This window comes from Peromyscus californicus, unplaced genomic scaffold, assembly GCF_007827085.1.
Source record: "Peromyscus californicus insignis strain IS unplaced genomic scaffold, ASM782708v3 Scaffold_33__1_contigs__length_539039, whole genome shotgun sequence".
In the NCBI taxonomy this organism is placed as follows: domain Eukaryota; kingdom Metazoa; phylum Chordata; class Mammalia; order Rodentia; family Cricetidae; genus Peromyscus; species Peromyscus californicus.
In genome coordinates, this window is record NW_026294544.1 from 50,858 (window position 1) to 111,805 (window position 60,948).

General features: G+C 37.5%; 1 pseudogene; it reads right to left on the reverse strand.

The window, feature by feature from the left end:
• Positions 1-29,089: 29,089 nt before the first annotated feature.
• LOC128121190 (zinc finger protein 120-like) lies at positions 29,090-60,689 on the reverse strand (annotated as a pseudogene).
• Between the last annotated feature and the right edge of the window lie 259 nt (positions 60,690-60,948).

A 60,948-nucleotide genomic window follows, 5' to 3' on the forward strand; every position in this document is an offset into this window, starting at 1 on the left:
ATTACTCAGCAGTTAAAAAAATGACACCATGAAATTGGGGGACAAATGGGATGAACTTGAAAAAAATTACTCTAGGTAAGATAATGAAGACCCACAACATAAATATGGACCATACTCACTTATATGTGGATATTATTTGCTAGTTACATGATAACACAGCTACAGACTGTAGACTCAGAGAGATGAGGTATAGAAGACATGATGGAGAGCATGTGGATTGCAATGGGGTGGAGAAATAGAATACAAATTATGGGTGGACTGGGAATGGGAGGGTAAAAATGTGGAAGAAGGCATTAAAGTATTTTAACTGTGGTACACCTTGTCATGAGAAAAAATTACTCTCAGGGTGCTCCTAGAAGCAATGCTTCTTACAGAAATAACCCAAACAGGAGACCTCAACCTCCTGGATTATGCAGAAGATGTGCAAAGGCTGACACTGGACCAATGAATGCAGATCGACAAGAGATACACATGGCAACCCTTTACCATTGGAAAAAACCTCAGAGGGCCTCCTCCAGGCCCCCAGATTGAATGTGGTCCAGTCATTTCCAGTCATTGTGGAGGAAATTCCTCCATAGGACAATAAAATAATCCAGTACCTATTGTAAAGCACAGTAATGCACTGGATGATAGAACAGCTCTGATCAAAAACATGATAAAACAAATATTTTGGAAGATCTCCATAAGAGAACAAAGACCAAAGCTTTGAGTATGAATTGATCACATTATTCTAGAAGGCTTTGAGGACACAGGTGCAGATCTCACTATAACTACACCAAAATCATGGCATCCGTATTGTCCTCCTCAAGAGGCAGATGTCCAATTTCTAGGAATTGGAACCCCATCTAGGGCAAAACAAAGCACAAGGTATGTTGAATGCATAGGGCCAGAATAACAATGGGGAAGGCTGAAGCTGTATGTGACTAATGTAGCAGTGAATCTTTGTGGCAGAGATCTGTTTCAGCAGTGAAATGCCTAGATCAACATTTCTCCAAATTCAGAAGTGGAATATAGACCAATTTATGTTTCTTGGAATAATATTATGATATATGATAAATATAGCCTCCAACCATTCAGGCTGTACACAAACAGAGCACAACCACCATTAAACCATATACCTCTCAGAGGTACCATTGGCATTGCTTTTGAAATAGCTAGCTGGTAAACCTCTCTGGGTTGGACCATACCCTGTGACACAGGACAAACAACAAGCCTTAGAAGAGCTTGTTCAGGAGCAGTTAACTGCTCAACGTATTGAAGAATCTACCAGCCCTTCAAATTCTCCTGTATTTGTGATTAAAAAGAAATCTGTTCAATGGAGAATGCTGATGGATCTGAGAACCATCAATAATGTCATTCAGTCAATGGGATCTGTACAGCCTGGAACACCTTTGCTTTCTCTGTTACCTAAAAGATGACCTATTATAGTTACTGACTTAAAAGTCTGTTTTTAACACTACCTCTACAAGAAAATTATAACTGTAACTATCTAATCTTCAATCCCATCAAAGATCTAAGAAGGAAGATATTGGGACCCGAGAAAACACAAATTGCAAGCAACCAATTACCAAAAAATTGTGAGAATAGACAGAGACAGCTGGCAATATGGACAGTCACCTAAATATTGGCAGCATCACTGTGGCATCCATTCTGATTACAGTCCTACAATATCTGACAGACAATTTCTAGAAGCAGCAATTTTGGAAAACCATCTTACCTTGTCTTGGCAAGGTTTATCAAATATATTTCAAATAATACCATTTCCAGATTTACATGAACTCAGGTCAGATGGACAGGTAGTCTTCAAATGTTTCATAGACCTAGAGACTATGGCATTTATAGTTTTGATAATTTATAATTCTGTTGATGAGAGACACAATAGCTCCTGGCATCACTGATCTACTCCTGAGAGAATGTTGGGGTTCTAAGACACTCCTTCTATAAGTTTGTCTTCTTCTTGGCACAAAATGGCCTTCTGGGCAAAGACTGCCCTTGCCTCAACTGCTGACAGAATGCATACTGTCCTTTTTGGATGAATGGGACACGAGGAAAAGAGACTACTGAACCTTGCCAAGACAAGGTAAGATGGTTTTCCAAAATTGCTGCGTCTAAAAATTGTCTGTCAGATATTCTAGGACTGTAATCAGAATGGATGCCACAGTGATGCTGCCAATTTTTAGGTGACTGTCCATATTGACAGCTGTCTCTGTCTATTCTCACAATTCTTTTGGTAATTGGTTGCTTGCAATTTGTGTTTTCTCAGGTCCCAATATCTCCCTTCTTAGATCTTTGATGGGATGGAAGATTAGATAGTTACAGTTATAATCCCCTCATATCTTAGCTAAGAAAACCTTAGATACTAAAGTTAGGATATTCAGGCTAGGACAGCTATTGAAGTCATCTTGACAATTGGCCATTTACCTATGATCCACACATGTAGCGTGTGTTTCTTGTTTGATGTTGTTCTTGCCAGTTATAGTTCCATTTTTCTTTATGTTATTTCCCCTTTGTATTTCCTGGATAACATTTGATAATCATTCTTACTGTATATAGTTTGCATTAGGTTTAGAACCTTCTTATTGAGACAAAAAAGGAGGAAATATAAGGGTATTAGCTTTGCCCATAACCTGGGGCTATGGAGCCCAAAGAAGCCAGTGATTCTTAACATTGTATGTGACCTCTTAAAAGGAGGATAAAAATAAAAATAAATGCATAAAAGGGAGAAGAACTTCACGATCCCTCTTTCCTCTCCTTTTAAGAGGTCACATACAATCGCAAGAAGCACTTTATATGGCCCAAAATAAGCTATGTGGCCCAAAGTAAGCAAATACCACTACAAACTGGAGGCAAAACAGTAGGGGAGATTGGGTTGAGGGAGGGAGTGTGGGCAGAGACATGTAGCATTTAGGGCATTTAAGGAGTGACAAGGAAATCCATTGCAGTGAAATTTTTCTTAAATATGTAAAAGTGATCCTAATGATGTCTCCTAATCATGAGGGAGATGGTGTTCCAACTGGCAATCCCACTCACCAAGTAATGCTTCCAGGACTAGAACTGGGTTACATACAATTTTGTTGTTGGTCAATGAGATACCATGTCAAACCCAAACACCACAAACTCTTTGGAAGATAACAGTATGCTCCTGCAAATGGATAGCAAGGCCTCATTGCTAAAGATGAAATCCATACAATGCATTGACTATGCAGAGGTTAAGCTGCTGCCTCCATAGAACCTTTGCACAAACATTCTAGTATCTTTGGCATGGGAAGGTGTAGATGTATCCAACCTTCTTATTAAATAATAATCATGGAACCTATGCAAAGAAGAAAGCCAAGAGGTCAGAGCTAAGAGCTAAAACCTTACCCTTCCTCCTGCGGTGGTCCTACCTCTCCGAACCAGAGCTACCCCTGTGTTAAAGTCTTTATATAGAGTTCCTGTCCTGCCTTCTCATTGGTTGTAAACCCAACCACATGACCGCCTCCTCACAGCCTGTCTGTATAGGCCTCCAGGTTTTCCATGATTGGTATTAAGATTAAAGGCATGTGTATCCAATAATGGCTGTATCCCTGAACACACAGAGACTTACCCAGCTCTGCCTACCAAGTGCTGGAATTACAAGCGTACGCTACCACTGCCCTGCTTTCCTATGGCTTGCTAATAGCTCTGACCCCCGGGCAACTTTATTTATTAACATACAAATAATATTTTAATACAAATAAAATATCACCATATTTCCCCTTTTCTATTTTAATAAAAAGAAAAAAAAAGAAAAAGCTTATAACTAATATAAGAAAAACTATATACAAAAGGACAATAACTATATACAATATATACAAGTAATAAATACCTAAACAATGTCTAGTCCATTTGTATTTGACAAATTCAGAGAAAATAATTTCATTATCTATCCTATTTCGGTAAGTCCAAAATGTACCCTAATTAATCTTCAACTATAACTAACTAACCTTCAACTATAACTAACTAATCTTCAACTCCCTCAGAGACCCAAGAAGGAAATAATATTAGCTAACAAAAATAAAAACAGGAAGTGCACATAAGCAACTTCCAAAAAATTTGTGAGTTGACAGAAACAGACAGCTGTCTGGACAGTCACCTGAGGTTTCTCCGAAGTGCTAGGGCATCATCTTCAGCCTATAGGCTTAGCATATCTGACAGACTCATTTGTGAAGTAGGATGTACACAAGGTCAACAGTTCAACCTCACATTGAGTGAGAGTAGTCCATGTACCAGAAACACCTGAATTCCACGAGTGTCATGTCATGATTCAGGATTTTAAATTCTGGAAATTGTTGATGGTTTTTTAATTCAGCTGTCCATTCTTCTTGGCTGTGTATATATGGCTTCATCTCAGCATCCCATTCTTCTCCATATCCCTCCATCAAATGCCAGTCTACTATTGAGAGGCGTGAGCTTAGTTACTCTTCAAGAATAACTGTTTCAGCTGCTGTTCCATTGCACATCAGAGGCCATCGGCCCACTGCCTGTTCAGCTGCCTTCGAAGAAAAGGGCACTGTACCTTTTCCGAATTGCGAAGGCCACTTCAGGGATGGTGCCATATTGTCCTGGCCTCTGAAGATGCCTTTTGATAAAGCCATAACCACACTTGTTTTGGCAAGAATCAGTAGTCCTTTGTTTCATGTCCTGTCTGTTCATTTTGTCCTGTTGATTCGAGGATACTTTGTTGTCCAGTGGCTAACTTTTGCCACAATGAAAGCTAACTCCATATGCAGTTTCTTCAATGCCCATATTTTCTCTGAAGTAGATTGGTACTGCCAGGAGCTGACATGTCTCATAGTCATAACAAAAAAGAAAAATTTTCTAAGTTATTAAAACATTTTAAATGCCATATTCTGTAGATCTCTGAAGGGTTTGAAGATAACCTGTCTATCTAAAATATATCTACTCAATCTTGAAAACATACCTAATATAACTACAAGTTCTATTATAATATCTAACTACTAACTTTCATTTCTTTATATCCTAATAGTTGGTAATAACACTCAAGGATCAGAAAATTGCATTACATTGTTAGATGAACGGTACAATTAGAAAAATATATATAACATTTTCTAACAAAATCAATTTCAATATATATAATTTGTATACAATATAAAACAATCCAATCCAATGAAAAGTATTTACATTTTTCTTTTCTTTCTTTCTGTTTTTTTTTTAATAAGAACCTTAAATCTAATCTCCTTTGCTTAGCCTTTTTCCTAACCCTTGACAACAACTTGTAACCAACCCCCTTAATCAATGAAAATTATCCCAGACCCAAAACCCATTAAAAGACCAAAAAAAACCAACCGCCCCACACCACCTCTTTGGGAATGTGGGCGTCGTATTCTTGAAATTGCTTCCTGCTGGGTATGGGCGACGGTATCTTTATCCTGAAAGAAAAATTTTAGGTTAATTGTCAAATTCTAGGAAAGGTAAATATATCCTTCGTTATCCAGTCTGTGTATAATGCCAAAATTCAGGGTTTATCTCAAATTCTTATTCAAGTAGTCTTTGAGACTGGATCATCTCAGCTAGCTCTTCTCAAAATTGCTCTGAGCACTTTGTAGTTCAAAGCTGATCTGTAGATGATGTTTGTCAGCTTAGTGATGTTATTATTGTGCACGTGGAATTGTTGTTGTTGTGGGGCCCCATCTTCTTCCTGGAGACTTCAGTTGATGTTAGGCCTAACCGTGATTTCCTGCAAAAAACTGATAAGAGACTCGAACACAAAGACTATATATGCGACTTTTTAGAATTAGTTAGTACTCTATATGACCATTTATATCTTAACAAAGTTTAAAATGTATATATATCTATATATATTGATCTTGTAAATTTTGATATAAAATTCATACTTTAAGAAAAGTTTAAAGAATCAGAATAGAATCAAAGAGTTGAGATTCGTAATAGAATAGTCCCTTAATTAATTTGACTTTTCTCCTGTCCCATAGCAGAAGATGGCTCTTTTCTTCTGGCATGATACAGGGAGTTTGCATTTTCCTTTTAACAACATGCTTGAGTTTAAAGAAGGAGAGAGCCATTCTCCAACTCCAAAGTCAGCTTTAAATTTTAATTGAACTGGGACTATTAGAAGTTAAATAGTGTTAAATCTTTAAAGAAAAGCAGAAACAAACATTTAGGAAGACATAACATTTTTTTAGATAACATACCCATACGCCATTTCACTCTGTTTCTTAGGATAGATGATTTGTTCCTTTTCTTCAGTTGTCTCATTTGTCCAGTGTTCTTCAAATTCCTTAACCTTCATTCTCCTAAAAGACAAAAACAAAAACCTTTCCCCAAGGTTTTTTGCGGATGTTCCTTTTTGACAAGTTATCTGATTAAATGAAAAGGCATGTGTTACTGGTGTAAGTTAGTTTAAATTGGATGTTTACGATTGTTGATGAACTATCACCTCCTCTAATTAAGAGGTCTCTCTTGTTCAAATCGAACCTTTATCAATTTTGATGGTACCCACAGCTTATCTTCTCCTGTAGAAATAAAAGCAAAACCTCGTCCCCAACGTAACACATACCCTGGTTTCCATTCTGAGGTCAGCACATCCTTAAAGTATATAGGTTGATTTAATTCTGTAGTTTTTTCTATTATCCAATGTCTCTCTGCAGCTGTTGTTCCTTTCTCATTGGCATTGAGAAAATTCAAAGTTAATAGAGCATTATGGAGTCTATTTCTGGGGGTTTTTGTTACTCCTTTTTGTTTATTTAGCATATCCTTTAGAGTTCTGTTTGATCTTTCTATAACGGCTTGACCTGTAGGATTATGTGGTATACTTGTAACATGGTTTATATTATAATAAGCAAAAAACTGTTTCATTTTAACAGAGACATATGATGGAGCATTATCAGTTTTGATTTGTGCAGGTATACCCATAATGGCCATAACTTCTAGCAAATGAGTGATTACAGAATCAGCTTTTTCAGAACTCAAAGCAGTTGCCCATTGAAATCCTGAATAAGTATCTATAGTGTGGTGTACGTATTTCAGTTTTCCAAATTCCGCAAAGTGAAACACGTCCATCTGCCAGATTTCATTCCTCTGAGTACCCTTTGGGTTACATCCTGCTGGTAATGGTGTTTGATTGTAGAAGGAACAAGTAGGACATTTCTTTACTATTTCTTTGGCTTGTTGCCAGGTTATGGAAAAATCCTTTTTTAAACCTTTACTATTTACATGATGTTTTTTATGAAATTCTGAGGCCTCCAGCACATTTCCTATCAATAATTTATCAATCTCATCATTGCCTTGTGCTAGAGGGCCTGGCAGACCAGTATGGGATCGGATGTGAGTTATATATAAAGGATGACTCCTTTTTCTGATTGTATCTTGTAATTGAATAAATAATGAAGTTAATTCTGAAGCATCGTGGATAAATTCTGCAGTCTCAATATGTAATACTACTCTTTCAGCATACTGAGAGTCAGTTACTATATTGAGAGGTTCTGAAAAATCCATTAATACCAACAGAATAGCATATAATTCTGATTTTTGAACTGAATTATAAGGACTTTGAACCACTTTACTTAAATTTTCTGATTTGTAACCTGCCTTTCCTTGTTTGTTGGCATCTGTATAAAATGTACGAACTCCAGATATGGGTTTTTTCCTCACAATTCGAGGCAAGATCCAATCAGCTCTCTTTATAAGATCAATTCTATTGCTTTTGGGATATTTGCTGTTAATTTCTCCCAAAAAATTACTACAAGCTTTTTGCCAAGCTTCATTTTCTATCCATAATTTTTCAATGTCCTCCTTAGTTAAAGGTACGACAATTTCTGCTGGGTCTATTCCTGCTAATTGACGAAGTCTCAATTTTCCTTTCCAAATCAAGTCAGAGATTTTTTCCACATAAGCTTTTAATTTTTATTTGGTTTATTTGGTAAAAATATCCATTCCAATATAATATCTTCCCTTTGCATTAATATTCCTGTTGGGGAATGCCTAGAAGGTAAAATAACCAAAATGCAATCCAGCTTTGGATTAATACGATCTACGTGCCCTTTATGTACTTTCTTTTCTACCAAGGCCAATTCTTTCTCAGCTTCAGGTGATAATTGTCTTGGACTATTTAAGTCCTTATCACCTTCTAAAGTTTTAAACGAATTATTCAGTTCATCATTTTTTACCCCAACAATAGTTCTTAGATGAGAAATGTCTCCAAATAATCTTTGAAAGTCATTAAGAGTCTGTAGTCGATCTCTCCTAATTTGCACTTTTTGAGGTCTAATTTTTTGAAGTTCTATTTTATATCCTAAATAATTAATAGAATCTCCTCTTTGTACCTTTTCTAAAGCAATTTGTAATCCCCAGCAAGGCAAAATTTTCTTTACTTTTTCAAACATTCTTTCTAAAGTATCAGCATTTGAATCAGCTAATAAAATGTCATCCATATAATGATAAATTATAGATTTAGGAAATTTTTTACGTACCACTTCTAATGGCTGTTTTACAAAATATTGGCACAAAGTTGGGCTATTCAACATTCCCTGTGGGAGAACCCTCCATTGAAATCTTTTAACCGGTTGAGAATTATTATAAGTAGGCACTGTGAAAGCAAATCTTTCTCTGTCTTTTTCTTGTAAGGGTATTGAAAAGAAACAGTCTTTTAAATCAATAACTATGAGAGGCCAGCCTTTTGGTAACAGAGTAGGTAAAGGAATTCCAGATTGTAAAGAGCCCATTGGCTGAATTACTTTGTTAATTGCTCTAAGGTCTGTTACCATTCTCCATTTACCAGATTTTTTTTTATAACAAATACAGGAGAATTCCAAGGGCTGGTTGATTCTTCAATATGATGAGCATTTAACTGTTCTTCCACCAGCTCTTGTAAAGCCTGGAGTTTCTCTGTTGTTAAAGGCCATTGCTGAACCCATACAGGCTTGTCTGTTGACCATTTTAAAGGTAGAGCTGTTAATGTTTTTGGAAGATTATCAGTTGTTGTGCCCTGTTCTTGTATGACATGGATGGCTGGTGAGCACTCATAAGAATAATATCTTTTAATATTTCTCTCAGAAACATGTACTAATTTATGATTTGTTTCTGAGATTGGAGGGATATTAATCTGAGTATTCCATTGTTGTAACAAGTCTCGACCCCACAGGTTCATAGCTATGTTAGCCATATATGGTTTTAATTTTCCTTTCTGTTCTTCTGGACCTATACATTCAAGCCATCTTACACTTTGTTTCACTCTAGATAATGTCCCTATTCCTAAGAGTTGAATGTTTACCTCCTGAAGAGGCCAAGTTGGATGCCAAAATTCTGGTGCAATTATGGTAATGTCAGCACCTGTGTCTACCAGACCAGACAACAAAACACCATTTATTTTTATTGTTAGTTTTGGTCTTTGTTCATTAATAGAAGTTTGCCAAAAAATTTTCTTTATGTTTTTTCCTGTATTTCCTATTTTCTCTGTTTCATCATCTCGACTAACATGATTTATTCCAATAGACATTTGGTTATTTAGTTGCTTTGAGTAGGGGTTTCCTCTACAACTGCAGGAAAGGTTTGAACTGGATTTACTGTGGGGGCCTGCCTGAGGCCCCTCTGGGAGTTTCCCGAACCTCGAGGCAGAGGGTTACCTTGTCTGTCCCTTGTTGATCTACATTCGTTGGTCCAGTGTTTTCCCTTACCACACCTTCTGCATACTCCAGAAGGAAGGGGCATTCTGTTGCCAGTGTTCCTTGAATAGACATTATTGCTAGGAATGACCTGTTTACAATCCCTTTTCAAATGTCCTTGCTTTCCACATCCAAAACATCTAACATTGCTCAAATCTTTTGAAATTGCTTTTCCTACCCACATATCATCATGGTCATAAGCCTCTACATTAACTGTATCTCTAATCCAATCTTCCAAAGGTGCAGATCTTGCCTTTAACGGCCTGATTATTCTTTTGCACGCTTCATTTGCATTCTCAAAGGCTAAAGATTCAATTATTATCTGACTAGCCTCTGAATTCAGGACCATTTTTTGTACTGCTGAAGTCAATCTTTGTAAGAAATCTGTGAAAGATTCTTTGGGGCCCTGTATAACCTTTGTAAATGACTCAGTTTTTTTTCCTGGTTCTTCAACTCTGTCCCATGCATTCAAAGCTGCCGTTTTACATAGAAGTAGGGTTTGGACATCATATGAACATTGTGTTTGTACTGAAGCATATTGGCCTTCGCCAATAAGCTGATCCTGGCAGACTTGTATTCCGCTATCCCTCCATTGTCTTTCTATATTTTTAGCCTCATTACTGAACCACATTTTCCACTGGAGATTTTGTCCGGGTTCAAGAACAGCCTGTGCCAATTCCCGCCAGTCCTTTGGTATAATCCTATTACAAGTTGACCAGGTGTTTAACATTTGCTTTACATATGGGGAGTGCATGCCATAAGATGCTATTGCCTCCTTAAATCTTCGTAAGTCTAACATTTCAACTGGAACCCAAGTATTTTGTTCATTCTCTTCATCAGGTAGCTGCTGTACGGCTACTGGATAAATTAAGGGTGATTGTGTGAAAACTGGCTTTCTTTCTGTAACCTTACGATCCAATTTTGAAACAACTTCACTATTTATTTCTTCTGTCTGAATTTGAATTTCTCTATAATTCATTTTTACCGGTTTAACAAGTTTTTCTAAGACTGTTATCCTGGCACTTAAGTTGACGATCTTTTTAAATAGTAAAATGAGGATAAGAAAAGTAATAAACTGAATAATTCGATCAATATTAATCTTTTCATATAGTTGTTCCATTGTCAGAGTGCCTAAAATTTCAAACAAAGCCCAATTTTCTTCCAATGTACACATAAAGCCCATTTTTTTTAAATGTAGAAAAAAATTCTCTTTTAAATAGATATGTTAATTGACTTACCAAGTCTGGGTAGAACAGTAGAATCCCAGGGAATTTCACAGCCACCTGGTGTTCGAGGTGTGAATCCACAGAGAGAGAGAGAGAGAGAGAGAGAGAGAGAGAGAGAGAGAAAGTGTAGCCTCTTGAGCCGAGTCAAGCCTTGGCTTTACAGGCAGGGGCCCTGTTCAGCAGGGCAGGTCTGAGTTGTTTGTAGCAGTTGCAAGTAGCTCCAGCTGCGGGTCAGTCAGGCCTGGGCCCAAGCTAGGCAGCCGGGCCGCCCAGGCTGGAAACCGGACCTGCCGCCAAGCCAAGCCAAGCGGTTTTTAATGAATTCTTGTCACGTTGGGTGCCAAATGTAGATGTATCCAACCTTCTTATTAAATAATAAACACGGAACCAATGCAAAGAAGAAAGCCAAGAGGTCAGAGCTAAGAGCTAAAACCTTACCCTTCCTCCTGCGGTGGTCCTACCTCTCCGAACCAGAGCTACCCCTGTGTTAAAGTCTTTATATAGAGTTCCTGTCCTGCCTTCTCATTGGTTGTAAACCCAACCACATGACCGCCTCCTCACAGCCTGTCTGTATAGGCCTCCAGGTTTTCCATGATTGGTATTAAGATTAAAGGCATGTGTATCCAATAATGGCTGTATCCCTGAACACACAGAGACTTACCCAGCTCTGCCTACCAAGTGCTGGAATTACAAGCGTACGCTACCACTGCCCTGCTTTCCTATGGCTTGCTAATAGCTCTGACCCCCGGGCAACTTTATTTATTAACATACAAATAATATTTTAATACAAATAAAATATCACCATAGGAAGGTACTCTGAAGGCTATGAAAGAGAAACTTAAAAATATTTCACCCAAAAGTGATCACATACTTGGACACAAAGCTAGTCTCAACAAATACAAAAACATTGAAATAACACCCTGCTATCAGACCCTAGTGGGATAAAAGTATATTTCAACAACAACCAAAAGACGACAATTCATGTGGAAGAAGCACTATTTTAAATGACTCCTGGATCAAGATAGACCTAAAGAAAGAAATTAAAGACTTTCTATAGTCCAGGGAAAATGAATACACAATATACTAAAACTTATGAGACACCATGAAAGTGATGCCAGCACTAAGGGTGTGTATGAAAATAATTCAATACCACACTAACTACTTCACAGCACACCTGACAGCTCTAGAAAACAGGCAAGCACACAGAAGAGAAGTCGATGACAGGAAATCCACAGAGGGCTGAAATTGAATAGATTTTTGCATTTGGACTGAGAATGGGTGGAGATGTTAACAGGAGGGATCAGATGTGGGACACATGGAGGAAGGGAGAGAGTACAGAAAATCAACTGCAAGTTGGATGGCTCAGAAATGTAGAGTAAAACCAAACATGACTGACAGGAAGAAAGAAAAATAAGGAAAGGAAGAACAAAAGAAGAAAAAGAAAGAAAGGAGGGAAGGAAGGAAAGACAGAAAGAAATAAATGAAATGATTTCTAAGGTTACTCTACTATACCCATAAAACAGTGTAGTCTGATCATCATCAGAAAGACTACCTCGAGCACCTAATGGGATAAGGTGCAGAGACCCACACCTAAAAAACAGGCAGAGTTAGGGAACCCTGCAAAAGAAGGGGATGAAGGAGAGAAGCCCAGGGTGGACAAGGACCCCAGGAGAACACAGTTCATAGAATCAACAAAGAAGGGCTCCTACAGGCTCACAGAGACTGATGTGACAATCAGAGTCTGTAAACTCTGTGCTAGGTCCTCTGTGTATGTTATGATTGTTTAGCTTTCAGTTTTTGTGGGACGTTGAACAGTGGGCAACAGGGTATGCCTGACTCTATTGCCTTCTTGGGACCATTTTCCTTTTACTAGTTTGCCTTGTCCTCCTTGATATGAGTGTTTGTGTCTCATCTTAAGTTATGCTGAATCCAATAAGTATGTATGATCATTAAGAGTTCATCAAATGTTTTGTTTCCATTGTTAGAGATAGAAAGGTTTTCTATGTTTATTGTTATACGCTATTTATATGTAAAAAATTATGTGAAAGACCCTAAAATCTATATGATGTGTGTTTAAATTTGGTTCAATACATTTTGCAATAAGGGTCAGCCATGTGAATAACTTTCTTATAGTGTCATTAATGAGAATTTTCATTATGAGGTAGAATATCAAAGAGGAGATGACAGAAATGCCAACCCTGTTGACCTGAAAATGAAAAACAGTATTGGGAAGCAACCACCAGAATGAAAGTGTGCCCAAGACAGTAGGGCTAACAGTTGCAATATATTCTTGAAAATTACCACAAAAAAAGCACAAAGAACCTAAGTACATGGATAAAAAAGATCCAGGCACATTATACATCAGCAAAGTTGAGCAATTTCAATACTATGTCCCCATTATCTCTGTTCTGCATCTACCAGTGTTGACATCTGACACATAGGATCTGAAAACCTCATTGACAAATTGCATCTCCTTTTCCAGTAAGAATATTTTAGTTCTACAATAATTCTCTTCATGATACATTTACTAATTAATTCAAAGGAACATCGATCACCTATCCGATATTAATCATGCCCCAAATCTGTGATTGGGCACAAGTGAAGCAAAGTAAAATTGGATTGACATAGAATCTGACAGCTCATGGTTTTATTTTATCCATCGTCATTTTCAGCTGAAGAACATCAGGGAATGGTATAGAGATGATTTTTAAAGTGATGTCTATGTCTTCTCACACATATCTATGTAATACTTGACCTGCCATCTTATATACTAGTCACACACCTCTATTTCTATGTGTGAACTTCTGCACTCTGGTTAGAGATCAAAATTAAGAAACCTCTTTATGAAGGGTTTGGTTACAATTAGTGATGGAGGAATCCTTGGCACACACTTGAAGAGACACTGTAACACAGCCTCTTCACACTGAACTCATGCCAGTGGTTTGCATTTGTGTTTTCATGTCCTATTCTGAGACCCTGGGCCATGACAGCTTTCACAATCAGGAGAACCATGAGGAGACAAGAAAGAGAAACCCGATTCTCTCACCTTCCAGATTAGTGAATTGGAATCTAATCTAAGAAAACCACAGTACAATAAAATGCATGAGAAAATACCAAAATAGTGATCAATAAAGGAGAAAATTTTCTGTGGTTCAAGCATGACAGAGGGAACCACAGAACAGAACTTCCTGAGTTTTCTTACACACACTTCTAACGTATGATATTGATGCTGGAAATGAAGAAGTGAATGACTTACATAAAATCTGTCATATTATTATACAAATCTTCCTCGGGTGGTTCTGGAGACAGGTAAAGTAAAAACTCACAGTCATTCCTCAGACCTCCACCATCCTCTTCATCATGCTTTATTCTCCAAAAGCAACTGGTTTCTGTCCAACTGTACAAGATGAGAGAAAACTTGAGGAGCAAGAGGGAAATCAGGAGAGCACACAGCTTCTCCATTACTCCCAGGATCTAAGACTGAGCAGAAGTGAAACCCTTTTCTCCTGCAGACCAAAACGACACATGCCTTTAAGTCTAAGTGCCTGTTTTCTTCCTCTAGCCACATGGGGATCATGTGTGTAGATCGCGGTTCCCATATGCCCATCTGTGTCATTATTCCTGGATGCATTTGGAAATTTCTGGCCTAAGGATCTGCACCTGAGGTCTGACACCTTTCATCAACACTGGTAGGAAAACATGTTGTGAGAATCACAGACTTCAGCCATGGGTGCCATGATGTCATTTATGCACAGACTGTCAATTCCCCAGGGACACTCTCCTTATGAACAGCTGGGGCCCCCGTCCTGTTTCAACACCCATGTGCATGAACACCACTGGAGATTATTCCAGTGGGTTTCCTCAGTTTTTCTGCATTAGTGAGAGGTGAGAGGGTCATCAAGTGCCTGTGTCATTCAGAGCTTGAGCTGAATCATGGGACATGTACTTTTTTGTCAGTAATAGGGAAGGGCAGTACCACATACAACATTCAGCCTTGAATGTTGTTCATGCTGTAGTTTGTGTGCAAATGTGTGCTAGTCACACATGCAGAATCTCCTGAAAATACCTGTTTCCTGCCCTCTGGAGAACCTGTCATCAGGCCAGATTGTCTGGTATTGACCAGAAAATTAATGAGTTTTTGTGATTCAACACCCACTTAGACATTCAAATATTCTTACCAATGCAGACATTCACAATCTAACCAAGTTCTAAAAGGTGATCTCCTGGTTGCTCTTCAGTTCCTGTATTTAGTGTCTTGTAGTGAAACATGTCTCCACTCAGCACTGTGGTTTCCTCCAAACTCACTCCTGTTGCTGGGTATCACATCTAATTTCAACATGCCATCTCTTCTTTTAAGATTTTATCTACAAATAGAACATTTGTTGGGTTGGAATTTAGGAAATCCATTGCCTGATAGAGATTCTTTGAACAAGTGTGGATGTGTTTCTTTCATGTGTTAGTAAGGGTGACAGAGAAAATGTATTCAGTCTTTCAAATCAGTGACCACCACATTGATTTACGGAAAAAATATATCTTATCTATTTTTCATTTCTCTAATGATGTTATTTATACAGTTTCCATATCTTGACTGCCCTAAATTATCTTGTCAATTTATATGGATATGTCTTAGTATGTCAAGTGACACGTGTTGGCTGCATTCCCACAAGTGGTTAAGAGAGATCTCTTTAGTTTGAATTCTCATTTTTGATCCAACCTTACACTGATTTCCACAGTGGCCATGGTAGATAGACTCCATGACCACCACGAAAAGAAGGGATTCATGCCCACTGCATCCTCACCTACATTATTGAAATTATTTTTGAAATGTTTGCTTTTTCAATGGGTGAGGATGGAATCTCCTGAGGATTTGACATGTTCTTTCTCCATCAGTATAATTTTGATCTCTTTTCATAAACTGTTTGAATAATGTATTATTTTTATATCTTCTGCTCAGACTTGAATGTTTGAGATTTTTTTTCTCAGTGTATTATGAACATGAATTACAGGTGAAATGAATAGGAATCAGACATTCCTCACACTAGAGGTCATTTCTTCCTGGCTTCCTGACCATGCAGAGAATTTGTGATTTCTTGGCCTTGGGCAGCCATCCAGGATGCTACTCCCTGAGTGCATGCATCAGAACAGGATTCACATAATATTCAAGTTATAAATTCCTGCAGGTCAGAAAGCATATTTGAATTTTCCCCATAGAATGAGAGATAAAGTCCCATCTTGTTTTGAGGCACAGGGATTGAATGTGTACATCATTATTTTGTCTTGATATTTAATTATTCAAGTCATATGGGGAATGTGTGACAGGTATGTAGAATTGACATTCTAGTTCTTGAAGGGAAGAGCATTGCAATCAAGGATTGACTGGGAAAGAGGACACATCCAAATATGGGGCTAGCATTGGTCCTGGATGACAAAGTCATTCTTCATTGACAGCATCCTGAGAACAAAGGTTCAGAGAATCAGAGATAAAGATAATAGAACCTGTTGCCTCAGGAGGTCTTGCATAATCTATTCTTTATGCCAAGCAAGATTATTACAAAGGACAGCATCTCATAGGCTCTTTTCAAATGGGACAGAATCAGCAGAAACTGCCACACAATGGAATGATGTCAATGGGAGCAACTGAACAATGCTGCACAAGGGGAACACATGATGTCTAATGATAATTACAGACTGAACACACAGTGGCCTTAGGACTGACAACCATTTTCCTGTACACAGAGAGATATTGACTCTCCAGAAGCTGGACTTTGACTCCTTGGATGCACTGGCTTTAGCTCCAGACTGACTTTGCTTTGTCTCCTCCTGGGCAAAGACACAGAATTAGTGTTCTCTTAGTCTTCCCTTTGGGGTCTCAGAGAAAGTCTTGGTAAGGTATGGCTCCCAACAGGCTTGAGACCCTAAAGCATAAACAGAAGAATGTTGGCTGAACACCAGCATTAATTTTCAGCTTCCTGACTGCAAATCATGTGACCAACATTATTCCCCACCATAATGTCCTATGTCCATTTGAATTTTAAACCTCTGTCAACCATGGCTCCTTTAAATTGCCTATTGCTTCAGGAACACAAAACATTTAATAATATTCTTCCCTCTGTTTTCTGAGGAATTTTTTGAAAAGTTCTCCTCATTTGTTTCATAGTAAAGAAAGCTATTTTAATACTTCTATCTAAAATGTTTCAAGCAAGTAGATACATGGATCTCAATTACAATTTTAATTCTATCAGGAAACATTTTTCTTACTGCCTAGAGAGTTTTAAAGAATGTTTTCTTTGTGCTTTTTTAAAGCATTCTATTCTGACTTAACTTTTCATGGTGAATCTACCCATAGCTGTCACAAGGACAACTTTGTCAGGATCTATTGAGTTTATATCAATGAGGGAATGGAGAGGAAGTTGATTGAATCACTCAGGTTACCAGCAGGATCCCTGGCTGTTGGTTGGCAGGATATATGTTAAGGTACAGTCACTGATGATGTGCTGTAATATGACAATGACCATGTCACTTTCAAGTCCCTGTGAAACAGTATATTCACATTTAACACTGAAAGCATGATTTGTGTTTTTTAGAAAAGGTAGATTTTCTATTTTGAACATAAATCATTTTATGTAAAGTTAGGGTGAGATGGACATTAGAAAATTTTTGACAAAAAACTTTAAATGACAGAAACAGGAAGAGTGGTGGAAGAAAATTTTTTATCACAGGGTGATGCCACTTGTCATACAACAGAAGGCAAAGGTACTGACTTCCCTACCCTTAATTCTTTCAGATGCACATGTCTGTGTGCCACTGTTTTGTATTGGATAACTGACTTTCTGGATTGTTTAAAGTCAATTTCTAAATATTTCTATAGAAATTTGACTTTTCTTTATAGATTCATATCCTCCCAATTTAAAACTAACAGTGTTGTATTCATTTGATGGCACTTATCTCTGTGTACTATGAGCAGGCTTGATTTGGAATAGCACTACATTTGGTTTGCCTCCAGTGGGTAAGCACTAATTTTCATCTGGTTATTTTATGTTTATTGGAAACGTATTATCTTTTTATAATGATTTTAAAAAAGCAAAGTGTTTTGTGCCATTCAAAATGTAAAGAAAAATGTTTGCATGCATAAAATGTTGAATATAAGCTCTGGTCCTCTATGATTTGTACCCAAATCTGCTTTGAATGTTGTTCATATGTGAGTGAATCAGTGAGTTTTGTGTGTGTGTGTGTGTGTGTGTGTGTGTGTGTGTGTGTGTGTGTGTGTGTGTTTGTGTGTGTGTGAAAGTGGGTCCTAATGTAGATGGATATTTGTACATAAAGTAGCTTTTGTATTAATTTTGATTTAATGGTCATTCAGTTATAATTTTAGATGCCCACAACTATTCCATTTGAGAAGGGGTAGTTTAATTTTCAAAAAGCATTAGCGCTTCCACTTTAGGGAATTTTTTTTTTTTTGGTTTTTTGAGACAAGGTTTCTCTGTGTAGCTTTGCGCCTTTCCTGGAACTCACTTGGTAGCCCAGGCTGGCCTTGAACTCACAGAGATCTGCCTGGCTCTGCCTCCCGAGTGCTGGGATTAAAGGCATGTGCCACCACCGCCCGGCCACTTTCGGGAATTTTATTCCCAATGCATTTTGCCCACACACATTGAATTACATCACGCAAAGAACAGAAGTTGGTATGACTCTCAAAGTGCAATTAGTAACAGGAGTAATTTTGTGGTAGTTCACTCTTAGAGGACACAGTAATAAAGTAAAAAATACCTATGATGCATGTTCTAGTCTGTTTCTATGGTGCTAATAAAGACATTGATTTCCATAGTAGCAGTAAATACTTGTAGTCCCAACAGCCATGGATGGGCATTCCTCTTTTTCTAAATTCTTGGGAGCATGAGCTGTCATTTGTTTTATCGATTATTGGCCTTTCTAATGGGTGCCAGAAGAAATCTAAGTATCATTTTTATTTGGATTTCCCTGATGACTAAGGACGCTGAACCTTTTTTTTTATTTATTTTATTTTTTTTTTGAACCATTTTTAAATGTGTCTCATTCATGTGTGTTTCTTCTTTTGAGAATATACCGTTTAGTTCCACACCACATTTTACTTGGATTATTTGATGTCTTGATATCTAGTTTTTTTTAGTTCTTTACGTATTGATATTGACCCCTTATCAGATATGTATTTGGTAAACATATTTTCCCATTGTGTAGCCCACTTCTCTGTGTTAAGGATGGTATCTGTTGAAAAACAGAAGCCTTTTCAGTTTAATGAAGCCCCATGTATTCATGGTAGTTAAGTTTCCTGTTCACAAAGTCTGTTCCCATTTTAATGTGGTCAGGACTCTCCTCCACTTTCTATTTTTATCATACTCAATCCAACTAGTCTTAGGTTGAGATACTTATTCTATTGAAAGTTAAGTTTTGTGCAAGGTGAACAGTATTGATCTATTTGCCTTCTACAATCAGTCATTGAGTTGGAAAAACACCACTTGTTGAAGATGATATCTTTTTTTCTAGTGTGCATATCTGGCTTCTTTATCAAAAATCAGGTTTTTATGGGTGTGCTGATGTAGACAGAATTTTAAACAGTCTTACTAATAAGAAACACAGAGCCAAATACAGAGTTAATAGCCAAAGAGATCAGAGCAAGAGCCATGACTAACTAGCTTACCACCAGCAGTAGCTTCCCCAGAGAGAGAGAGAGATCTCTTCCTACCTGACTTGTGTTTTTGTTGCCTTTCTGTTCCACCTTCTCATTGACTCTTAGCTCAGCCACATGACTTCCTCATCACTGCCTGTTTATACAGACGTCCAGGTCTCTGCGGTTGGTACTAGGATTAAAAGCTCCTGTGACCATGCTTGGATGTTTCCTTGACCACACCCAAAGTCTGCCTGCCATGTGATTGGATTAAGGGCATGTGATACCACTTCCTGACTCTGCTTATAGGTTGCCTTGACCTCTGATCTCCAGGGAGCTTTATTTATTAACATACAAATAAAATCACATTTCAGCACAATTAAAATATCACCACATTTCCCCCTATTAATCTAGTAAAAAGAAAAAAAGAGAGAAAAGTTATAACTAATAGAAGAAAAACTCTATACAGTAAGTACAATAACTACATGCAATATATACAGGCAATAAATACCTCAACAATGCATAGTCAATTTGCATTTGACAGACTCAGAGAAAATATTCCATTATCTATCCTATTTTTGTAAGTTCAACATGGACCTAATTTACTTTCTATCCTACCTTGTATTAATAACAGAGAACTATCTTATAATGTCTTTCAAATTTACACACTTATACCTCTTTAGTGAGTTTCTTTTCTGAAATTCTTAACAAGGAAAATTATAACTATAACTACCTAATCTTTAACTAAAAATATCTAACCTTCAACTCCCTCAGACCCAAGAAGGAAATAATATTACCTACTAAAACAGGAAGTGCACACAAGCAGCTTCAAAAAAATTTGAGTTAACAGAAACAGCCAGCTGCCTGGACAGTCACCCGAGTTTTCTCTGCAACATTGAGGCATCATCTTCAGTCTATAGGCATAGAGTATCTGACAGATTCATTTGTGTAGTAGGATATACAAAAGGCCTATGGTTCGATCTCACATTGGTGAGCATAGTCCATGTACCAGAAACCCCTGAATTCCACCAGTATCCTGTCATGATTCAGGATTTTAAATTCTGGAAAATGTTGATTTTTTTTTTTAAATTCAGTTGTCCATTCATTTTGGCTTCATCTCTTTTATTAAATGTCAGCCTGTCATTGAGAAGTTAGACTCTATCATCTTAGTTACTCTTTCAAGAATAACTGTTTCAGCTTGTTCTACTGCACACCAGAAGCCACCAGTCCACTGCCTGTTCAGCTGCTTTCTAAGAAAAGGGCACTATACTTTTTCCAGATGACAAAGGCCACTTCAGGGATGGTGCCATATTGTTCTGGCCTCAGAGGATGCCTGTTGATAAAGCCTCAACCACACTTGTCTTGGCAAGAATCAGTAGTCCTTTGTTGCATGTCCTGTTTGTCTTTTTTGTCATGTTTGTCAGCAGTTGATTAGAGGATACTTTGTTGTCCAGTGGCTAACTTTTGCCACAGTTAAAGCTAACTCCACATGCAGTTTCTTCAGTGACCATATTTTCCCTGAAGTAAATTGGTACTGCCAGGAGCCAACATGTCTCATAGTAATAAAAAAGAAAAAAAATTTCTAAGTTATTAAAACATTTTAAGTGCCATATTCTGTGGACCTCTGAAGGGTTTGAAGATGACCTGTCTATCTAAAATATATCTGCTCTATCTTGAAAACATACCTAATAAGACTACAAATTTGATTGTAATGTCTAACTACTAACTTTCATTTCTTTATATCCTAATAGTTGGTAATAATAACATTCAAGGATCAGCAAAATGCATTACATTGTTAAATGAACAGTATAAGTACAATATCTTGAACAAAATTAGAAATATACACATAGCATTTTCTAACAATATCAATCTCAATATATATATAATTTTTATACAATATACAAAAATCCAATCTAATGTAAAGTATTTAAAACTAGTAATTGTCTTTTAAAAATATATTCAATAATCTATCTTTTTATCTATATCATATCTATATATTCTCTTTATTTTTCTGAGTAGATTCAACAATCTACCCTTTATTCTACCATTTCCATATATCCTTTTTTTAAACAGGAACCTTAAATCTAATCTCCTTTGCTTAGCCCTTTTTCTAACCCTTAACAACTTATAACCAACCCTCCTAAACAATGAAAATTATCCCAGACCCAAAACCCATTAAAAGACCAAACAACCACCTGCCCCACACTGCTTCTTTGGGAATGGTATTCTTAAAATTGCTTCCTGCTGGATATGGGCAAAGGTATCTTTATTCTGAAAAGAAAAATTTTGGATTAATTGTCAAATTCTAGAAAAGGTAGGTATATCCTTTGTTGTCCAGTCTGAGCATAATGCCAAAGTTCAGGGCTTATCTCAAGTCCTTACTCTAGTAGTCTTGAAACTGGATCATCTCAGCTAGCCATCTCAAAATTGCTCTCAACAATTTGTAGTACAAACCTGATCTGTAGATGACGTTTGATGCTCAATGGTATTATTGTTGTCCACATGGAATTATTGTTGTGGTGGTGCCCCATTTTCTTCCTGGAGACTTCAAACTTGATGTTAGGCCTGGCCATGATTTCCTACAGAAAACTGAAAAAGACTCAAACACAAAGTCATGTATAGGCAGCTAATTGAAACCATTTTTCTAGAATTAGTTAGGACTCTATATGATCATTAATATTATATCAAAAGTTTAAAATATATGTGAATTTTATAAATTTTGATATAAAATTCATACTTTAAGAAAAGTTTAAAGAAACAAAATGGAATCAAAAATTGAGATTAGTAGTTATTGCATAGTTCCTTAATTATTTTTTGCTTGTTTGTTTTCTCCTGTCACATATCAGATGATGGCTCTTTCTTCTGGCATGATACAGGGAGTTCACATTTTCATTTAAACAATGTGCTTGGGTTTAAAGAAGGAGAGAGCCACTGTCCAGCTCCAAAGTCAGCTTTAATTTTTAATTGAACTGGGAAAACATGAAGACCAATAGTGTTAAATGTCTTTAGAGAAGAAAAAAACAAATATTTAAGAAGATTTATGAAATATTACAGATGGTATACCAATAAGCCATTTTACTTTTTTTCTTGAGACAGATGATTTGTCCTTTTTTTTCAGTTGTCTCATTTGTCCAGTTTTCTTCATATTCCTTAGCTTTTATTCTGCTAAAAGACAAAAACAAGAACCTTTACCCAAGACTAACTTAGGGGAGGTTCCCTTTTGGCATGTAATAGATGATTAAATGAAAAGGCATGTGTTAATGGTATAAGTTAGTTTAAATTAGATGGTCATGCTTGTTGATGATCTATTACCTCTTCTAATTAAGAGGTCTCTCTTGTTCAAATTGAAACTTTATCAATTTTGATGGTATCCACAACTTATCTTGTCCTATAGATGTAAAAGCAAAACCTCATCCCCAATGTAACACATATCCTGGTTTCCTTTCTGAGGTCAGCACATCCTTAAAGTACATAGGCTGATTTAATTCTGTATATTTTTTCTATTATTCAATGTCTCTCTGCAGTTGTTGTTCCTTTCTCATTGGCATTGAGAAAATTCAAAGTTAATAGAGCATTATGCAGTCTATTTCTGGGGGTTTTGTTACCCCTTCTGTTTATTTAGAATGTCCTTTAGAGTTCTGTTTGATCTTTTTATAACTTCTTGACCTGTAGGATTAGGTGGTATACCTGTAATATGCTTTATGTTATAATAAACAAAAAAGTTTCATTTTTACAGAGACATATGATGGAACATTGTCAGTTTTGATTTGTGCAGGGATACCCATGATGGCCATAACTTCTAGGGTTTTTCCCATACAATTCGAAACAAGATCCAATCAGCTCTCTTTATAAGATGAATTCTAATGCTTTTGGGATGTTTGCTGTTAATTTCTCCAAAAAAATTACTGCAAGCTCTTTGCCAAGGTTCATTTCTGTCCATAGTTTTTCAGTGTCCTCCTTAGTTAAAGGTACAACAATTTCTGCTGGGTCTATTCATGCTAATTGATGAAGTCTCAATTTTCCTTTCGAAATCAAGTCAGAGATTTTTTTCCACATAAGTTTTTATTTTTTATTTGGTTTATTTGGTAAAAATATCCATTTCAATATAATATCTTTCCTCTGCATTAATATTCCTGTAGGAGACTGCCTAGAAGGTAAAATCACCAAAATGCAATCCAGCTTTGGATCAATATGATCTGCGTGCCCTTCATGTACTTACTTTTTTACCAAGGCCAATTCTTCCTCAGCTTCAGGTGATAATTCTCTTGGACTACTTGAGTCTTTGTTACCTTCTAAGGTATTGAACAAATTATTCAGTTCATCATTTTTTACCCCAACAATAGTATGTATATGAGAAATGTATCCAAATAATCCTTGAAAGTCATTAAGAGTCTGTAGTCTATCACTCCTAATTTGCACCTTTTGGGATCTAATTTTTTGTAGCTCTATTTTATATTCTAAGTAATTAATAGAATTTCCTCTTTGTATCTTTTCAGGCACAATTTGTATTCCCCAGCAAGGCAAAATTTTCTTTACTTCTTCAAACATTCTTTCTAAAGTATCTGCATTTGAGTCAGCTGGTAAAATATCATCCATATAATGATAAATTATAGATTTAGGAAATATTTTACATACCACTTCCAATGGCTGTTGTACAAAATATTGGAACAGAGTTGGGCTGTTCAACATTCCCTGTGGGAGGACCCTCCATTGAAATCTTTTAACCAGTTGAGAATTATTATAAGTAGGCACTGTAAAAGCAAATCGTTTCTACTTTTTCTTGTAAGGGTATTGAAAAGAAACAGTCTTTTAAATCAGTAACTATGAGAGGCCATCCTTTTGGTAACAGAGTAGGCAAAGGAATTCCAGATTGTAGAGAGCCCATTGGTTGAATTACTTTGTTAATTGCTCCAAGGTCTGTTACCATTCTCCATTTACCAGATTTCTTTTTAATAACAAATACAGAAGAATTCCAAGGGCTGGTTGATTCTTCAATATGCTGAGCATTTAACTGTTCTTCTACCAGCTCTTCTAAAGCCTGGAGTTTCTGTTGTTAAAGGCCATTGCTGAACCCATACAGGCTTGTCTGTTGACCATTTTAAAGGTAGAGCTGTTAGTGTTTTTGGAAGATCATCAGTTGTTGTGCCCTGTTCTTGTATTACATTGATGACTGGTGACCACTCATTAGAATAAGATCTTCTAATATTTCTCTCAGAAATATGTGCTAGTTTATGATTTGTTTCTGAGATTGGAGGGATGTTAATCTGAGTATTCCATTGTTGCAACAAATCTCGACCCCACAGGTTCATAGAGATGTTAGACACATATGGTTTTAATTTTACTCTCTGTCCTTCTAGACCTATACATTTGAGCCATCTTGCACTCTGTTTCACTCAAGATAATGTCCCAATTCCTAACAGTTGAACATTTACCTCCTGAGGAGGCGATGTTGGATGCCAAAATTCTGGTGCAATTATGGTAATGTCCACACCTGTGTCTACCAGACCAGACAACAAAACACCATTTATTTTTATTGTCAATTTTGGTCTTTGTTCATTAATAGAAGTTTGCCAAAAATTTTTCTTTATGTTTTTTTCTGAATTTCCTATTCTCTCTCTTTCATCATCCCAACCAGCATGATTTATTCCAATAGGCATTTGGTTATTTAGTTGCTCTGAGTAAGGGTTTCTTCTACAACTGCAGGAAAGGTTTCAACTTGATTTACTGTGGGGGACTTCCTGAGGCCCCTATGGGAATTTCCTGAAGCCCAAGGCAAAAGATTACCTTGTTTGTCCCTTGTTGATTTACATTCATTGGTCCAGTGTTTTCCCTTACCACACCTTCTGCATACTCCATAATGAAGGGGCATTCTGTTGACAGTGTTCCTTGAAGAAACATTGTTCCTAGGAATGACCTGTTTACAGTCCCTTTTCAAATGCCCTTGCTTTCCAATCCAAAACATCTAACATTCCTCAAACCTTTTGAAATTGCTTCTCCTACCCACATATCATCATGGTCATAAGCCTCAACATTAACCATGACTCTAATCCAATCTTCCAAGGGTGCAGATCTTGCCTTTAACGGCCTGATTATTCTTTTACAAGCTGCTTTTGTGTTCTCAAATGCCAAAGATTCAATTATTATCTGACTAGCATCTGAATTCGGGACCATTCTCTGTACTGCTGAAGTCAATCTTTGTAAGAAATCTGTGAAAGATTCTTTTGGGCCCTGTGTAACCTTTATAAATGACTCAGTTTTTTTCCTGGTTCCTCAACTCTGTCCCATGCATTCAAGGCTGCCATTCAACATAGAATTAGGGTTTGGACGTCATATAAACATTGTGTTTGTACTGAAGCATATTGGCCTTCTCCAATAAGCTGATCCTGGAAGACTTGTATTTCTTTATCCCTCCATTGTTTTTCTATGTTTTCAGCCTCATCCTTGAAGCACATTGTCCACTGGAGGTTTAGTCTGGGTTCAAGAACAGCCTGTGCCAGCTCCCGCCAGTCCTGTGGTGGAATCCTATTATAAATCGACCAGGAGTTTAACATTTGCTTTACATATGGGGAATGCATGTCATAAGATGCTATTGCCTCGTTAAATCTTTGTAAGTCTAACATTTGAATTGGCATCCAAGTATTTTGTCCATTCTCTTCACCATGTAGCTGCTGTATGGCTACCAGATAAATTAAGGGTGATTGAATGAAAATAGGCTTTCTTTCTGTATCCTTATGATCAAATTTTGAAACAACTTCACTGTTAATTTCATCTGCCTGAATTTGAATTTCTCTATAATTTATTTTTATAGGTTTAACAGGTTTATCTAAAACTGTTATCCTGGCCCTTAAATTGACTATCTTTTTAAATAGTAAAATGAGGATAAGAAAACTAATAAACTGCTTATTCCCATCAATATTAATCTTCTCATATAGTTGTTCCATTGTCAGAGTGCCTAAAATTTCAAACAAAGCCCAATTTTCTTCCAATGTACACATACAACCCATTTTTTTAATGTGGAAAAAAATTCTCTTTTAAATAGATATCTTAATTAACTTAGCAAGTCTGCATAGAACAGTAGAAATCTGAGGGAATTTCAAAATAGTCACCTGGTGTCCGAGGTTTGAATCCAGAGAGAGAGAGAGAGAGAGAGAGAGAGAGAGAGAGAGAGAGAGAGAGAGAGAGAGACATAGAGAGAGAAAAGCCACAAGTTCTAGCTAAAAGCTTAAATCCAGCCATGTTTTCCCACTTGAGTCGAGTCAAACCTGGGCTGCAGCTTCATTAAGCCCCAACCACATGCGTTGGCTTTACAGGCACAGGCCCTGTTTGGCAGGGCAGACCTGAGTTGTTTGTAGCACTGGCTTTAAGCAAGTAGCTCCAGCTGCAGATCAGTCCATCCTGAAGACAACCTGGGCCTGAGCTAGGGATCTGGGCCCCCCAGGCTGGTAACTGTACCTGCCATCAAGCCAAGCCAAGTGGTTTTTAATGGATTCTTATCACATTGGGTGCCAAATGTAGATGTAACCAACTGTCTTATTAAATAAGAAACACAGAACCAATGCAAAGAAGAAAGCCAAGAGGTCAGAGCTAAGAGCTAAAACCTTACCCTTCCTCCTGCGGTGGTCCTACCTCTCCAAAAGAGAGCTACTTCCTGTGTTAAAGTCTTTATGAAGACTTTCAGTTCTGCCTTCTCATTGGTTGTAAACCCAACCACATGACCACCTCATCACTGACTGTCTGTACAGACCTCCAGGTCTTCTATGGTTTTTATTGAGATTAAAGGCATGTGTAACCAATGCTGGCTTGTATCCCTGAACACACAGAGACCTACCTAGCTCTGCCTACCAAGTGCTGGGATTAAAGGCATGCACCACCACCGCCCAGCCTTCCTATGGCTGGCTAATAGCTCTGACCCCTGGGCAACTTTATTTATTAACATACAAATAACATTTTAGTATAAATAAAATATCACCATATTCAACAATCTACCCTTTTCTATATCTTCTTTTTCTTTTCCTTCTTTTAAAACAAGAACCCTGTATCTAATCTCCTTTGTTTAACTTATTTTTGACAATTAATGGATTAACATCTTGTAACCAACCATCACAAATAATGACAATATCCATAACTCTTTAAATGACCAAAAAATCATCCACCCCACATTTTGGGAATGTGGGTGTTGTATTCTTCAAATTACTTCCTGCTGTCTTGGGGTGAAGAAATCTTTATGGATTCTTGAAAGGAAAATTATGGGTTAATTGTCAAGTCCTATAGGATTTGTCCAGTCTCTGCATAATGGGAATTCAAGAAGTCTGTGAAGCTGAATCATCTCAGCTAGCCATCTCAAAATTGTCTTGAGCATTTTGTAGTCAAAAGCATATCCTTCGGTGGTGTTAATCAGCTTATTGGCTTATCATATTCCATGTGGAATCATCATTGTGGGATTCTGTCATCCTTCTGAAAATTTCTAAGTTGCTATTAGGCATGGTCATGGTTCCTGCAGAATTTTTTTTGCCTCATCTGTGGTTTGGAGCAATCACAGGCTGATAAATATCTGTCTCTTAGAACCACAAATATTCTTCCTTAGAAGAGAATATCTTCAGAGCAATTTCTTCCCTCGACTTGCCTCACCAAATTTCTCCAAACTGACCTTTGTTAAAGCTTTCTTGTAACAAGATGGTCATGGCACTTGTTCTCTGAACAAGCAGCAGTAAACTCTTTGTCTCCAGTAGCAGTGTTGCCATCACCACCAATATGATGAGAAGCAGCTGGCAACTTGAAGCAGAACACCTTCACGATCCCACCAGTACCATTTGTAGCCTGGCCCAGCCACAGCCTCCCTGGCTGGCCTTGAACTTGATATCTTCCTGCTTCTGCATCTGTCAGCAAATCCTACCAGCATGCATCACCACAACCAGCCCCATGCACCTCAGGCTTTCGCTGGGGCCTGCAAGGCCAAAGAAAAGTAGCTTTTACATGAATTTGTACATGATAAGTTGGGCACCAGATATAGACAAATTTCAAAAGGTCTTATTAATAAAAAGAACCCTAGAGCCAGTACTTGGAGTGAACAATGAAAGATCAGAGAAACAGAACAAGCCAACCTCAAACCTTATGCTGGCTAAAGATCATACCAATTCATATATATTTAGATTCATTTTACTATAAGATCTTCCAGATCCCCTAAGTCTACTGTTATATTCAAAGGCATTAAGAGACCAATTACACACTAGACATTATACAGTTATAAGGTTACAATGTATTGTGACTTAGCTTTAAGTCATTAATAACATTCATAGGATTTCTTTCTTTCTTTTTTTTTTTTTTGGTTTTTCGAGACAGGGTTTCTCTGTGTAGTTTTGCGCCTTTCCTGGGACTCACTTGGTAGCCCAAGCTGGCCTTGAACTCACAGAGATCCGCCTGGCTCTGCTTCCCGAGTGCTGGGATTAAAGGCGTGCGCCACCACCGCCCGGCGGATTTCTTTCTAGTATGTGCTCTTTTATGTACTTGAAGAGTATGCTCTGTTGTACAAAGACTTTGCCACATTGTTTACATTCATAGGGTTTTTCTCCAGTATGACTTCTTTTATGTACTTGAAGATTACTATGATGTGCAAAGGCTTTGCACACACTATTTACAATCATAAGATTTCTCTCCAGTATGTGTTCTTCTATGTACTTGAAGATAACTGTGTTGTGCAAAGGCTTTACCACACTAAATACATTCATATGGTTTCTCTCCAGCATGTGTTCTTTTATGTCTTTGAAGAGCAATGTGACATACCAAGGCTTTACCACAATGATTACATTCATAGGGTTTCTTTCCAGTATATATTCTTTTATGCAATTGAAAAGCATTGTGATAAGCAAAGGCTTTACCACATTCATTACATTCATAGGGTTTCTCGCCAGTGTGTGTTCTTTTATGCTATTGAAGACTATTGTGATATGCAAAGGTTCTACAACACTGATTACATTCATAGGGTTTCTCTCCAGTATGTGTTCGTTTATGCACTTGAAGAGCACCCTGTTGTGCAAAGTCTTTACCACACTGATTACATTCATAGGGTTTCTCTCCAGTATGTGTTCTTTTATGAACTTGAAGATTACTGTGATAATGAAAGGCTTTACCACATTCATTACATTCATAGGGTTTCTCTCCAGTTTGTGTTCTCTTATGCAATTGAAGAGCACCATGTTGTGCAAAGGCTTTACCACACTGATTACATTCAAAGGTTTTCTCTCCAGTATGTGTTCTTTTATGTACTTGAAGATTACTGTGATAATCAAAAGCTTTACCACATTTATTACATTCATATAGTTTCTCTCCAGGATGTGTTCTTTTATGTACTTGAAAGGCACTGGGATGACCAAAGGCTTTATCACATTCATTACATTCATAGGGTTTCTCTATAGTATGTATTCTTTTATGTAATTGAAGAGCACCGTGATAAGCAAAGGCTTCACAACACTGATTACAACCATAGGGTTTCTCTCCAGTATGTGTTCTTTTATGAATTTGAAGTGTACTGTGATGAGCATAGGCTTTACCACACTGATTACATTCATAGGGTTTCTCTCCAGGATGTGATTTTTATGCTTTTGATGCTAACTATCATATACAGAGTCTTTACCATATTGAGTATATACAGGAAGTTTATCTCCAGTTTGGCTTCTTTCATGCCTACAAGGATAATTGGCACATTTAATATTTTACCATAGTCAATATGCTGTTGACTCTTTATATCTTTAAGAATTAATTTTACAATTTTTCCCACACTAAAGAGAAACCTGTTCTTTAGGTTTTATCACTGTGTTTACACACATGTGATATTTACATAGTCCTAGTACTCGAGACTTTTCTGTAGCATGAGTTCATTGATGTCTTAACAAGGAAGCTAGAAAACCAATACTTGTATACTTGAATCAATTTTAACAATTATATTCATGTTGGGAATTCTAATTATTTTCTAAATGCTCTGAGAGTGAGGTATGTTATGTGTTTCCATATCCCTATGCTCATATGGCTTGGATCCATAGTGACATATGATATACATATTAAAGGAAAAATAACAAATATAATATTTCCACATTGAATTCAATTTGACTTTCTATCCTCTTAGATTTGTGGTATAGGGATTAAGTTTTCTCCATGACAATTTCCCCTGACTCGCCTTTTATGTAAACAGCACAGTCACAAAAATTATAAGAGAAATACTGGTTTTAGTATGAACTCTTTGCTTACTAGAATGTTTTTGAGATATACTTATCACCTCTTCACTGTGTACCACTTTTGCAATATGAGTCGTATGAAATAAATGGGTTGGCAGTAATAAAGCATCTCCCTTATGGTGCTATGATTCAAATGGTCACATGTTTTGAGGCATAGTGTCCCTGTCTTCTTTAATAAAAGAATTCCTTGCAAATGCAATTTATCTACCTCAAATTGAAGTTTATGGAGTGTGAAAATTTAATGATCATCAATGCATTTTAAGTGTTACTTATTTACACTGATCCTATTGTTTAAACCTTCCAGGTCATGCCCAGTGGTAGTAGCACATGCCTTTAATCCCAGCACTTGGGAGGCAGAGGCAGGCAGATCTCTGTGAGTTTGAAGCTAGCCTCATCTACAAAAAAAGTTCCAAAAAAGGGGCAAAGCTATGCAGAGAGATACTGTCTCGAAAAACAAAGCAAACAAACAAACAAACAAAAAATAAATAAAACTAAAACAAAAAAACTTCCAGGACACTTTACAATTTCTTCAGAGGCACAATTGTATCAGATAGCACAGAAAAATTACCTTTCATGTCTTCTAGAGCTTTGATGAAGTTCTTCAATATTATGGTCTTTCCAACTGTATCCTAAAATATAATACCAGCAAAGGTATAACATACCATTGAAAACTGTGCAAAATTTAAATCACTATCTGTAGATGTATCCAACCTTCTTATTAAATAATAAACACAGAACCAATGCAAAGAAGAAAGCCAAGAGGTCAGAGCTAAGAGCTAAAACCTTACCCTTCCTCCTGCGGTGGTCCGACCTCTCCGAACCAGAGCTACCCCTGTGTTAAAGTCTTTATACAGAGTTCCTGTCCTGCCTTCTCATTGGTTGTAAACCCAACCACATGACCGCCTCCTCACAGCCTGTCTGTATAGGCCTCCAGGTTTTCCATGATTGGTATTAAGATTAAAAGCATGTGTATCCAATAATGGCTGTATCCCTGAACACACAGAGACTTACCCAGCTCTGCCTACCAAGTGCTGGAATTACAAGCATACGCTACCACTGCCCTGGTTTCCTATGGCTTGCTAATAGCTCTGACCCCCGGGCAACTTTATTTATTAACATACAAATAACATTTTAATACAAATAAAATATCACCATATTTCCCCTTTTCTATTTTAATAAAAAGGAAAAAAAAGAAAAAGCTTATAACTAATATAAGAAAAACTATATACAAAAGTACAATAACTATATGCAATATATACAAGTAATAAATACCTAAACAATGTCTAGTCCATTTGTATTTGACAAATTCAGAGAAAATAATTTCATTATCTATCCTATTTTTGTAAGTCCAAAATGTATCCTAATTAATCTTCAACTATAACTAACTAAACTTCAACTATAACTAACTAATCTTCAACTCCCTCAGAGACCCAAGAAGGAAATAATATTAGCTAACAAAAATAAAAACAGGAAGTGCACATAAGCAACTTCCAAAAAATTTGTGAGTTGACAGAAACAGACAGCTGTCTGGACAGTCACCTGAGGTTTCTCCAAAGTGCTGGGGCATCATCTTCAGCCTATAGGCTTAGCATATCTGACAGACTCATTTGTGAAGTAGGATGTACACAAGGTCAACAGTTCAACCTCACATTGAGTGAGAGTAGTCCATGTACCAGAAACACCTGAATTCCACTAGTGTCATGTCATGATTCAGGATTTTAAATTCTGGAAATTGTTGATGGTTTTTTAATTCAGCTGTCCATTCTTCTTGGCTGTGTATATATGACTTCATCTCAGCATCCCATTCTTCTCCATATCCCTCCATCAAATGCCAGTCTACTATTGAGAGGCGTGAGCTTAGTTACTCTTCAAGAATAACTGTTTCAGCTGCTGTTCCATTGCACATCAGAGGCCATCGGCCCACTGCCTGTTCAGCTGCCTTCGAAGAAAAGGGCACTGTACCTTTTTCGAATTGCGAAGGCCACTTCAGGGATGGTGCCATATTGTCCTGGCCTCTGAAGATGCCTTTTGATAAAGCCCTAAACACACTTGTTTTGGCAAGAATCAGTAATCCTTTGTTTCATGTCCTGTCTGTCCATTTTGTCCTGTTGATTCGAGGATACTTTGTTGTCCAGTGACTAACTTTTGCCACAATGAAAGTTAACTCCATATGCAGTTTCTTCAATGCCCATATTTTCTCTGAAGTAGATTGGTACTGCCAGGAGCCGACATGTCTCATAGTCATAACAAAAAAGAAAAATTTTCTAAGTTATTAAAACATTTTAAATGCCATATTCTGTAGATCTCTGAAGGGTTTGAAGATAACCTGTCTATCTAAAATATATCTACTCAATCTTGAAAACATACCTAATATAACTACAAGTTCTATTACAATATCTAACTACTAACTTTCATTTCTTTATATCCTAATAGTTGGTAATAACATTCAAGGATCAGAAAATTGCATTACATTGTTAGATGAACTGTACAATTAGAAAAATATATATAACATTTTCTAACAATATCAATTTCAATATATATAATTTGTATACAATATAAAACAATCCAATCCAATGTAAAGTATTTACATTTTTCTTTTCTTTCTTTCTTTCTTTTTTTTTTAATAAGAACCTTAAATCTAATCTCCTTTGCTTAGCCTTTTTCCTAACCCTTGACAACAACTTGTAACCAACCCCCCTAATCAATGAAAATTATCCCAGACCCAAAACCCATTAAAAGACCAAAAAAAAAACCAACCGCCCCACACCACCTCTTTGGGAATGTGGGCGTCGTATTCTTGAAATTGCTTCCTGCTGGGTATGGGCGACGGTATCTTTATCCTGAAAGAAAAATTTTAGGTTAATTGTCAAATTCTAGGAAAGGTAAATATATCCTTCGTTATCCAGTCTGTGTATAATGCCAAAATTCAGGGTTTATCTCAAATCCTTATTCAAGTAGTCTTTGAGACTGGATCATCTCAGCTAGCTCTTCTCAAAATTGCTCTGAGCACTTTGTAGTTCAAAGCTGATCTGTAGATGATGTTTGTCAGCTTAGTGATGTTATTATTGTCCACGTGGAATTGTTGTTGTTGTGGGGCCCCATCTTCTTCCTGGAGACTTCAGTTGATGTTAGGCCTAACCGTGATTTCCTGCAAAAAACTGATAAGAGACTCGAACACAAAGACTATATATGCGACTTTTTAGAATTAGTTAGTACTCTATATGACCATTTATATCTTAACAAAGTTTAAAATGTATATATATCTATATATATATTGATCTTGTAAATTTTGATATAAAATTCATACTTTAAGAAAAGTTTAAAGAATCAGAATAGAATCAAAGAGTTGAGATTCGTAATAGAATAGTCCCTTAATTAATTTGGCTTTTCTCCTGTCCCATAGCAGAAGATGGCTCTTTTCTTCTGGCATGATACAGGGAGTTTGCATTTTCCTTTTAACAACATGCTTGAGTTTAAAGAAGGAGAGAGCCATTCTCCAACTCCAAAGTCAGCTTTAAATTTTAATTGAACTGGGACTATTAGAAGTTAAATAGTGTTAAATCTTTAAAGAAAAGCAGAAACAAACATTTAGGAAGACATAAAATTTTTTTAGATAACATACCCATACGCCATTTCACTCTGTTTCTTAGGATAGATGATTTGTTCCTTTTCTTCAGTTGTCTCATTTGTCCAGTGTTCTTCAAATTCGTTAACCTTCATTCACCTAAAAGACAAAAACAAAAACCTTTCCCCAAGGTTTTTTGGGGATGTTCCTTTTTGACAAGTTATCTGATTAAATGAAAAGGCATGTGTTATTGGTGTAAGTTAGTTTAAATTGGATGTTTACGATAGTTGATGAACTATCACCTCCTCTAATTAAGAGGTCTCTCTTGTTCAAATCGAACCTTTATCAATTTTGATGGTACCCACAGCTTATCTTCTCCTGTAGAAATAAAAGCAAAACCTCGTCCCCAACGTAACACATACCCTGGTTTCCATTCTGAGGTCAGCACATCCTTAAAGTATATAGGTTGATTTAATTCTGTAGTTTTTTCTATTATCCAATGTCTCTCTGCAGCTGTTGTTCCTTTCTCATTGGCATTGAGAAAATTCAAAGTTAACAGAGCATTATGGAGTCTATTTCTGGGGGTTTTTGTTACTCCTTTTTGTTTATTTAGCATATCCTTTAGAGTTCTGTTTGATCTTTCTATAACTGCTTGACCTGTAGGATTATGTGGTATACCTGTAACATGGTTTATATTATAATAGGCAAAAAACTGTTTCATTTTAACAGAGACATATGATGGAGCATTATCAGTTTTGATTTGTGCAGGTATACCCATAATGGCCATAACTTCTAGCAAATGAGTGATTACAGAATCAGCTTTTTCAGAACTCAAAGCAGTTGCCCATTGAAATCCTGAATAAGTATTGATAGTGTGGTGTACATATTTCAGTTTTCCAAATTCCGCAAAGTGAAACACGTCCATCTGCCAGATTTCATTCCTCTGAGTACCCTTTGGGTTACATCCTGCTGGTAATGGTGTTTGATTGTAGAAGGAACAAGTAGGACATTTCTTTACTATTTCTTTGGCTTGTTGCCAGGTTATGGAAAAATCCTTTTTTAAACCTTTACTATTTACATGATGTTTTTTATGAAATTCTGAGGCCTCCAGCACATTTCCTATCAATAATTTATCAATCTCATCATTGCCTTGTGCTAGAGGGCCTGGCAGACCAGTATGGGATCGGATGTGAGTTATATATAAAGGATGACTCCTTTTTCTGATTGTATCTTGTAATTGAATAAATAATGAAGTTAATTCTGAAGCATCGTGGATAAATTCTGCAGTCTCAATATGTAATACTACTCTTTCAGCATACTGAGAGTCAGTTACTATATTGAGAGGTTCTGAAAAATCCATTAATACCAACAGAATAGCATACAATTCAGATTTTTTAACTGAATTATAAGGACTTTGAACCACTTTACTTAAATTTTCTGATTTGTAACCTGCCTTTCCTTGTTTGTTGGCATCTGTATAAAATGTACGAACTCCAGATATGGGTTTTTCCCTCACAATTCGAGGCAAGATCCAATCAGCTCTCTTTATAAGATCAATTCTATTGCTTTTGGGATATTTGCTGTTAATTTCTCCCAAAAAATTACTACAAGCTTTTTGCCAAGCTTCATTTTCTATCCATAATTTTTCAATGTCCTCCTTAGTTAAAGGTACGACAATTTCTGCTGGGTCTATTCCTGCTAATTGACGAAGTCTCAATTTTCCTTTCCAAATCAAGTCAGAGATTTTTTCCACATAAGTTTTTAACTTTTTATTTGGTTTATTTGGTAAAAATATCCATTCCAATATAATATCTTCCCTTTGCATTAATATTCCTGTTGGGGAATGCCTAGAAGGTAAAATAACCAAAATGCAATACAGCTTTGGATTAATATGATCTACGTGCCCTTCATGTACTTTCTTTTCTACCAAGGCCAATTCTTTCTCAGCTTCAGGTGATAATTCTCTTGGACTATTTAAGTCCTTATCACCTTCTAAGGTTTTAAACAAATTATTCAGTTCATCATTTTTTACCCCAACAATAGTTCTTAGATGAGAAATGTCTCCAAATAATCTTTGAAAGTCATTAAGAGTCTGTAGTCGATCTCTCCTAATTTGCACTTTTTGAGGTCTAATTTTTTGAAGTTCTATTTTATATCCTAAATATTTAATAGAATCTCCTCTTTGTACCTTTTCTAAAGCAATTTGTAATCCCCAGCAAGGCAAAATTTTCTTTACTTTTTCAAACATTCTTTCTAAAGTATCTGCATTTGAATCAGCTAATAAAATGTCATCCATATAATGATAAATTATAGATTTAGGAAGTTTTTTACATACCACTTCTAATGGCTGTTTTACAAAATATTGGCACAAAGTTGGGCTATTCAACATTCCCTGTGGGAGAACCCTCCATTGAAATCTTTTAACCGGTTGAGAATTATTATAAGTAGGCACTGTGAAAGCAAATCTTTCTCTGTCTTTTTCTTGTAAGGGTATTGAAAAGAAACAGTCTTTTAAATCAATAACTATGAGAGGCCAGCCTTTTGGTAACAGAGTAGGTAAAGGAATTCCAGATTGTAAAGAGCCCATTGGCTGAATTGCTTTGTTAATTGCTCTAAGGTCTGTTACCATTCTCCATTTACCAGATTTTTTTTTATAACAAATACAGGAGAATTCCAAGGGCTGGTTGATTCTTCAATATGATGAGCATTTAACTGTTCTTCCACCAGCTCTTGTAAAGCCTGGAGTTTCTCTGTTGTTAAAGGCCATTGCTGAACCCATACAGGCTTGTCTGTTGACCATTTTAAAGGTAGAGCTGTTAATGTTTTTGGAAGATTATCAGTTGTTGTGCCCTGTTCTTGTATGACATGGATGGCTGGTGAGCACTCATTAGAATAATATCTTTTAATATTTCTCTCAGAAACATGTACTAATTTATGATTTGTTTCTGAGATTGGAGGGATATTAATCTGAGTATTCCATTGTTGTAACAAGTCTCGACCCCACAGGTTCATAGCTATGTTAGCCATATATGGCTTTAATTTTCCTTTCTGTCCTTCTGGACCTATACATTCAAGCCATCTTACACTTTGTTTCACTCTAGATAATGTCCCAATTCCTAAGAGTTGAATGTTTACCTCCTGAAGAGGCCAAGTTGGATGCCAAAATTCTGGTGCAATTATGGTAATGTCAGCACCTGTGTCTACCAGACCGGACAACAAAACACCATTTATTTTTATTGTTAGTTTTGGTCTTTGTTCATTAATAGAAGTTTGCCAAAAAATTTTCTTTATGTTTTTTCCTGTATTTCCTATTTTCTCTGTTTCATCATCTCGACTAACATGATTTATTCCAATAGACATTTGGTTATTTAGTTGCTTTGAGTAGGGGTTTCCTCTACAACTGCAGGAAAGGTTTGAACTGGATTTACTGTGGGGGCCTGCCTGAGGCCCCTCTGGGAGTTTCCCGAAGCTCGAGGCAGAGGGTTACCCTGTCTGTCCCTTGTTGATCTACATTCGTTGGTCCAATGTTTTCCCTTACCACACCTTCTGCATACTCCAGAAGGAAGGGGCATTCTGTTGCCAGTGTTCCTTGAATAAACATTATTTCTAGGAATGACCTGTTTACAATCCCTTTTCAAATGTCCTTGCTTTCCACATCCAAAACATCTAACATTGCTCAAACCTTTTGAAATTGCTTTTCCTACCCACATATCATCATGGTCATAAGCCTCTACATTAACTGTATCTCTAATCCAATCTTCCAAAGGTGCAGATCTTGCCTTTAACGGCCTAATTATTCTTTTGCACGCTGTATTTGCATTCTCAAAGGCTAAAGATTCAATTATTATCTGACTAGCCTCTGAATTCAGGACCATTTTTTGTACTGCTGAAGTCAATCTTTGTAAGAAATCTGTGAAAGATTCTTTGGGGCCCTGTATAACCTTTGTAAATGACTCAGTTTTTTTTCCTGGTTCTTCAACTCTGTCCCATGCATTCAAAGCTGCCGTTTTACATAGAAGTAGGGTTTGGACATCATATGAACACTGTGTTTGTACTGAAGCATATTGGCCTTCGCCAATAAGCTGATCCTGGCAGACTTGTATTCCGCTATCCCTCCATTGTCTTTCTATATTTTTAGCCTCATTACTGAACCACATTTTCCACTGGAGATTTTGTCCGGGTTCAAGAACAGCCTGTGCCAATTCCCGCCAGTCCTTTGGTATAATCCTATTACAAGTTGACCAGGTGTTTAACATTTGCTTTACATATGGGGAGTGCATGCCATAAGATGCTATTGCCTCTTTAAATCTTCGTAAGTCTAACATTTCAACTGGAACCCAAGTATTTTGTTCATTCTCTTCATCAGGTAGCTTCTGTACGGCTACTGGATAAATTAAGGGTGATTGTGTGAAAACTGGCTTTCTTTCTGTAACCTTACGATCCAATTTTGAAACAACTTCACTATTTATTTCTTCTGTCTGAATTTGAATTTCTCTATAATTCATTTTTACCGGTTTAACAAGTTTTTCTAAGACTGTTATCCTGGCACTTAAGTTGACGATCTTTTTAAATAGTAAAATGAGGATAAGAAAAGTAATAAACTGAATAATTCGATCAATATTAATCTTTTCATATAGTTGTTCCATTGTCAGAGTGCCTAAAATTTCAAACAAAGCCCAATTTTCTTCCAATGTACACATAAAGCCCATTTTTTTTAATGTAGAAAAAAATTCTCTTTTAAATAGATATGTTAATTGACTTACCAAGTCTGGGTAGAACAGTAGAATCCCAGGGAATTTCACAGCCACCTGGTGTTCGAGGTGTGAATCCAGAGAGAGAGAGAGAGAGAGAGAGAGAGAGAGAGAGAGAGAGAGAGAGAAAATGTAGCCGCTTGAGCCGAGTCAAGCCTTGGCTTTACAGGCAGGGGCCCTGTTCAGCAGGGCAGGTCTGAGTTGTTTGTAGCAGTTGCAAGTAGCGCCAGCTGTGGGTCAGTCAGGCCTGGGCCCAAGCTAGGCAGCCAGGCCGCCCAGGCTGGAAACCGGACCTGCCGCCAAGCCAAGCCAAGCGGTTTTTAATGAATTCTTGTCACGTTGGGTGCCAAATGTAGATGTATCCAACCTTCTTATTAAATAATAAACACAGAACCAATGCAAAGAAGAAAGCCAAGAGGTCAGAGCTAAGAGCTAAAACCTTACCCTTCCTCCTGCAGTGGTCCTACCTCTCTGAACCAGAGCTACCCCTGTGTTAAAGTCTTTATATAGAGTTCCTGTCCTGCCTTCTCATTGGTTGTAAACCCAACCACATGACCGCCTCCTCACAGCCTGTCTGTATAGGCCTCCAGGTTTTCCATGAATGGTATTAAGATTAAAAGCATGTGTATCCAATAATGGCTGTATCCCTGAACACACAGAGACTTACCCAGCTCTGCCTACCAAGTGCTGGAATTACAAGCGTACGCTACCACTGCCCTGCTTTCCTATGGCTTGCTAATAGCTCTGACCCCCGGGCAACTTTATTTATTAACATACAAATAATATTTTAATACAAATAAAATATCACCATAACTATCTTCAATGAACATTAGAATTATGACTGATTTACTTACCGCTATCTTCTTTTTACAATCAAATTACAGAAGAGCATCAACAACCAAGAAACAGTTGCACCTTTATTTTAAATCATGAAGGAAATTTCAGTGTTACCTATAATAGTGAGGTTCCAGTAGTTCTCCAGTATCACATCTTTGTAGAGATTCTTCTGGGAAGGATCCAGCAAAGTCCACTCTTCCCAAGTGAAACCAATATGCACATCATCATAAGTCACTGCATTCTAAAATATCCCATACATGTGTAAAACAGAAAGTATGCCACTGACAACATTGTAAATGTGTACTTATTTTACTGTATATTAATATAATTCTGGTGCTTCCCACCAGCCATTTCATGACATAAACATTATAATGTAATCATCATGTCACTTTAGAAGTATAGTGAATAGGAGGGTCACCTCTGTCATTTTGGTACCCTTTGAAGGGGCTATCATCTTGCTAGGGAAATGCATAATAACAGTGAAACACAGAAACAGATCAATAGTACCAAATAACATGAGAGAAGTTGTATGAACAAATACTAGCTAAAAAAGAAAAATAAGATGGACAAACTGGGTGTATTGACTCACATCTTTAACCTCAGCACTCAGAATGCAAAGGCTGGTGACTCTGAATTGAATGCCAGCCTAGTGTATGCAATCACGTCCAGAAGAACATTTTAAAACCCTGTCTCCCATGCTAAAAATCTATCAAACAAAAAAGTTAGATAGAACTCATAGGTTTTTAATAAAGTTCCTACAAAGTGTTAAGCATTCACTCCAGTTCTGTATTCATCTACGAGTAACCTGAAGTGCCACAATTTAAACTGTAACATCAATTAGATTTTACTAAAAAGGCACGACATGTTGTAACAGTAATAAATGGACAGATAAAAACATTAGCTGCGCCAATGTTGATCATAAATAATCAACACAGGGCAGAAGAGATGACACAGTAGTAAAGAGCTATTGCTTGTCTTGCATGTAGGTGGGCTCAATTGCCAGTACTTACATGCGGGACCACATCAATCCATTATTCAAAGTTCAGGGTTCATGAGACCATATTTTAAACACTGAGGGGACCAGGTCCCCATGTGGTGGATATCCATTCATACAGGAAATTATTCAAACTCATTTAAAAATTCACAGAAATACAAAAAACAAAACAGAAAGGAAGCAGGACATGTACCTACAATCCAATGACTCAGAAGGCTCATGCAGTATTAATGTCACTAATACATGCCATCCTGAGAAAGAGAGTGATACCTTCTGCCAAATTTTAAAATTCAAAATATGGTGGAAGCTCAGTACAACAGACTATCTTTGACATGTACATCCCAGGACCATCATCCAATCATGTAAAAATAAAAGTACCAGAAATGTTGGTCCACCTTTAATCCCAGGACTTGAGTACCAGAGATAGGGGAATGTCTGAGTTAGTGGTCAGGCTGGTGTACAGAGGTCCTTTCAGGACAGCTAAGGCTACACGGACAAACCTTTTCTTCATAAACAAACAAACAAAAAAGTTAAAAGAGCAAGCTACCAAACTGAAGTAGCACTGAATAGCAATTACTTCTATATTATCTTATGTGATTTAGAGTCTATAATGGCAGTGAAAGCATGACAATGTAAGGAAGCTGGCTGATTTGTATCAATCACAGCAGAGTAGATGCAAACAATAGGAAATTTGTTGAGAATGTAGTGACAAATATCACACCCCTAGTGAGCAATTTCATCCAGAAACCCCCCCCTTACTAAAGGTTTCACCAGCAATAGAAAGAAAGGCACCAAGGAGAAACAAATGTTAAAATACATGATAGTATCTGGGAGATTTTTCACTTAGTCAACTATATTCTGACCCAAGTCATTATAGGCTCATGGTCATCCATGTAGAAAATGCACTTAGTCACTTCAATAGTCCTCATAGTCTGTAATAGACTGCTCCTACACTGTTCAAATGTTCAAAGTCTCTTCTCAAACTCAATACACTTTCTTGACAGTCACATCTTGTAAAATGAAAAAGCAAGTTCCATCTCTGGCACAGAATATCATTCACATTCCCAAACATAGAAATGTAGACACAGGGAAGATTGGACCAAGGCAAGACTGAAACACAGCAGGAAAAATATCAAATCATGTAATCTGTCTCAGATGTACGGTGCTCAATTTTCAAAGGGCTTAGGTGGCTCTGTCCTTGAAACTTGTCATACATTTCTTTGTTTACTTCAACTAACTACATGTAGCGAGGGCTCCATTGAAGATGTCTCATAGCTTAGGTATATCACCATCTTGTGGTCACAAAAGGGAACCCAGGCTGTTCTAAAATATTATTTTAATGTGTGTTGTATTTGTTTATGCCATAGAACATTTGTTTTAATGATGTGAAGATTTGTTGCATTCTTTTATGTTCCATTTATTTAACTCTGTGAAGGTGTGATACTTCTATAGCCTGTCTAAAAAATTTCATTAGTCTAATAAATAGCTTAATGGCCAATAGCTTTGCAGGGAAGGATAGGCAGGACCAGCAGGCTCAAAGAATAAATAAGAGGAGAAATATGGGAGGAAAAAAAAAGAAGAAAGAAAAGCAGAACACCAGGGGACAGCCACCAAGCTACACAGAAAACCACAAAATAAGAAATAAAGAAAGGTATACAGAATAGAGGAAGACAAAAGCCCAGAAGCAAAAGGTAGATGGAATAATTTAAGTTAAACAAATGTCTAGAAACAAATCAAGCTAAGGCTTATCTTTATAAGAAAGAATAAGCTTCCATGTGTGTAATTTTTGAGAACCCGGTAGCAGGCCCCCTAAAGAGTTAAGAATTTAAAAAGAAAGAAAGAAAGAGAAACAATTACCAACATTAGTCTTCGATCCTCACAGCTTCATGCAATGACCTCTCCCAGTCTCCTTACTGGGTTTCTGCCTCTGCCAAAGATAGATGCCTGCAACAATGCTGAATTATAAGCATAGAATAAGAATTCATGATCTTAAGTTTTCATTCTTTCTTATTTCCAGGACCAGCACAATATGGGTGATCCTGCAAAGTTTGATTTCTTAAATGGGATGAACACTAACATGCATTGACCACAGGTAAATTGGGTTTTTTTATGGAGATGCTTCCTGGGACTAGGATTCACTTTGCTTACTCCTTCCACAAATAGGAGTTTTAATAGGATGGAGTCTTAACCTTAGGGTACTTTGCTAGACTTGTATTCTATAGCAAAAGTCTTCTCTATAATGGTGACAAAATCTTTGAAATTCCCTGTCTGTTTCAGCATTTGACTGCCATCTGATACTACCTTTTCATTTTCATTTATTTCTGCCCCACTTGTTTTATTTTCACTCTGGACCTGAATGACTCATCAGTAATAGCCATCCAACAGATTCAATATTCCATGTAAGAAATTAGCCCATTATCTTTTAATTCTTCTTTGCTACATATCCAGGACATAGGCAATATAAGAAAGATTTTGGATCCAAAATATCATATAAATGATGTTTAGCTTAATTTTTTTATGGAGTCTACCTACTTGCAGTTGAAATCCTATGATCTCAATCTCCACTTTCTGCCATTAATCTTAACATTCCCATCTTCCTGTTCCTAACAGAACAGCCAGTTGAGTACTATGAACAACTTTCTATGGTTTTGCCACCTAAAGTCTTCATATTATCCACATTATTTCAAAAGACAATATTCCCATGATCTGCCTAGCAATAAAATCACTTTTGTTGTTTCCTTTTTTATTCTAACTTTCTTTTATCTTTCTGTGATTAAATCCTCTAACCAAAAACATCTCTGGCAATGAATGTGTTTATTTTACTAATTGTGTCAGATCACACTCCATTATTTTAGGAGCTTAAGACAGAAACTAAAGCAAACAATTGAAAAAAACATGGGCTAAGATTGCTTCCTGGCTTTCTCTCTGGCCTAGTCACTGTCTCATGCTTAGATAACTCCATTTTCTAGCTGAGGACACTTTCTTTAGCAATACTGTGAACCTACGTGGTTGAGTATTTCCATTTTAGTCATCAATAAATGCAATCTCTCACAGACATAACAATTTCTGGCTATAACAAATTAAGTCACTATGAACATAGTTGAGCAAGTGTCTTTGAGGTAGAAGGGAGGGACACCTTTTAAGTATATGCCCAAGAGTGGTATAGCTGGGTGTTGAGGTGGATTGATTTCCAATTATCTTAAGATTGCCTCTTGATTTCCACAGTGACTGTGCAGGTTTTCACTTGGAACAGCAATGAATCCCCTTGTTCCAGTTGCTTGCCAGCTTTAACTGTCAATTGTGTTAATGATCTTAACCGTTCTGACAGGTGTAAGATGAAATCTCAAAATAATTTTGATAAGCTTTTCTTTGATGGTTAAGGATGCTGAATATTTCTTCAAGTGTTTCTCAGGTATTTTAGATTTCTCTATTGAGAATTCTCTTTAGAGGTGCACCCCATGATAATTGGATTGCTCAGTTTGTTATTTCTTGAGTTCTTTACTATATTGAGTAAGGAAACCTAGAAGCACATAGAAAAACATGGTATATACTCACTTATAAGTGGGTATTAGTAGTTAAGTAAAGTATAATCACAGTAAATTATGGTAGAATGCATAGATGCAGAGAGGCTAAGTAATAAGAACGGCTCTAGGGAAGATGCATAGATCTTCCTGAGAAGGAGAAATAGATTTGGTGGGTGCACTGGAGGCAAGTGATGATGGTAACAGGAGGCTGCAGATGAATAAGGAAGGGATAAGGGGAAAGACAGGGAGAGTTGACTAGAATAGGGGAGCTTTCAGCAATGGATGTGGAATCAGTTCTGTGCAAACTTCCTGGAACATATGAGGGTGACCTCAATGAGGACTCCTTGTTATAAATAATACAGAGGATAAAAAAAACCTTTAGACTAAAGCTGTGGAACCTGTATGGTACTGGATTAGGTTCTCTGCATAATTTAGAGAGTTATGCATCTTTATCTGTTCAAGAGGCTGCAGGGAGTGGGATCATGGCCTATCCCTGGTGCATGAGCTGATGTTTTGGAGCTTACTACCTATGGAGGGACACCTTGCAAACCCTTGATAAATAGGAAAGAGACTTGGAACTGCCTCAACTGAATGTACCAAGCTTTACTTACTTCTCATGGGAGGCCTTACATTTTTGGAGGAGGGAATGGAGGGTCAGTAGGGGGAAACGCTTGGGAATAGTGGGAGGAGCGATGAAAGGGACATCTGAGAATGGTATGTAAATTTTTTTTTAAATTATTAAATAAAGAAAGAACTTAAAGCAAAAAAGTAATAAAATTAAATAGGGGAAAAGGCTGGAAATAACCAAGAATGATAGGATTCTAATAAAACTTAAACCACAAAACCTCACTGGCTGGCACTAGCCCTCTGCAATACAGTTCTGTTCTTTGCCAATAATAGAATATGGATAGGGCTATAAGAGCTGTTTCATGAAAGTTGGAGAGATTTGCTTGAATCATTCTGATGTTTTAACTTTGTAGAAAATATTTCTGATTATTAAGAGGATCTCATTCTCTTTTTTTTTTTTTTTTTTGGTTTTTTGAGACAGGGTTTCTCTGTGTAGCTTTGCGCCTGTCCTGGAACTCACTTGTTAACCCAGGCTGGCCTCAAACTCACAGAGATCCGCCTGGCTCTGCCTCCCGATTGCTGGGATTAAAGGCGTGCGCCACCACTGCCTGGCTCATTCTCTTATAATAAAGAAAAGGAGAAATGTTAGGATCACTTGGACAGCATTTTGTTTCCTGTGACTGATGATTGGTGGTAACCCCACATCAGAGTGAGAAAATGAAACCTTTTCTAAACCAAATGCAAGATAACAGATTTCTACAGATTCAGTGTATACCTACAGCAACTTGTTTTACCCTACTTGCTTTATAAGTCACAAGCACTTCTGAAAACAAGTTGTTTGTCACTATTTTTATATATGTTTCTGCATGAGAGAGAATGCCTTCTGTATGTACACACGTGACATACAAAATTAGAGGGTGCCACATCCACTGGAACTGGACTAGTAGAGTTATGAGCCTCCCAACTTGAGTGTAGGTATCTGAACTCAGGTCAGCACCAAGAAGAAAATGTGCTGAGCCACCTGCCAAGACACATAAGACTTTTTACCCTATAAACCAAAAGTCTTTTACAGATAAACAACAACAAGAACAACAAAACCTAAATAAATAAAGAAGTAACTTAATGATCCTTGGGAACATGATGCATCAAAATTAAGATGTTGCTTAAGATAAATCTGAAGCTCAAAAAGAAAATAATCCAATAACAATGCCCAACAATTTATAGCAGGAAAGCTGATTACAAAGCTGTATTCACAATAGAAACCCTCAGAATGATCACTTGAAAAATAATAGACATATTAATATAATATGAATTCTAAACTTACCACAACATTACAACAACCAAGAATGTGATACAATATTTGTAAAATAATAAAGAGAATACAGAGAAAAAGCCAAGAAGAAAGGAAAATATAATAACTATTAATCAAAAGACCAAAGGAAACTTAACCAAGAAAAGTGTGATCTTGACCAATGTTACCCAGCTATCAATGATTCTATGTGCATTGAAATTAAATAAGCACAGACTTTACAACTACTACAAAATTTAATCAGATTGATGCTTGAGCAATTGTTTCATACCCTCAATCCACTAATATTTCTTACAAAGATAGAGCCCAATGCTCTAGGAATCTTGCTGCCTCCTTTTGATTTCAGGGAAAGCCAGCCCCAGAGATGTTCAATTCTAAAACAACATGGAAGAATAATTTTAAATCTGCTTTCTGTCATATGAATTATGACACAAGATGTGGATTCTACCTTATCTACTTGGCCAACACCATGCACACCACAGAAACCTCTGCAGCTCAGAAATACCTTTTATCCCTTGGAACTAAACTTTACTAAAGCACACTAGTGCAGCTGGTGGTAGCAGAAAGTTAGAAGCATTCTAATCACTTATTGCTGAAAAACAATCCACACCACCATCTTTCAATCATTTTCTAAATTACTGGAAATAATTATAAGACAAATCTGAAAGTGGAATGCAATATTCAGTACTTCTAGAAGCCAGACCTCCAGTTTTCCAATCTGTCTTCCCACTGCACACCAAAAGCAGTGCCCATGTGTGCACACTAGACAGTGATATTACAAGAATAATAGTCTCCCATGCCAGGATTGCAGTCCCTCTACCCATGAAATCCATTCACACTAGGGCTCAAAGTACAAGGATCACTGCCCAGGTCAGTACATGGACCAACAGAACCAGTCTGGCTCATGGTCCATCCAAATACCAAAAATAATAACAGCTCAACACACCTTCTCTGAATACCCTATCCTCACCATGGCATAGCTTGTGGATTTCCTTACAACTCATTACAGGTGAAGCAAAGGATACTCTAGGGAAGAGTCTGAAAATTACCTGCCACTCTGACTACTGATTGCAAAGCATTCTTAAAGTTCCTCATTGGCTAGGGCCATACAGCTGGGCCTCAGAATATTAGCAGCTCACCTACTGGGAGAACAGAGATCAAGTGACTCAGAGAGCACAGTTCTTACAGCTCTGCTCTTCCAGCCCAGCAGAAAGGGACCTAGTCTAGAGAGTTTCTATATTTTTAGACATTCTTTTACTCTCTTAGAGCATAGCCTTTTCCTCATCCAAAGCACAGGTTCCTTTGTGTTCACAATCCATTAAACACTCAATGTACAGTGCAGCCAACCCATTGCCTCATAGCTGGGAATTGTGTAGCCAAACAAAGGTCACATTTACACTGTGACTGTTGTTTTGCATAACAGTTGTTAAAGAAAAATGAGGCCAAAGAGGGAAAAAACAGGCCATGAATTAGAAAACAATGTTATGGCTAGGAGGCAGGAAAGAGAATGTGGATATGAGACAGTTATGATCTCCAAAAATTATTCTGAAAAGTTGAAACGGACTTTATGGCCACATGCTCCACAGTCTAGTGATTTGTATTAGATGACATGGAAGATTTCTCAAATCTTTTATCTCTGGGTGTACATCTAAAACCTGAAAACAGTCCTGTTAGCCATGGCCACACAATTTTACCCACATCTATTTTTATTGAACTACTGTAGCTATAGCAATTTTTTTCAAGATAAGGTCAGTCCTTTATCCAGATTCTTTATTGTCCTTGCCTGTGGACCTCAAGAAAGAGTGAAATAGGACATTTATGGGACATCTAAATTTGATTACCTAATTCCACATTGCTATTCCCATGTACTGTTAAAGCAAGAAATCTGTCAACCCCCATCCTGCCTCTCTCCTTCTGCACTGTGACTCCAGCAGTTTCAAAGTTGGCCAATGAACTCAATTATTGCACAGTCCCTCTTCATTTGTAAATCTCAACTAAAAGCCAGAGAGATTGGAGGTCACTCACTAGCTGGTATATTTTTCCTTCTCACTGAATAGTAAAGGCCCAGAATGGAAGGAGTGGCAGGACTTTCGTTCCAGCACTGGACAGCAGAGGCAGGATTAGGTGTTCAAATCAGTTCTTACTTACATAAAATGTAGAAAGCCTAACCTAAAGGAGACATTGTTCTACACAGAAATCTATAATCAACATCACTTGAGAGAAAAGGAATAAAACTATTGATTACCTAGAGACACTGGAAAACAGAAACAGAGATAAGAGCATTAATGCATTAAAAGAAAGTGTTAAGAATGATACCAGTAAGTAATTTTTAAAATGATAAATTAATGTATTTGTAAGATAAACAAGCTTAGTTGTATTAATTTTAAAAAGGATAGGCCCCCAGCTAAAGTCGTGCTGGGAACAAGAAAAATGGGCCTTGGTGGTTCGTGTTACTGGAGCTGTATCCATGCCAGTGGATGTCCACACACTCCAGGAGAGAATTTGACATTGTTGCCACCACTGTTGATGTTATAGCAATGGTGGCCACCGCTGCTACTCTTTCTGGGATTGCCATTTCATAATTGCTTACTACAGCTAGCACAGCGGAGATCCTGGCAACAAAAGTAGCTACCACAGTTAGTTAATCTTCCATTCTATTGGGCATGATAAATTTAATTCAGTAGTTATAATCATCTCAATTGTCTTTGAAAATTATAAATTTATAAACTCAAGTTCCATTTGCTTTTGGGATACTATCTTACAAGGACTCCAACGTACATTATGGCTCATTAAGGAAGGGAAGGTCTCAGTTGCCTTTAGCATACTGGCTATGGTTGTGGTAGGATCTCTGTTGGTCTTTTCTGTGTCGAACACACAGATTGCAAGCCCAGTGCCACTTTGAGATTTTTGGCAGCAGTTAACTCTGCAGCTCACACACGACTGAGCCTGTATGATAATGAGTATTCAGAGATGGGTAATACCTGGGGGGCACTCACCAAGCTAAGACAGAGCACCTCTGTGGCCTGGGCAGGCATTTCCATGTCGAGTAAGGTGACCTGCTGACATTCCACGCAACCCAAGTCAGAAGCTCATTTTTTAATAAAAGGGGGACCTGTAGGGCTCTGGACCCCGTTTTGGGTAACTGTTGCCTTGCTTGTGGACCTTGACCTTGATATCCTCCCTATGCTAATTCCCTGCCAAGTTCCACCCTCTTGAATGCTTAAGGGAAGTTCCTTGTCTGTATATCCTGAATAATGGGCATTAACAGCTTAGATGCAAGATTGTAAAACATCAGTAGCAAACTTCTGCCCTCTGGGGTTCTCCCATTGTGCTGTAAGCCTGTATTTAAGACCTCCTCCCTCCTTCAATAAATGACATTTGGCATTTAAAATTAATAAATATATATAATATATATACATATAATTGAATGAATACTGCAAATGTAATCTATGAATACCAGAAATGTGATTAATATCATGAGTGTAATTAGTGAATATCATGAGTGTAATGTAAAAAATAAAAAATAAAAAAAAGGATAGGCCCTCCCCTAGTAGAGGGAATGTCATTAATATGAGAGTGATTGATCTTGCCCATACATATGTTGGCTGCTGAGATCTATAACTTGACACACAGAGTTACAGTCAATGGTCTGTTCAAAAACATCTGAGCTGACATAACTGTGTCAAGCAGGATCAAACATACCTACACAGGAATGTTGCCTAATTGCAAATTCAACATTCATTGGCTCAAAATGATGTTTCCAAACTACACCACACAACCTGGTGTGTGATGATTCATGTGACATGAATTAAAACATACTTGGAAATTATAAAATAACTTTTTCTACTACAGTCAGGTCCTTTTTCATAATAGTGACCCCAGTAGCTGATTGCCTCCCCTGCTTCCCCTGCAGTGTACACAATACCTTCTATTTAATTGGAGTCGGAAGCAATGCTCACATGTGAAAGATTTTTTTCCTGTGACTGCATTCTATTGTCAACTACATGACTCAAATGGATCATGGTAAAACTCTGTGATGGTACAGTCATTTAAGAATTTGAAGGTGTAGTATAGAGAACAGCAAGATCATTAACCCAGGGAGAAGCAGAATAGAAGCAAGGCCACCAGAGTGAGCATAAGAGAGCTTGTCTCAGAAACAGTTTTCTAATAGGATGGAAATACAGCTGTCCTAGAATTAATATTCCTTCCCATGGACAAATCACTTCACATGCTTAGGATATTATTAAAAAAATATTTTAATTATAGTATTCATCCATATCCAGCAAATGCTCAAGGAGAATACAGCCTAGGGACAGTTTACATTGAACATGTGCTGCCATCCTTATGTCTTTTAGCTTCATGCTCCAGGTTGCACTTTGAACAATTTAAATAGAGACAGGCAACTTGTAGGTCTAGCCATTTAGGCTGATGGGTTAGTTACACAGCAAAAATAGGAGGCTAATCAAACAATGTTGCCAAAGGGACCACAGGGCATCTCAAGAACATTACTGAGTAAACCCTCCAGGGTCTTGGGCCTGATAGATAATCATAGCTCCATGTGAGATCTGAGGTACCCCATCACAAAGGTCCTGGTTCCAGACTACTACCAGCTCTCCAAAATATATTCCTGGTTTTAGGGTAGGAGTTCTTTTTTTTGTCAATATATTAGGCCCTTAGTGAAAGCTCCCAAAGCCTAGCCCCCAGGCTGTTACTAGCTGTCCCAAGAAAGTTCCTCCTCCTTGCCTGAGGGCCTACATGAAAGACTTGCTTAATCAAGCCAGTCCTTAACACAAGTGTTTTTCTTTTCAAATAATTGTCACCTGGTGTCATATTGCCCATCTGGCAAAATTAGGCTTTTCTCAAGAAGAAACCTGGAACTTTATAGCAAATCAGACCTTATATTTGCTTGTGACCCTGTAATGCCTCAATAAGTAGCTTGTTAGAATCTCATACTTTTATATAGCATTGGGCCTAGTGGCTGATTGTATATCAGAGGTGGATCCTTTGTGTTGATTTGGAGTCAAATGTCTGGACAATCCTGAAGAATAAATGTGTATCCTACTCTCCTAATCTCTAAGAGGCCTAGCTAAAATATACTTATCTTTGGGGTGTTTGAGTGGCAGTCCTCCCTCTGCTAAATTTTATTTTGGAGAATTACTATCTCTTGAGCATTAGTAAATCTTTCAAATCACCAATTGTACTCATGAGCATCACACCTGAGTAATGGAATGCTACCCAATGCATGAGATGCCTTTTACAACCCCTCACAAAATTAACCATAAATGGACTTTACATGTAAAAATTAAATGCAAAATACTGAGCATCTATACGGTAGTAGAAGGTACTCTGCAAGTCTGGCAATCTGCTTTCCATGTGTGCACCAAAAGCTTGTTAAACTTCAAAGATGTTCTTTTTGTTTGTTTTTTTTTTTTTGGTTTTTCGAGACAGGGTTTCTCTGTAGCTTTGCGCCTTTCCTGGAACTCGCTTTGGAGACCAGGCTGGCCTCGAACTCACAGAGATCCGCCTGGCTCTGCCTCCCGAGTGCTGGGATTAAAGGCGTGCGCCACCACCGCCCGGCTTGTTTGTTTGTTTTTTAGGGGGGTTTTTTGAGACAAAATTTCAAGCTAGAAACCAGCTCCTAAGCCTTCTTTTCTCCTTTTTAATCCTACATGTAATTATCGAGAATAAACAATAACTTTTCCAATTGAATACTGCTGGCATCTATGTCGATTCACCCTCAGACCATGTCTGTCTCTGCCTTCTCTCTAACCACTACAGACTCCACACATCTTTGAGGCCCAAACCCCTTCCCCAAGCAGGCCTGGAGGAAAATATACAATTGAGTGCTTGTTATCTTACAGTGTTGCAGCTCTTGAAGACAGATGAAAATGATGATTTGAAAATGCACAGAGTTTTGGGTGTCTTATGGTTTTTTCAATTAAGCATTTTTTTTTTTTTTGGTTTTTTCGAGACAGGGTTTCTCTGTGTAGCTTTGCGCCTTTCCTGGAACTCACTTGGTATCCCAGGCTGGCCTCGAACTCACAGAGATCCGCCTGGCTCTGCCTCTCAATTAAGCATTTTAACACTAACAGGGTTGAAACATGTTGACAAAACAGCACTCATTGTTGTATATCATCTGCCCTTGCACTTGTACTCAGGAGGCTGACACATAAGGGTCATGAGTTCAAATGTATTCCTGAATAATTATGGATATACCTGCCAGGCTGAATAATAAACAACATCTTAAGGGAATATGTGAAATTATGAAATCAAAAACCAGGAACAAACTCTCAAACACATAGCAGTTTGGTGCTATTATGAATAAAGCTGCTATGAACATAGTTGAGCAAGTGACCTTGTGGAAGGATGGAGGAGCATCTTTTGGGTATATACCCAAGAGAGGTATAACTGTGTCTCTAGATAGGTCAATTCCTAACTTTTGAAGAAACCACCATATTGATTTAAAGTTGTACAAGTTTCCACTCCCCCAGCAATAGAGGAAAGTTCCCTTTCTTCCACATCCATGCCAGCATGTTATGTTTCTTGTTACTGATCTTAGCCATTATGAAAGGTGTAAAATAAATCTCACAGTACATTTTATTATCACATCCTTGATGGCTAAGTGTGGAACATTCCTTTAAGTGTTTCTCACCATTTTAGATTCCTCTGTTGAGAATTCTGTGTTTAGATCTATACTTCATTTTTATTAGATTATTTGGTTTGTTAATGTCAAGTTTCCTGAGTTTTTTATTATCCAATGTGAGGCAACTGAGAACCACATAGACAAATATGATATGTACTCACTTATAAGTGGGTATTGGCTGATAAGTAAAGAATAATCACAGAACAATCCAGAAACCCAGAGAAGAAAAGTAAAAAGAACATTTGTGGGAAGGGATGCACAGATGCCCCTAGAAAGAGAAAATACAATAGAATTTGTGGGTGTATGGACAGCAGGAATAGGAATGAGCAGATAAGGAAGCAAAGGACAGAGGGAGTGAATGCATGGAGAGAAATTTGAAATAAGTAAGATATTAGGGGGCAATGTGAAAACCTAGTGTAGTGGAAATTTCCAGGAAGCTATGAGTGTGGTTGAAGTGAGGGCTCCAAGTAATTGAGAAAAGAGAACCTGAACTAGACAGCTTCTGTAGCCACAAAAGACTCCCAGTGGTGGGACTGAAAACAATAAAGCCAAAAAAATATTTGAACCACACTTGTCTGGTCTCCATATGTTGGGGCAATAGCAGCTCAGAGCTTGTATAATGTCCAACCAATGACTCATGTAATTTGAGGCACAGACCACAAGAGGGAGACAATGCCCAACACTGCCTGGGTGTACAAGAACTGGAAGTTGAATGGCTCAGAGAATTAAGGCAGGACCAAATATTTGACTGAAAATAAAAAAGTCAATGAAATGAATCCTAATTCTATTCTACTATAATCAGAGAATGGTGCCCATTTCACCACTGGACTTCCATCTGAAACTACCTAGTGATTTTCTCTACAAAACATAAATTTTTCACTTCTTTGTTTCCCCCCCCCACTGGAGACCTGCATGAGTCATCAAAAGTAAACATGCAACAAGATCAACATTTTCTCTAAGAAATCAGCTCATGTGTTTTAATTCTGACTTACTCAATTTCTCAGGGAAGGGAGAAAGTAAGAAAGATTTCGAGCCAAAATACCATAGAAATGACCTCTGGCTATATTTTTCCTGGAGTCCATTTCCCACTGAAAAGCTATGACCTTGACCTCCTCTGCATTACTCTCAATTCTCCCATCTTAGCAGGCCTACAAGATTAGCCTCTTAAGCTCTGTATACAGCTCTCTATGGCTTTTGCCATCTAAACTCTTAATATCTTCAACAGTCTTAGGTCCTATACTGTAACAGAATCACTTTTGTTGTCCCATGTTTTGTCCTAACTTGCATGTTTCTTGCTGTGATTAAATTTTCCAATCAAAAGCAACGTAAGTAATGAATGGGTTCATTGGATGATATTACCATATCATAGCACATCATTGTGGGAGCTTAGGATAGAAACTCAAGCTAGCACCTGAAGGCAAAAATCCATGGGGAAACTTTGTTTACTAGCTTTCTCTCTTGCCTGGCTACTGTCTTGGTTCAGCTAGCTGTCATATCCAGCCCAGGACCACTTGCTTATGGATATTGCCATGCTCAGTGGAAGAGCCTTCCCACATTAATCATCAATCAACACAATCTCTTTAACACATTGTAACCAGCAATTCTGATCTGGGAACACTCTCAGGTGATGTCCCTCCACATGACTTAGGCCACATCATGTTGACAGCAAAAGCTAATTAAGATAAAAAGAAAATGATACCTCAGAGGGTTTTAGAAACTCAATACCAATGTATTAATTAACTTTATCAATCTTTAAGCAGAAATAAATTAAATATGAAGATAACAATTCCTGGAAAAACAGAAATGCCTAGGAATGAGGATAAACAAGCCTCTAAGATCAAGAAAACTAAAAGTGTCTCTGTACACAAAGTTCAGAAACAAACAGCAAACCTCAAGGTAATTATAACATGATATAATAAGTTTTTGTGATTATAAAAATTGGTTATAATCTAAATGAGACGAAAAGAAATCTCTGGTCATCACTCATCCTGTGCATGCCAGTTCTCTCATTTGCTAATAATAAAAAATGAGTTGGGTGAGGAAGGTTTTTCCTCCAAAATTAGAGATAAACTTGAAGTCTTCTGGTATTTTAACTTTATAGAAAATAATTTTGATTATTACAAGAACTTATTCTCTTATGATAAAAAAAATGATATTTGCCAGGAGACAACAATCTGTTTCCTATGCTTGATGACTGTATGTGAGTCTGAATCAGTGAGGAACTGAAAACTTTTCCCAAACAAATACAAGATAAGAGATTTTTAAATCAAAAGTTTATGATTAATATTACACATATAAAACAACTTATTTTGCTCTAATTGTTTTATGTCACTAGAATTTTTGAAAAAATGTTTATCCTTATTTTCATGTGCACGTTAACATGTGTAAGAAAGAATGTCTTCCAAATATGTAGAGGTGACACATGAGAGAAAAGCATGTCAGATCCCCTGGATCTGGAGTAGCAGGTGTTTATGAAATTCCCAACTTGGAGAAAATTTGTAGCATGAGTTGAATACAATCCAAAGAAAACTCCCACAATTTATGACAGGATACCTGACTCCAAGTGTAAATGCAAAGTGGCTCATAGGATTATGAAAAAGTAGTACACATATTGATACAATGTGACTTCTATATTTACCACAAAGCTACAACCATCAAGAATATGTACAATGTTGGAGAATGAATAAAGTAGATGGAGAGAAAAAGCCAAGAACAAAAGCAGAAAAATAAAGACATCTTTTAAAGAAGAGACCAAAGGAAACACACAGAGGAAATGTGGGATCATGACAAAGATTATCCAACTCCCTATAATTCTATGTGTATAGAAATTAAATAAACACAAATTTCACAGCTCCCACAAAATTAACTCAAAGTGACCTTTAAATGCTGTTTCTGACCCTGTAGCTATGGGTATATCTTCCAAACAGAGAGGCCCCAAGCTCTGGACCTTTCTTAGCAAATGGAGGAAATCTCATGCTATGGCTCTATGAACTCTCATGTCCCCATGTGGTTTCAGACAAACCCAGTCACTGATACCCAATCACAAAACAGTTTAGAAGAATAATTTAATGTCTGTTTCCTGCCACATGATCTACATGATCTAAAATGTGTTCTTTCCACTTGCCTAAGAACATACAAATATATTACAGATATCATAGCCTCCCATAGCCAGGGAAGCAGAGCCTCCCCATCATGACTGTATCCACACTCAGAGAGTCTCAGAAATGAAGGGACATTTTCCAGATCACAATATGGACCAACAGAGCCACAGTCTGGCTCATGGTCCTTCACAGTCACAGAAGCTCTGACAGCTCAGCAGAACTTCTCCTCTTGGTCTCGGGTCAGTGGTCCCCACACTCACCATGGCATGGATTTTGGTCTCCCTCACTGCTCCTACAGCAGAGCAAGATGAGAATCCTGGAAAGAACCTGCAAGTTCCTTCCCACTGGTGCTCCTAATTGCTTAGCCTTCCTGAGGTCCCAGATTTGCTAAGACCCCTGAGCTCAGACTCAGGACAGAGGCAGCTCCTCTACTGGGTGATCAGAGATCAAATGACACACACAGCACAGGCCTTCTCAGCTCTGCCCTTCCACTTTAGGAGCAGACAGGATGCTAATCTGAGAAATCTGTAATTTTAAAATTCTTCCAGTCTCCCAGAAAGCTTCCTGTTCCCCTTCTCAAGCACCCATTCCTTTGTGTACAAATACATACTGATTGTCCAGTGCAGCCAAATCTTTGCTTCATATCTGGGAAGTCCTGCAACCAAACACAGGTCACATTCAAACAGTAACTGTTGTTACTATGTAAATGTTAAAGAAAACCAGGCCATGAATTAGAAAACAATTAGTGGTCAATGGTAGGGCTTGTAGGTAGGAAAGAGACCGTGCATATGGTGTAGTCATAATCTCAAAGATTTATTTAGAAAAGTTGGAATAGAATTCATGGCCATGTGTTTCAGACACCAGGGATTTGTTTGAGAGCAAACCAAAGATTACTCACATGCATTTTTTTTTCCTGAGGCTACACATCTTAAACAAGTAAAATAGCAGTCCTGTTAGGCAGGGCCACACCACATTACCCAGATTGTCTATAGTGGTTGACCAAGCATAACTACAGTAATTCTGTTTCAATCAGTCCTTTTCCAGATTACTGAATGTGCTGTTCTGTAGACTCCAAGAAACAGCCAGTCAGGACATTTGTGGATCACCTAAAATTGGTTACATCACGCTACATCGCTGATCTCAAATACTGTTGAAACAGGAAAACTCTCACCCTTTGTCCTGTCCCTCCATTTCTGGCCTTTCAATGTGTCAGCTTCAAAGATGCTCAGTGAACTCAATTCTTACACACGTCCCTCTTCATGTTTATGCCCCAGAAAAAGTCAGGGAGATTGTTGAACTCTCATTAACTGCTCCATTTTTCCTTCTCACTGTGTCCAGCCTAGAAGAAGATGCAGGACTGTCTTTCCAGCACTGGGCAGTAGAGGCAGGTATAAGTGTTCAAAGCAATTCTCCATTACATAGCATGAGGCAAGCCTGGGCTACAGGAAACACTGCTATACACAGGAAATCAATAATCCACAGCTCTTGATAGAAAAGGAATGAAACAATTAATGACCTAGACACATTGGAGAAAAGAAACAAATAGATAAGAGCAGTATGCTTTTTAAAATGTTAAATATAATACCAATAAGTGATATTTTAAAGTGATAAAAATAACATATTTTTCAAGATAAAAAACTTAGCTATGCTAGGCATTGGTGGCACACACCTTTAATCCCAGCACTCCAGAGATAGAGGAAGGCAGATCTCTGTAAGTTTTAGTTCAGCCAGGGCTACAGAGTGAGTTTCAGAAAAGGGTCTAAAGCTACATGATGAAACCATGTCTCAAAACAAAACAAAACAGAAAACAGAAATGAACCTTAGCTATATTGACTTTAAAAAAGAGTGGAACTTTCTCTAGTTGAGGGAATATCATTAATAAAAGATAGGTTGATCTTACCATATGCACTTCTTGGGTTCTGTGAACTGTAACCTGACACACAGTTACAGTCAATGGCCTTTTTCTCAAACCTCTGAGTTGTCATAACTGTGTCAATCAGAACTGAACATATCTGCATAGGAGAGTTACATAATTGAAAATTCAATATCATTTGGTGCAAGTTGACCTTCCTAAATTGAACACCAACCAGTCTGGTCTGTCTTCATTCACAAGTCATCAGTCAGTACATGCTGGGAAATTATAAAATTACTCCTCCTGCTGCAATCAGGTTTGTTTTTAAAATGGTGACTCCAGTAGCTGATTGCCTACCCTTTTTCCCCCAGCAGTGCACACAATAAACTATTCCTTCTATTCTGGTCTGAAGGTAGAAACCATGCTCCACATGCAAATCCAATTTCCTTTTACTGCAATGGATATGCAACTGTACCACTCAAATGGATAATTTTGAAACTCTGAGGTGATACAATCATTTATTATAAGATTTTTAATGTGTAATATAGAGAACAGCAAAATCATTGCCATTGAGTGCAACAGACTCTGACCAAGGCCACTGGTGTCAACATAAGAGAACTTGTTTCAGAAACATTTTTCTAACAAGATCAAAATCCAGCTGTTCTGGAATTGAAATGTTTTCCAAGGGAGAAGTCACTCAACACACTTCAGACATTAATGAAGAATAATCTCTTTAAAGATAAAGTACATCCATCTTCTGCCAATGCTAACAGAAGAGCCAGCCTAGAAGAGATATTACATTGCACATATGCTAATCATCCTTATGACACTTAGGTTCAGTCTTCAGGTTTCACTTTCAGCAATTTAAATAGGGACAGAAGACTGCAAGTCTACTCACTTAGATAGAGTGGAAACTTACACAGCAAAGGTATTTTCAAAATTATTTCTTAAGTACCCCAGTTATGTGAAACTGCAGGGTCTTCTCAGTAACAGGGTCCTGAGGTGAAGGTCACAAAAGATGAGAAAGAGAGGAAAAGTATAAGGTAGAAAAGATAAAAGCTGGGGTGGGGAGGAATTACACAAGCTATGTCTCATATCACCTAAGCTTCTTAAGAAGAACAGCACCTTGCATCCTACTTCCAGGGGTGAAATGAAAGGAAGTGGGGCACTTCTAGGATGTCAGCAGAAACTAACATACAATGGGACAGACTCAAAGAGGAGTCTAATCAAACAATGCTGCACAAGGGGAAACAGGGTATCTCAAGAACATTACTGACTAAGCCCATAGTGATCTGTGGACTAATAACCATAGCCTCTCTGTGGTGGAAAGAGTTGGTTTCTCAGGATCTGAAGTAATTCCACCACAAACGCCACAGTTCCAGACCATTGCTAGTTCTCCAAAGCGTATTCCTGGTTTTCAGGAAGGAGCTCTGTTTTATTATCAGTATATCAGGCCCTTAGGGAAAGCTCCCAAGTCCTAGGTCCAAGGTTTTTGCTAGCTCTCCCAAGAATTTTTATAATCCCTGTCTGAGGGCCTCAGTGAAAGCCTTGCTTGATCAAGCAATTCCTTAAAACTAGTGCTTTACTTTTCTTTTATCTTTTTCTTTTATTCTTATTTTCTTTTTGGTTTTTCAACACAAGTTTTTACTGTATGTCTTTGGAGCCTGTCCTGCAACTCACTCTGTAGACCAGGCTAGCCTCAAACTCACAGAGATCAACCTGCTTCTGCCTCCTGAGTGAGTGCAGTGATTAAAGGTGTGCACCACCACCACCTGGCTTGTATTTTACTTTTCAAATAATTTGACTCCTTATGTGATATGGCCCATCCTGCAGAACTATGCTTTTCTCAAGAAAAAAACCTGGAATTTTATGTCATACCAGGACTTAAGTTTGGTTGTGATGCTGTAATGCCTCAATGAGGGTCTTTTTAGAGTCCCATTCTTTGATACAGTGTTAGGCCTAGTGGATTATTGTAAATAATCAGGGGCTCCCTTGTAAAGGTTTGGAGCTAATCAAATCCTACTGTCCTAAACTCTAACAGGCCTGGCTACAATAAACTTTGAGGGTTTTTGTGGTTTTTTTTTTTTTGAGGCAGTCCTGCCTCAGCTAAATTCTATTTTGTGAGACTTACTATCTCCAAAGATTTAGTAAATCCTCTTTATCACCAAGTCTAGTCTTCTACATTACACCTTAGTAGTGGAGTGCTAACAAACAAAAGAGATGCATTTTACAACCTCCACAAAATTAACTGTAAAAGAATTTTACACATGAAAGTGACATGCAAAGTGCTGAACCTCTAAAAGGAACTAGAAGGTATTCTCCATGTTTGACAACATGCTTTCCATGGGTGTACCAAACGCCTGTTGAAGTTTACTACAAAAACGTTTCTTTTTCATGTTTGTTTGTTTTGTTGTTGTTGTTTTTTGTTTTTCTGGATCTTACTCTGTAAAGTAGGCTGACCTTGAACTCAAAGAGATCTGTCTGACTATGTCTCCCCTGTGCTGGGATTAAAGGTGAGGGCCACCCTCACTCAGCACAAAAATCTTTCCAAACACAGCTCCATGTGCTCAATTCTGTGAGCAGATTCAGCCCACACAGCAAAGTTATTCAGAGGCCTGCCCCTGGATCCAGGAAGTTTCAAGTACCACATTGACTTCTCAGGACTGGAATTGTGCAGGCATGTTCCCTCCCAGATCCTAGGAGGACACTTGAATCCTGCACCTCATCATCTGTTCTGCCTCATATGTGGACAGAAGCCCCTCACTCACCATGTCATTGTTTCCCAGCTCGGCCATGCTCTCTGCTCAGCTCCCTATAGCAGCTTGCACAGCACAGCACAAAATATTACTGCCACCAGTCTTCTTCAAAGACAAGTCTGAAGCCAGTGGCCAAAAGGTCCCTCCATGACTTCTGACTGGCAGGTCACCTGGAGCATCTGATTGGTTAGTGAGGCCTGAGTGAAAAGAACACCTCCCATAGAGTTTTACTCTACTTAAAAACACAGCACAATGGTTTGTCACCCTGCCTTCCACCCTAGACTAAGACTTATCTAAA